This window comes from Hyaena hyaena, unplaced genomic scaffold, assembly GCF_003009895.1.
Source record: "Hyaena hyaena isolate Hyena2069 unplaced genomic scaffold, ASM300989v1 scaffold_356, whole genome shotgun sequence".
In the NCBI taxonomy this organism is placed as follows: Eukaryota; Metazoa; Chordata; class Mammalia; order Carnivora; family Hyaenidae; genus Hyaena; species Hyaena hyaena.
Window position 1 is genome coordinate 337,496 of NW_024080985.1, and position 72,089 is coordinate 409,584.

The following is a 72,089-nucleotide window of genomic DNA, read 5'->3' on the forward strand; positions in this document are numbered from 1 at the left end:
GTGGCTCAGTTGGTTAAATGTCTGACTTTGGCTCAAATCATGATCTCACCGTTTGTGAGTTCTGGCCCTGAATAGGGCTCACCGCTGTCAGCACAGAACCCTCTTCAAATCCTCTGTCCCTGCTCTTTCTCTCTCTGCCCCTCCCCATCTTCTGCTTTCTCTCTCAAACAAATATAAATAAATAAATAAATAAATAAATAAATAAATAAATAAACAGACAGACAAACTTGCTTCTAACAAGAGCCATAACTGGTGCATATTTGTGCTATCATAAACTTGCTTTGGCTTTCAGGAGGCCATTGAATACCAGTTTTCTCATTTGTATAAAGAAAGCAGATCAGACTTCCTTCCTTCCTTCCTTTCTTCCTTCCTTCCTTCCTTTCTTTCTTTCTTTCTTTCTTTCTTTCTTTCTTTCTTTCTTTCTTTCTTTCTTTCTTTCTTTTCTTTCCTTCCTTCCTTCCTTCCTTCCTTCTTCCTTTCTTTCTTTCTTTCTTTCTTTCTTTTCTTTCCTTCCTTCCTTCCTTCCTTCCTTCTTCCTTCCTTTCTTTCTTTCTTTCTTTCTTTCTTTCTTTCTTTCTTTCTTTCTTTCTTTCTTTCTTTCTTTCTTTCTTTCTTTCTTTCTTTCTTTCTTTCTCTTCATCTCCAACATTCCTCCTAGAGACATTTCTAGGACCTTTAACAGACTTCAAAAGCACATAAACTGGTAAACTGGTTTAAACACTGTTGTGTGTGATATAGGCTCAACAACTCTAAAAACATCACAGTAATTGAGTAATTGGCCACAAACACTTCTAGTTCAGATGCCAAGGTTAGGGAATGCAGAAGTAACAGCATAATAATAAATAATCAAATACCCATACCATTCCAGCTGGGTCGAGAGGCATAACAGAGAGCTGTATCCCACATTATCAAATAGCCCCCTGGGCACTCACTGTAGAAAGGAGAGAGTTGGAAATTATTCCTGACTAGTTATCAGGAAGACAGTCAGGCAAAGAAAGTATGGCAGTGCTAGACGACAACTGGGCTGAACATCCATTGGACTGGATTCTCTGGGAAGCAGAAATGATATAGTGCAGAATGCTACTAGGGAGTGAAATAAGGGTCAGGGTTGAAAGGACGAATTACTTGGAAATTGATCAACAAAATTTTCTGCACTTTGTCAACCACACATCAATTAGTATGATACCATCCTACTGTTCTGTCTGAGTCATGGATGCTTTGGGCTTACATTTTTCTTTCTCATAAACTGCAACAAAATCTCTACATATATTAAGTGTTCACTTCATGTTTATTAATAAATTAATGAGCCCTCTTAAATTTTCAGCCAAAGGAAATTAAAATAGAGCCAAAAGCTGGGGTTTCAGAGAACTTAAAATTCTATGAATTTAAAGTTGAAATACCTCATTTTTTTTTTAATTTTTAACATTTTTATTTTTGACAGAGAGACAAGGAAAGACAGAAAGAGCACAAGCAGGGGAAGGCCAGAGGGAGAGCGAGACATAGAATCTGAAGCAGGCTCCAGGCACTGAGCTGTCAGCACAGAGTCCGACATGGGGCTCGAACCCACAACTGTGAGATCATGACTTGAGCTGAAGTCAGGCACTTAACTGACTGAGCCACCCAAGTGCCTCATTATTTTTATTTTGTAAAGAGAGAAATATTACTAATTGGGATCTCTTCTAAGTCACTAAAATGATTTTTACCTCATCTGGTTTTGGTGAGAAAAATATGTAAAAATCACCAATATCCCCTTCAATGGTACCACAATAACAAAACGACTTCTTGATGCCATTTGGTCAATCACTTTAACCCAGTAAACAAGAATCACCATTACATGGGGGCCATCTGAATATTCCAGATATGTTGCCACCTCTATTACTTTTGTACATGATATAATTAAGAGTCTACTCCATCCACAACCATGTTATTTTTTTCAGGTTTGCCAGGCACATGAGGGTTAGGAAGATTATCCATACTCTTCAAAAGTGTATGTGGTTTGTTTTTTTTTTTTTTTTGGACTTATGGTTTCTTGTGAAAATATATATTTTGGCTCAGATATTAGCTCGATGCAGCATTTATGATCAGTAATGTTTTTTCAACCAGCACATATGCCCAGGAAGGCCCTGGGAAAATGTTTGAGGGAGCATTGTACTGAATATATGTTTTTACCACACTCAATATTCTAATTTTAAACATTTGATATTTTCAATGTATCTAATTCACCATTTCCTCCAAACAGGGAGAATGCCAATTTTGGTCACTCAAGTCTTCAAAATATTTTTTTATTTATTATGATTTCATTTTTCTATAATTTTGGTTGTTAACTCCTCTTCAGTGTTAATTTGGGGCCCAAGAATGGCAGTAAATAATTATGGGAGGCCTGGGAGAACTCATGTAGGGAATGAAGACAAAAAGCCTTGGATTGGGGCTCCTGGGTGGCTCCGTCGGTTGTGCGTCTAACTCTTGATTTTGGCTCAGGTTGTGATTTTGTGTTTGGTGAGATTGAGCCTCGCATTGGGCTCTGTGCTGATGGCGTGGGGCCTGCTTGGGATTCGCTCTCTCTCTCTTTCCCTGACCCTCCCTCCCTCATACACTCTCTCTCTCAAAATAAATAAATAAACTTTAAAAAAAAGGTGAAAGAACAAGTCTCTCCATTCAAGGGGTTTTTATTTCTGTAGAACTTCATATGTCCTCAAGAAACTGTCAGACCAGGATGAATGTACTATGGCCCACAAGGGAGACTTAACTGTTATGGTGGTGAAAAGGCTATGATAACAAAGGAAACTTTCCAGATCCCCAGGAGAGCTGAAATCACTTTCAGTTGGCAGGAATCAGAAAATACTCATGGAGGAGACCTAATGTATTTCTTTTTTTAAATTAAATTAAGTCAGATAAAATTTTTTTTTAAATTTTTTTAATGTTTTATTTATCTCTAGGAGAGAGAGAGAGAGACAGTGTGAGCAGGGGAGGGTCAGAGAGAGAGGGAGTCACAGACTCTGAAACAGGCTCCAGGCTCTGAGCTGGCAGTCAGCACAGAGCCCGACGCGGGGCCCGAACCCACGAACCGCGAGATCATGACCTAAGCGAAAGTCAGACACTTAACCGACTAAGCCACCCAGGCGCCCCAAGTCAGATAAAATTTAATGAACATTAAATTCAAGAGTGGGAACTATGTCTGAGTCCTCATTTTATCCCTGATATCTAGAACCAGAGCCCAGAACATAGTAGTAATTTAATTACTCGACAAAACACTTGTTGAACTGATCTTGAGTAATTGAATTAAACTCAAAACAACTAGTAGGACTTCAATGAAATAAAATTGAGACACACAGACCAGGTCTTTCCAAAGTAAAAAAAAAAAAAAAAAATACAGCATGAGCAAAGAGGAAAACGCTAGCAGGGAGTAATCCATCCTAATTGGAATGGATTGACATTTTCACAGACACGGTTCTATTTGAAAGTTTAATGATTTTATATGAGACGCACAGGTTTTAGTATCATGTTTAAAGTTGGAGTCCAGTATCAGACGAGCTGTACCCGAGAAGGTGGTAAGGGAGTACATCAACAAGGGTGGACTCTTTATTTCAGACTTCTGGCTGAATGAAGCTGAATGCAATTGGGCAAAGAATTTTTTGATTAGAGAGAGCACATTTATAGGGAGAGAGAAGGACAGATTCAGATGCAAGTGGGAAAGAAGGCAAGTTAGGTGAGCAGGGTCTCCTAGGGCAAATGAGGGCCCCGGATCAAAATCGAAGGAGGAAGACGTCCAGGGCCAGACCGACGCAAGCTGCATCTTGGCTTTGCTAGTATCCATTTAATTTAATTTGGGACAAGTCACTGAATTCTCTGAGTTTGTTCTCTCACCTGCAAAATAGAGATGAAACTTAAATCATCAGCATATGGTGTGTAAATAAAACAACTTCTGTTAAATTCCTGACATCCATAGTATGCCACTATAAAAATAAGTATGTTTTTTGTGGAATCATAGAGGCAATGTATCTACTCATAGAATATAGGGCTATATATAAGTGTTTTGGTTTCCTGGGACTTCTGTAACAAAGTACCACAAACCGGATGGCTCAAAACAATAGAAATGTATTATGTCACCATTCAGGAGGCCTTGGCACTCCTTGGTTTATAGCAACATAAATCCCATCTGTGCCTCTGTTGCAACATGGCCTTCTCCCTGTATGTCCCTGTGTGTTCCTGTGTCTCTTCTCCTTTTTCTTATAAAAACACCAGTCATATTGTATTTCGAGCCCACCCTATTCCGGGATGATCTCAATCTTAACTAATAACATGTGCAAAGACCCTAATTACATGTGCAAACAAGATCACATTCTGTGGGTCCAGGTTGACATGAATTTTGGGGGGACACTATTCAATCCAGTATAAGAAGTATATTCCTAACTTTACTTTCATAATGGCTTCAACAGACTATGATTATAAGAACCAGGATTTGGGCTAGGAGGGGAGGAAACCAAAATGACTGAGGGCTCAGTTCATGAACTTTGAATTCCATCTCTTCCTCTTCCCGGTTATATAGCCTTGGGAGCCATACACTCTTTAGCTGATAGTTTTCTCATCTGATAAACCTGGAGTAGTACTTCAGTGTGTTTGGGGGCAGATTAAGTGAAGTAATATATGCAATGCCTGTAGACTAGTACCTGGCCCAGAGGGACAGTGCTTGGCTCACTCCAAGGAGCCTGATTTGTGCTGTAGGTAGGGTGACGTGGAGGTTTTTGTGCACATAACCAAAGATGATCCATCATTTTCATCTAGTTGCAGACTAGAAGTACTGTTTGCAGAGCCACTTGCATTGTTTTGACTAATCATTTTGCTACTGAGATTTCTCCATGTCTTGTTGTTCAATACCAGCATAAATGATTTACCACCGTTGGTGATTCACATTCCAGAGAAGTGCTGGACCATATGTCATTGTCCTTTAGTGTCCAGCATTTTAGTTTGCCCATTGACTTAATTTTTTTAATTCTAAAAAAAATGTTTACTATTTTTGAGAGAGATAGACAGAGAGAGCATGAGTGGAGGAGGGGCAGAAAGAGGGAGACACAGAAACCAAAACAGGCTCCAGACTCTGAGCTAGCTGTCAGCATAGAGCCTGCTGCGGGGCTCAAACCCACGAACCATGAGATCATGACCTAAGTGGAAGTCAGATGCTTAATTGACTGAGCCACTCAGGCGCCCCCTTGCTAAGCCTTAATAACTCTTACAGGTGGAAAACCTGATATTTTATATCAATTTTTTAAAATGAGAAAATTGAGGGGCCCCTGGGTGGCTCGTTTGGTTAGACAGTTGACTCTTGATATCAGCTCAGGTCATGATCTCGTGGTTTGTGGGATCAGTCCTGCTTGGGGTTCTCTCTCTCTTTCCCTCTCTCTTTACTCCAGCTCCTTCTCAAAATAAAGAAACTTTAAAACAATTTAAAAAAGAAATGAAATGAGAAATTTGATGTTTAAAGTAGTTACATGACAAATACAACACTTAATTGTATCCTGTTTGATGAAGAGGTCATATAACTATATATTCCACAAATATATATCTTGGCTTATATTGGCCATATTGTAGGAGTTCATTGTCATCTGATAATGACATATAAAAATTTTTAATCAACATATTCAGTCTGCGGTAGTCACTATTTTATCCTGAAGAAAAGTCACTATGATACCTCTGAATATTCTTTTTTTTAATTTTTTTGAATGTTTTATTTATTTCTGAGAGAGAGAGAGCGTGAGCAGGGGAGGGTCAGAGAGAGAGGGAGATACAGAATCTGAAACAGGCTCCAAGCTCTGAGCTGGCTGTCAGCACAGAGCCCGACACAGGGCTTCAACCCACTAACCGTGAGATCATGACCTGAGCCGAAGTCGGACGCTTAACCAACTGAGCTACCAGGCGCCCCTATACCTTTGAATATTCTTAAAACTTGGCATGAAGTTATATTGTCAAAATCTGTATTGGTTTCCTGTTTTACCTGTTGGTTTGCTTGAGTTAACACTCAATTTTGCTAGTTTGCTGTCTTCCTATATACTGTGCTGAGAAGTCTGAAAGAGAACTAACAATTTGAATAAACCCTTTGCTATTCATGGTGCACTTTTAATTTTTACTTTTCTAAAAGTTTATTCTCTTTTATTTATTTTTTAAATATTTCCTTACTTTTGAGAGAGAAAGAGGGAGAGAGAGAGAAGAAGAAGAGAACGAGTCGAGGAGGGGCAGAGAGAGAGGGAGACAGAATCCCAAGCAGGCTCTGCGCTGTCAGTGCAAAATACGCAAAATACGTGCGTCTCAAAGCCACAAACTGTAAATGACCTGAGCCAAAATCAGACACTCAACCCGCTGAACCATGTAGGTACCCTTGAGTTTATTTAGTTTCAAGTAATCTCTACACCTGGCAAAGGGCTCAAACTCACAACCATAAGATGAAGAACTACATACTCTTCTGATTGAGCAAGGTAGGGACCCTGATGCACTTTTTTTTTTTAAGTGTATTTATTTATTTTGAGAAAGAGAGAGTGCAAGCAAGGAAGGGGCAGAGAGAGGGAGAGACAGAATCACACACAGGCACTTCGTTGTCATCACAGAGCGTGATGTAGGGCTTGAACTCATGAACCACAAGATCATGACCTGAGCTGAGGTCAAGAGTCAGGCACTTAACTGACTGAGCCACCCAGGCACCCCAAAAGGTTTCTTTTTTTTTTTTTTTTTTATTCATTTTGGCGGGGGGAGAGCATGCGCACAAGCATGGGAGGATCAGAGAGAAAGAGAGAGAGAAACAGAGGATCCAAAGAGCTGATGTGGAGCTCAAACTCAGGAACTTCGAGATCATGACCTGAGGACAAAAGCAGACTCAACGAACTGAGCCACCGAGGCATCACCTGATACACTTTAATATGAGTCCAAACTCTTATTTCATTGATTTTGTGGAGCGATGTACAAATACAGCACAGTAGTGTAGTACTCCTTAACACTATGTTTCCAGTCATTAAATGGGCAAATCATCTTTGATATGAAGAACTACTGTATACGATTGCCTGTTATAAAGTACACGCATAATTAGGCAGGCAGGGAATTTTACAGACTGACTTGAAGAACTAAGACAAATCATGCATTAAAATCAAATCTCCAGGAGCTCAAGGTTGTGTGCCAGCTGCCTGAACCTAGGGAAGTAAAACACAACAGAATGCCAGGTAGTTCGTTTGTAACAAGTTGCATATGCTCTAGATTTGGTATACTTTCCTTTTGGTTCACTTTACAGTGAATACATGATTTCCATTTGTAAGAGCTACATATGACAAGGAAGTACTTCAAAAGGTCTCAGAGCACATGTGCAAGAGACAACACTAGACTGTTCTGTCTTCTGAATTCAGTGGGAGATAAAGTGAGGATTTTTTCTCCGTGTTTCATTTCTGTGTCTGTGCTATGTTAGCCTGGTATTCCACCACATATAAAATTTTTTTTAACCGAACCCAGATTTCATGAGTTTGTGGCTTTCTTTTAAAAGTCCTGGATGGTATCGCAGAGGAAAGTGATCCCCACTACTTTTTAAATTGCACTTTGCAAAATAAAAATGTAAACATTTTTCAGATTTATTTCGGAACATTCGAAAACCCCAGGAATGTTTGGTGATATAAACCCACACAGATTAAGCAATTTAGAGATTTGGAGCAGATAGGCACCACTCAGCAGCGGGTTTAGTAAAGAGAAAGCATTTCAGCACATGTTCTGCCACAAAGTATTTGGGAGCCTTAAGTCAGAGCTTCAGAATTCCTTCTGAAAAGGACAAAAGAGAGACTTCCTGTCATTTCGATTGGTTTCTGCATGTGGGACCAATATGGGCAATTCAAAGTTTAAACAGATGCAAATGGTGAGGAGTGGCGGCAAAGCCCTGCCTTGTTTTACATATTTCTCCACATCCAGATCGTCGTCAGTCTCTCCTAGGAACTTTCTCGGTGGACTTCCGCTACATTACAGCACGCTTGAATGGTTTATTTCACCAATATTTGCTTATGGAAATAAAGGGGAGTGACGGGGGAGGGGGAAGGAGAGGAGGGGAGGAGGGGTTTGAGACCGAGGGAGGCTCGACCACAGCACCAGTAACCTTGTCTGATGTGATCATTAACCTTTCTGGAAAACGCAGCTGGCAGTTCTCTGAGGCTCGTCATTAGGATGTGAGGAGAGCCACACAGATATTGCCCAGACTATTCAAAGATTGTTTGGTTTACGCCGAGAGCTATTGCTCCGCTCCCGTGTGGCAGAAAAATGAGGTTGCAACAATTCTTTTTTGCATTTTGTATTTTTGTGATGAGTCTTCTTCTTATCAACGGACAGAGACCAGGTAGGACTTTGATACATTTGTACCGAGTATCTTGTTTATGCCTGTTTGGGTTCGTGGGTCTGAGCACGATTATGTCCTGTTGAAAAGCTCTTAGGTGCGCTTAGAGGCATTGGGGGTAAATGTGTAGGATTTCGGAACTATGCTATCTCTCCTTTTAGGTCTATTATTTGTATATTTTTTAAAGTTGACGGATTTTAAAATGATGATAAATATTTTGCCACTGTTTTTCTAAATTCAGAGAAAATTTATTCCGAAGCAATTTTAGATATGTTGTCCTTACAAGTAAAAAGAAATAGACCGTTTGGTCTATTCATTACAGAGGTAAACAGACTTACAGATTTTTAGGTAAAATACAAAATTCAAAGCAGTTTATTGGAAGAACATTTTGCTGGCTAGAGTAGGGCAATATTAATAACTTGAATTAACAACATGAACACCATGTGACAAAATGCAGATAAAATCTTATAACAGGTTATTGTAGCTGTTATTTGTGGTTATATAATTAGATGTCTCAATTAAAAATACGAGGTTTAGTATTATTGTGCTTACAGAGCCAAAAATATCAAAAATATTTATAATCAAGATAATGTTAATTTACTTGACACATTTTTCAAAGATGATATCTGTTGTGTTCTTAACCAACAGGAATTTAGTATGTAGAGTTATCCTAATGTGCTTTTACTTCAAAACCAAATATCTAAGATTTCAAAGCAATAGCACATAAAAAAAAAAGAATAGTTTTCTGACTCAGGAAAGAGCAACCCAGACTTAAATAGAAAGGTGAAAATATCCATTCCAAATATGTTAGATTTTTTTTTTTATGGTAATGTACTTCTCCGTTTAGAGTGGACAATGTTGCATAACGGGTTAAAAATTCAGTCTCTGCCTTTTAGTTAAACAGAAGTTTGATCACTGAGGTTATTTTGGATGATGTCCCCTGGTTTGCCCTTTTACATAAATAAGAAACATTTCCAAATCAGCAATTTGGAAAGCAGTTGATCCCTTCTAATTTATAGCAATTGCTAATCAAACTTTTCTGAACTACAGAACACCTTGGACAGTGTTCTTATAAAATACCTGTGATTAATTCACTACATGAGATGAAAAATCCAAGCATTTAGGAAGAAGTCCTGTGGGTGGAGGAGATTATGACTGCTAGATGCTGATATTAACATGAACTGTTAGGAATATGCTCTGGGTCTCTGCATCGCATTAATTTTTATGCCACAATCACATCGGGACAAGCAGCAAATAATCACAATATAGTTTGGATCCAAAATATCCCCCTACATCCTCTAGGTTAAATAACAGTTCATTTTCTGAAAAATGCTCCTAATATTCCCCCCTCTTTTTTTTTTTTTTTTTTTTTAACTCAGCTAACTTGGCATTAAGAAGAAAATTGCACAGACACAACTGCCTTCAGAGGAGATGTATGCCTCTCCATTCCCGGGTGCCCTTCCCCTGAGGTATTTCTGATAGGAAATTGTAGGCAATATCCCAGATTAGAGATATTGAAGAAGGTTTATTTATATTTTGTAATATGTGCTAATACCTTTAAGGTGATACCAGTTTGAGGGATGCGTCCTAACAGATGAAACAGTGAATGGCCTGATATTTGAGAATTGTCGGAAAATCTTGATAATTGCTGAATCTGAGAGATAGCTGCATGGGGATTAATACTACTGTTTGTGTTTGACACTTTCATAATTAAAATATCACATACCAGGAGTATATAATTATGAGAGTATCTTTATTTTTTTTAATGTTTTATTTATTCTGAGAGAGAGACACACAGTGTGAGCAGGGCAGGGTCAGAGAGAGAGGGAGACTAAGAATCCGAAGCAGGCTCCAGGCTCTGAGCTAGCTGTCAGCACAGAGCCTGACGCGGGGCTCGAACCCACAAAGCGTGAGATCATGACCTGAGCCGAAGTCGGACGCTTAACCAACTGAGCCACCCAGGCACCCCTATGAGAGTATCTTTAAACATGTGTTTTGAAAAACACTGAATAGTTCTGTCCATGCTCCAGAACAAGCACATTTCCCACTAAGACCACTGAATCCTTAAAAGCGTTTGGACATATTTGCCCAATGACACCATATAAATGATGTACTATCCTTGCTATTTTAATAATTTATTTTTTAAAATAAATAAATAAATTATTAAAATAACTTCTTTTTCTTGACAAGATTTCTTTTAATGCATGCAATCAATTTCATAGTAACCGCGTGGAAGTTTTCCAGCCTTCCTCTAGAATTGGCTTTGATGTTTGTTTCATCTTTAAGGATAAATTCTGAAAAGAATTTTGCTCTTCTCCCCTCTTTTTTTTTTTTTTTTTACATTCGCTGAAATTCCATTGAGTTTATACCACCACCATTCCCAGTAATACTGCTTGGGTCATTTAACTTCAAACGCTGCCCAAGTTTGCATTTCTTCATACTAAAAACTAAATGACTTGGCATTCCATTGTAATTATGTTAAGCTCTCTTAATTCTTATAAAATATCTCATCCTTTAAAAAATGCCATAGAACTATCCCTCAGCTGGTTAACGTACACAGGCAGTTGTTAAATTAGCTTCTTCAGCCGGTCTGTAGACTGTAGTGTTTATGGCACTATTCATTCAGACGAAAGAATGGTTGCCCTGCCTATTGTTTAATACATGCTTTTCAAACCTGGTGAACGTCCTGTAGTAAAGTAGGACATTAAATGAAGGAAGAGCAATTCAGTAATCACGTGTCAAGAGGACTAAGACAAAAAGCCAAGTTCTCTGCACCTGTATCTATAACAAATTACCCTTGCTATCAAAATATGAAAAATAGCTTTGGTGGAGAAACCCAGAAAGATACAGCCAATTACTAGGGACTAAAACATGCTTTAAAAGGATTTTCTATGCTAACAAATCCTTTGGCGTGTGTCACCAGTGCATTTCAGTCTCACATGTAAATAGTGGTAAAATCTGTGCTTAGGAGGAGTGGAGAAGTTCAAGACTTTCCCAGCACTCCCCCACAAATAACAAAGGAGAGGAGGAGGTTCGCAGTAGCAAGAGAATTCCTGCATATACAGGGAAAGATACCTTGCATAAGGCAAATAAAAACCCTCAGTTAGCCTAGGGTTGTATCAGCTTTCTCCACAAACCACCTGCCATAAAAACTAGGGTTGCAAGTAAACAAGATAGAATTAACGAAATTCGAATTGTCAAAGTTAAGGAACATTTTGATCCATAAACCAATAAAAGCCACGTAAGCCGTTTACTAACGGCAATCCTGTACAAAATTTGGCTGATGGCTGTGAAGAATTGCTCAGGTTACAGCATCCATTTTCTCAGTGTTTAGACTAGACCTACATGCCAGTAAACAGTTCTTTGAAGAATGTATAAAACTCCCATTTTGGAATCCCTCGATAGCTTAAGAGCCAATGCAGGATAAATATTAAGATAATTATCCAAGATCTTGCTCAATGAGTGCTATAATAACAAGTGCTACCTTCAAATATGAAAACCTAATTCTCATTGTCCTAAACTTGGCGTATTTTTTAGTATTCCTACAACACAACTTGAGAACCAAGTAAATCACTATCGACCTAAGTGGTGGAACTTTAAGACAGAACCTCCCCCTCCGTTTTCTGCATGTGTTATTTATTTATTAGTGATTTGTCTGTTTGGTTACCTACTTGCTGTCTTTTACTTTTTACGTAAGCTCTACACCCCACGTAGGGCTTGAACTCCCCACCCTGAGATCAAGAATTGTGTGCTCTATGGACTAGCCAGCCAGGCATTCCTGTTTTCTTCATGTTTTAGATAAAAGTCACGCATTTGATTTAATTCAGTTAGGGTCATGGAACACTGTGAAAGGATAGGTAAAGTAAACAGTTGACTTTGGAAGTTTTCCGGATTAACCTTTAAAAGTAGTTAAGACTTTTAGGTCCCTTAATAGGAAAGCACTATTATCTTTACTTTGTCAATCTTACCAGCTCCTAGAGTCCTCTCAGTGACCCTCAGTGACATTTCCTACATTGTACAGTTGAGTTAATTAAGTAGAAAAATCTGTGCTGTGTAAAATTTATTCTCTTGATAATTATTTTTTCTCGCTGAAGTATGTTAACATTGCATTCAGTCCTAAGTGAATTAGAGTGGAGGAATACAAGAGAAAATGTGTCAGGAAATCAACTTTGCAGGTTAATAGAGAGCTTTAGAGTGGAAAATGAGGTATGACCTTTGGATTCTAATGATTTTCCTCTTCCAACCATAAATCTACATACATACATACTCTATCTACTTTTTTTTTTTTTTAAGTAAACCCAGGGAGCCTGGTTGGTCCAGTCAGTTAAGCATCTGACACTTGGTTTCAACTCAGGTCATGATCTCACGGTTTGTGAGTTCGAGCCCCACATTGGGCTCTGTGCTGACAGCATAGAACCTGCTTGGAATTCTTTTTTTTTTTTTAATTTTTTTATTTGTTTCTGAGAGAGACAGACAGTGTGAGCAGGGGAGGGTCAGAGAGAGAGGGAGACACAGAATCCGAAACAGGCTCCAGACTCTGAGCTGTCAGCACAGAGCCCGATGCGGGGCTCGAACCCACGAACTGTGAGATCATGACCCAAGCTGAAGTCGGACGCCTAACCGAATGAGCCACCCAGGTGCCCCAGAACCTGCTTGGAATTCTTTCTCTCTCCTTCTCTCTGCTCCTCTTCACTCACACAGTCTCTGTCTCTCTCAAAATAAATAAATAAACTTAAAAAATAATAAAGTAATCTCTATACCCAACATGGGGCTTGAACATCACCACCCCAAGTTCAAGAGTTGGATGCTCCACTGAGACAGCGAGGCACTCCTATCTAGCTTTTTAGTAATAATTATGACATATGCTCATGGTGTCAAATCTTTTCCTAACAGTATGAAAGAATGTAAAGTTAAAGGTAAAAGTCTCCCAGTCTACCCTACTACCCTTTGCCATTTCCCAGAGGCAATGGCTATGAAAAGTGTTTGGAAAAGGTACATTTTAAAAATATCTATTTATTTATTTTGAGAGAGAGAAAACGCAAGCAGGAGAGAGGCAGAGAGAGAGGGAGAGAGAGAGAGAGAATCCCAAACAAGCTCAGTACTGTCAGCACAGTGCCTGACAGGGGGCTCCATCTCATCGACTGAGATCATTACCTGAGCCGAAATCAAGAATCAGACTGACTGAGCCACACAGGCACCCTGATAAAGGTACATTTTAATACATTATTTTAAATTGAGACTAGCTAATACTCTCTTATCACTCTTGATTACGATTCAAAATGTTAAGTACTTCTAGTTCTCTATGTCTTGCCATATTCTTACCCCTCAAAGTTATGGGCTTCTGTCTCCTTTGACCAAACCTCTACCCGTGCCTGCCAGTTTTTTCTGCAATTGTCTGGTTTATTTTCTTGGCCCTTCTCACTCCATGCTGCCTCTTTGGCTGAACTGAAAGCCAGCTAACTCTCTTCAACACAGAGTCTCTACTTTTGCGAGGACTTTGTCCACAACGTTAGCAAGACTTTCTGGGCAGCTTTTTTTTTTTTTTCTTTAAGTTTTTAAATGTATTTTCTTAGTAATGTGTACACCCTACTTTGGGCTTGAACTCACGTCCCCAAGATCAAGCACCACATGCTCTTCCAACTGAGCCAGCCAAGTGCCCCTGCGAAGAGGTCTTCAGCTTACCTTTAGGCACCCCTTATTCCCATTTGCTCTATTTAAACTCTAATGACCTCTAGTTTCCTTCTCAGAGAAAATGGAGATCAACAAGCTTTAAAATCAGACTCTGCATTCAAACCACAATCATTTCCATCTGCTACACTTCTATTTTCCCTTTGTAGTCTTTTATTAGGAGGTTCCTCTCCTGGGTATGCTCAGTCTCTTTACACCTCAAGAACCTGATCTAACCATTAACTCTCTTTCTACAGATTGTTCAATATGTGAAAGCTGATCTATTTTACCTTTTAAACGAGGAAAACAGGTGTACCACTGACCCCATGGTGTTCTTTAGTGACCAACCCGTGTTCTCTACATAACCAAACTTCTTTAAAAGATAGCTATTTTATTTCAATACACTGCTCCCACGACATTCAGGGAAAGATCCCCAGTGACGTTCTTCCCAAGCCAGTGAACCCCATTTTGGTTCTAGTCTCGGTTATCTTGCTGTAGGTCAAAGAGTGAATAGATTTTCCTTGGTTTCTGTGCTCCCTTTTGATGATTAATCCCTGAAACAAACCACTATTCCTTTCAGGACGTGTACAGGGTATCCAGTTGCCCACATGGAATCACCTTAGCTGTTCTAAGTCCCTTCAAGTTCATGTCTACAGTACATTTGCAAATCTCTAGCACGGCTTCTGCACAGCTTATTGCTGTAACTCAGTTCTCTGTTCTAGTACCGTGGTTGTCATCAGGAAGGACTTCCTTGATGGTCCTTTCTTTAAAAGAGCAATCCCAAAATAAACTCGTATTACAAAAAAGCAGTACCTCACCCTGCCCAAGATATTTCTATTTCCCTTTTCCTGGTTTGTTTTTCTCCATAACACCTACTGCCATCTGACATAATACACATTTACTTCGTTATTGTTTAGTTAGTCTTTGCCTCTCTTCATTACGAATGTAATTTCCATAAAAACAGGAACTTTGTTTTGAGCACAGCTATATGCCCAGTGAATCTAGTGAGCTCCATAGAAATATCTGATGAATGAATGAATACTTAAAAGTAAACTCTTCAATTCTGCCCACTCAGACATTTCTCCTGTGTTCTCAGAATCTGGAGAATAATTGTAGATCTATCATATATCTGATGTTTGCTATGTATCAAGCACTATGCTATGAAATATACATTTTACTGTCTCAATGTAGATTTTTGAGCTGGTACCCTAATATTCAGTTCTAGCTGGTTTCTCAAGCCTGTCATTTCTACGTTGAAATATTTTTAAAAATCTGCTCGCTCCTTTTCATCTCTGTTACCATTATCTTAGTACCTGTTACATCTCTCTAGCATGACTTCGACCCCTTAACTGATCACTGCTCCAGTTCCGATTCTGGAAAATCCATTTTTTCTTTTATCACCTGATCTTTCTGGAGTATAAATCCTGTCATGTCACATCTTGATTAAAATTCTTAACTGTCCCTGTAGCCTTCAGGACGGCGAGAACTCCCATAATTTGACGAACAACATCTCAGAAAATATACCTCTCCACATCATCTGTCACCTCCTCTCCCCTTCCATCTCCTAAAGGGGATGGATTTGAGCTCTGGCCACAAGCTTCTCTGTGGTCATTGGTAAGTCACTTGTTCTCTCTAAGTCTCCCTCCACTTCCTACCATACTTAGCACATGGTAACTGCTAAATCGATGGTAGCTAGAGTTAATATTACCAATTATTATTATTATTTTAATGTTTCTTTATTTTTGAGAAAGAGCACAAGCGAGGGAGGAGCAGAGAGAGAAGGGAACAGAAGGTCTGAAGCAGGCTCTGTGCTGACAGCAGAGAGCCTGTGCAAAGCTCCAACTCACCAAACTGAGAGATCATGACCTGAGCTGTTCAGACGCAAAACTGACTGAGCCACCCAGGTGCCCCTAGAGTTGTTATTATTAATGTTACTTTAAAACTAGTCTATTCTTCACCTCCTGTTGTCTGCCTGCAATGTTTTTTCTTTACTCTTCTCCTCACTAACTTTTTTAAAGTTTTACTTACTGAAATCATCTCTACACTCAGTGTGGGGCTCGAACTCACAACCCTAAGATCAAGAGTTCCATGCTCTACTGACTAAGCGAGGCGGGCACCCCTTTTCCTCACTATTCCTCCTTCAAAAAACCTTTCCAGAGTGTGATACAAATTATGGGAGATCTCTACGTTTTGCTCTCTACCTATTTGAGTAATTCTGTCCAAGTACTTGGCTCCCTACACTGTAATACCTTGTTAACTGGCAGGACTGCTCATTCCCTTCCTCAGCATGCTGTAAATTCACCAAAGGCAGAAAGCCTGTGTTCTGACATTGTTAAATTAACATTTGTTACAGTGGAGCACCTAGTAGAGAACAATGAGGCAGGTGAGCCTTAGTTCAGAAGCTGACCATAAGATAAATTGTAATAGAGACATTTATCACTCATGGGTACTGGAGGAAGTACACAGCATGCCAAGGGGGGCCACGTGGGAGGGGGGTAATCAAAGGACAATGCAGACCTACAGAAGGATGTAGAGCACACGCCTTTATTAGAGACTGTGGGTGGAGTGCTTTTGGGTTCCTGGGCTGGAGTCTTATTGATCAATTCAAACCAAAAGAGTGGGGGGGGGGGGGGGGGACTTAAGGGGTTAAGGGGTGAGGTGGCTGCCCCCACCAGAGTTCTTATCTAAGGAATACTTAAGACAATACAGGTCCTGGGAGGCAAGGGACATTTGATCACAAGGGCTGTTGGGGAAGTGGTATCTCGAGTTTACATAAATTTGCTCGTGACTCTGTGGCAATATCCATATGAACCTGCAGGGGGCGCTAGTGTCCTGCAAGGTCCCTGCAGGCCGCGTGGCCACACAAAATGGATGCCAAGGAAGCAGTACCGGGAGTGGCACAGTTAATCTCTCAACAGTGGGTTATATTGATCTCTGTAGCTGATGAAAGTGTCCCGAATACAGCAGGCACTCCATAAATGTTGCTAAGAGAAATGAAATGAAACGTTTAGTTTTTATCTTAGCATTTAAGACTTACTATAATGAGGTTCGTGGGTTCGAGCCCCACGTCGGGCTCTGTGCTGACAGCCAGTTCAGAGCCTGGAGCCTGTTTCAGTCTGTGACTCCCTCTCTCTCTGACCCTCCCCTGCTCACGCTGTCTCTCTCTCTCCTAGAAATAAATAAAACATTAAAAAATTAAAAAACAAAAAAGACTTACTATAATGAGACCCCAACACACATTTTCAGGAAATAAACGAATAGTTGATAGGGAAAAATCTGTTGTAAGATGACCAACCGGACTGATAAGGAAGTACCTGTCCCTGATCAAAGGCTCCCCTTCTGGGTTCTTCTTCCCACCCTGCTTGTTGCATACATTAATGAGGAATGCGTAAGTAACAGGCTAGAAATTATTCTCTCTGCTGATGCTCTGGGCTCAGATCTCTGGAGAAGGATCTCCTCTGAGCCCACCGGTGTAAAATAAACCTCCTCCCTTCCAAGCTCTCCAAGTGCCACTTGGTTCTTCCGCCAGGTGATCCAGACCAGATTCTGTAACAGAGTAACTGCCAGACAGAATTCTGATTTTTATCTCTGTGCTGGAAGTGTTTCTACTCCTAGGAATTGCTTCCCTCATCTCATTAAGTTCAAACCCTTCCCCTCCCGAAGGAATCTCTTCCAAGTTCCATTTTCTTTATGAGGCCCACCCTCATCCACTTAGCTTAAAATTATCTTCCACTCTCTCAACAATCACAGCATTTGTATGAGTATTATTTTTAGACTATCATATTCTACTATTTCTTTTTGCCAGATTTTATCAGTATTGGAATGTCAGCTCCTTGAAAGGCAAGATTTGGCCCCTAAACCTTAGAGTATAAACTTTTATAATGTGTGAATGGCCTGAGGGTGGCTCTAAAATATAGGGGATTTCTGCATGGATGGTAATATCTGTAGGATCTCTTACTTGAAACTAAATGAAAATCTTAAAGAAAAAAAATTTGTAAACCTAAATGAAATACAGAAAATTACCGTTTTCTCAATTAATTATAGTCCACTGTCCAGAAACCGTACTCTAAGAAAATCTCTAATGTTGCTAACTTAGTGATGAAATAAAACTTTTCTGCAAAACTCATGCCTTAATGATGATATATTAAAAAATATATTACATATTGAACATACAAATCTATAAAATGTAGTTATGTTATAGATGATGTATTATAATAAATATTCCCCTACCAAAATGTGCATATGATAGACTAAACCCTAATTCCAGAGATTTCTTTCACTTTGGAAACTGAATTAGTTACACAAAGTATATAAAAATTACTTCTGCAGATATGCATTTAAAGTACTCTATCATGTTCAGACATCTAAAATTTCTTTGTAACATATATCTTTTACCTTAGTTTGTTCTCAGAGATGTATTCAATTAGTGATCGGTCTACTAATACCTGGTTGACTTTATTATTACATAACAGTAACATTTGAAAAATATTCTTAGATAACAGCAAGTAAGTATTTGTTGCTATTTGGGTGATGAGAAGAACAAAATCACTTACTGTTAACTACCTCACTACATTTCACATGTGGATGTATTTTTTTTCTTTCTTAATAGTTGCCTATTGGGGCTACTGGATGGCTCAGTTGGTTAAGTGTCTGACTCTTGATTTTGGCTCAGGTCATGATCTCGCGGTCTGTGAGTTCAAGGCCCTCATTGGGTTCTGTGCTGTTAGCTTGCGCTTCTTTGTCTCTCTTTCTTTCTGCCCCTCCTCCCCAAATAAATTAATGAACATTAAAAAGAAAAAGTGGTGTATAGTATTGAATGCCACAACTCTTTCAACACTATCCATAGTACCAAAATGTAAACATGAATTCTGAAGTTCCTGATCTTAATATAATTCTAAACAATCCTCACCAGAAACATTTAGATTCTTGTCACTGTATCTACAATTGCTCAGAATAGTGCTAATTTATAATTAAAGTCCTTGATACTTTACCTGTTACCACTCAGAATATTTATTTATAAATAAATAAATAATGTAAACCTTCTCACCTCTGCTTTGTTTATTAGAGAAGACAAATAGGCAGCACATGCAGGCTTTCCCAAGAACTTTTCCTCCATCCGGTCTCAGCTGTGCACACCCAGTCAGCCACTGCCACTATTCTATTCCAACACCTTCTACCCTCCTCCAGACCCACTGGTCCTCTCTGGTTTTTCCTTCCTCAAGATCATACTCTATAATTCATTATTTCTATAATTGCTGCCAACATGACAGGTTCCCCTGCTGCTCTGTCTTCCTCACATTGTTCTGGAAGAATCCTGAAATCTGCATCCAAACATGTTACTGCTGCTGGAGAATACACGAGAAGTCAGACCTGAAGCCACTTTTAAATTGATCATCTGCCACACCCGTGCAGCAAGCCTCCTACATCTCTGGTCAGCTTGCTGCCTTGTGCTCCGCAATAACTTCCTAGTCCCTCAGCTTCCCAGCACCAAATGAGAATCTTATCGAATCCACTTCCCAACCTGTCCCCCCCAGCCTCCTCTTCCCTCTTGCTGCCAAGGAAAGCATAACGATTCCTCCATCTAGGTTGTGGGTCTTGCCATCCGTTCGTGCTTTCTCAGGAATCTGAAACTGCCATTTACACATTTTCTTCATTCTCTTTGCCCTCGGATTATGTATCAACATGGAGGTTTAAATGCTGATAAGACTACACATTAAAACAAACAGTGCACACACCCCTGCACGTCTCAAACCAGTCTTTTGTACCCCTCATCTCTGATCCTTTTTTTTAATATTTTTATTTCTTACATTTAACTTTTAAAAAATAAACTGCACACCCAGTCGAGGGTTTGAACTCCCACAACCCCGAGATTAAGAGTTGGCGTGCTTTACCAGTTAAGCCAGCCAGGCGTTCCATCTGATCCATTATTTTCCATTCACATCTCAACCCACTCTAATCTGTCTTACACCTTCTTTAAAATAACCATCAATCACCTTCAGTTTCTAAATTGACATAGGTTAGTCTTCCTTTTTATTTCTAGGCAGAATTTAACAACTGAATACCCAGTCTGCAAAAATCCCTTCCCTTCTCTTCAGTTGCTGACACCATACTTTTACTTTTCCCCTAAGTTCAGCTAACCCCCTGGCTCCTAGGCTGGTTTAATCATACCTACAAAGACTTCCAAGGTGGAGTTTTTCTCTACTCTCTTCTGCTCCGTTTCAATCACCTCCCCCTCCCCTTTTTTTGAAATTGAAGTGTAATTGACACACAATGCATTTCACCCATCCCTTTGGCCTCAATCACCTCTTTATACTGACTGATAATAACTCTGGCGGGGGGAAAAAAAAGTCCATCCAGATGAGAACAAGTAAAGCTTATTTATCCAGAGCTTGCTAGAGCAAGCGAGTCAGCCACGGTCACTTGTGTTTGACAGAGGACCAGAGACAGACTGGGGAGTTGGAAAGTTTTATAGTGGAGAAAGTGAAGGTGGTATGATATGATTGGAAGTTGTTGGTATGGAGAAGTTAAGAGTCAGGCTACCGAGAAGTGGGGCTTCCTAGGTGATCGGTTTGGGGTGCATATGGCTTTCTTTGGTTAGTTCTGAATTGGAATGAGGAAAGAAGGGGCAAAATTAAGAGAACCTGGCAGTTATTGAGCAAATCTTGGCCACTTGAGCCCAACTGCTACAGAGTAGTTATGGTTTGATTTTCTGGTTTGGTCGCTGTAGAGGTTGTGATTCAGAGTTGTGTTTTAATATATAGCCATTGTCCATTTGTGCATTCAGCCTCTCATTTCCAAACTTATTTCATCTCCAGTCCACACCACCCAAGTCTATTACTCTCTGCCTTGCACCAGCCTCCTCATACCTACTTTGTTTCTCTTTTGTCCATTCTTCATGTTATTGCTTCGTACCGCTCAAGATCCTTTAGTAATTTTTTAAAATAATTTTTTTCAATATTTATTTTGAGAGACAGAGCACAAGTAGAGGTGGGGCAAATAGAGAGGGAGAGAGAATCTTAAGCAGGCTCCATGCTTATCACCCCCATAAAGATGGACCCACACCCCTTAGCAGACACTCCCCATTTCTCCCCAGCTTTCTAATTCTAGACAACTACTTTCTTCTTACAGATTTGCTTATTCTGTACATTTTATATACATTCATATAATTTTTTTTCTTTTGTGATTGGTTGTTCCACTTAGCTTCATGTTTTCAAGACCCATCCATATAGTAGCAGGCATCAGTACTCCCATTCTTATTTAATGATTAAATAAAATTCCATTGTATAGAAAAATCACATTTTGTTTATTTTCACTATTTGGTTATTAGGAATAATTCTGTTCTGAACATTTGTTTATAATTTTTAAGTTTGTTTATTTAGTTTGAGACAGAGCACAAGCAGGGGAGAAGCAGAGAGGGAGGGGGTGAGAGAATCTCAAGTAGGCTCTCTACTGTCAACACAGAGCCTGCTTCAGATCCTTTCTGTCTCTTTCTCTGCCCCTCCCCTGCTCATGCTGTCTCTCTCAAAAATAAATAAACATTAAAAAATTTTTTTTGTTTGTTTGTTTGAGAGGCACCTGGGTGGCTCAGTCAGTTAAACATCCAACTCTTGATTTTGACTCAGGTCATGATCTCATGGTTCGTGAGTCTGAGCCCTGTGTTTGAGCCTTGCGTTGGGGTCTGCACTAACAGCACATAGCCTGATTGGGATTCTCAGTCTCCCCCTCTCTCTCTGCCCCTCCGTAAATAAAACAAGGATGCCTGGGTGGCTCAGTGGATTAAGTGTCCACCTCTTGGTTTCAGTTCAGGTTATGATCTCTCAGTTGGTGAGTTCAAGCCCCATACTGGGCTCAGTGCTGGCAGCACAGAACCCGCTTGGGATTCTGTCTCCCTCTTTCTCTGCCCTTTCCCTCATCCCTCTCTATCTCTTTCTTTCAAAAATAAGTAAATAAACATTTAAAAATAAATAAAACATTAAAAATGTTTTTATTTGAACATATGCTTTCAATTCTCTTGGGCATATACCTAAGAGTAAAATTTCTGGGTTATATGGTTATTCTATGTTTAACTTACTGAAGAACTGCCAAACTATTTTCCATAGCGGTTGCAGCATTTTACATTTTACGTTCCTACCAGCAGTATATAAGGGTTCCAATTTTTCTGCATCCTCACGAACACTTTTTATTATAACCATCCTAGAGGTTGGTACCAGAGTCCCCCCACTTGTCCGTGATTTTGTTGCCCATGGTTCCAGTTCCTTGCAGTCAGCAGTGTTTCAGAAGCAGATGCGCCTCCTTCTGACCTATCTTCAGAAGGTCAACAGCTGCCTAACAGTACATGGTAATGCCTACATCATTCACCTCACTTCATCTCGTCACCTAGGCATTTTATCATCTCACGCTGCCACAACAAAGGGAAAGCATAACATTGTAACGTATTTTGAGAGAAAGACCACATTTACATGACTTTTATTAGTTTATTATTTTAATTCTATTTTGTTACTAGTTCTTGTTAATGTCTTACTGTACCTAATTTATAAATTAAATTTTATCATAGAGATGTGTGAATAGGAAAAAACACATAGTGTATATAGAACTTGGTACTATTCTGTGGTTTCAGGTATTCAGTGGGGGGTCTTGGAAGATCTCCTTCGGGGTAAGAGGAGACTTCTCTGTCTATCTCACTGTGATTTTGATTTGCACTTCCCTAATGACTAATGGTGTTGAGAATCTTTACATGTACTTACTGGCCATTTGTCTATGTTTGGAGAAATGTCTCTTTAAATCCGTTGCCCATTTTTCAGTTGGCTTATTTTTCTTTTTATTGTTGAGTTGTAGGAATTCTTTATAGTTTGACGACATGGCCCATATTTGCAATTTGCAAAGATAGGATTTGCAGTTCTTTTCTTCCATTCTGTGGGTTGTGTTATCACTTTCTGGGGGTTATTCTTGAACGCAAAAATTGTTAGTTTTGTTAGAATCCAATTTGTCTATTTTTTCCTTCCGTTGCTTGTACGTTAGGCATCATATTTAAAAACCATTGGCTAATCCAATGTTACAAATATAATTTACACATATGTTTTATCTGTGAGATTTATAGTTTTGTCACTTACATTTATGGCTCTGATCCCTTTATTTATTTTTTAAATTCTTATTTTTATTTATTTAAGTAAACTCTACCCCAAAGTGGGGCTCTAACTCACTGTTCCAAGATCAAGAGTTGGATGCTTTACGGACTCAAGCCAGCTGCCCCTGACTATGATACCTTTTGAGTTAAATTTTATTTATGGTGTGAGGAGGGGACTTCCGGCCTCCTTTTTGTGTAGATAACCAGTTCTAGCACCATGTTGAAAACACTATTCTTTTCCCCATTTAATTATGTGGCTACTATTGTTGAAGATTAATTGTCCGTAAATGCTAAGGTTTATTTTTGGACTCTCAGTTCTATTTCATTGACCTGAATGTCATTTCTTGTATTAATACTGTACTGTCTTGATTATTGTAGTATTACAGCAAGTTTTTAAACAGGGATGTGTGAGTCCTCCGGCTTTGTAGTTCTTAAGATTTTTTTGGTTATTCTGATTCTCTTGAATTTCTATATGAATTTTAAGATCTGCTTGTCAATTTCTGCAAAGAGCCAGCTGGAATTTGAATATGGACCGTGTTGAATCTGTTAATCAATATGGGAAGTATTGCCATTTAACAATTACGTTTTCTAATTCAAGAACATGGGTGTATTTCCATTTAGTCAGATTTTTTTCAACAATGTTTCGTAGTTTTTAGAATATGAATTTTACACTTATTTTCTTCAATTTATTCCCAAGTATTTTATTCTTTTGATGCTATTGTGAATGGAATTTTCTTAATTTCATTTTTGAATTGTGCATTGCTAATGTATAGAAATACAATTTAACTTTTGTGTATTGATCTTATCTGTTGTAAACTTAATGAAATTATTGATTCATTCTTATAGTTTTTTTGTTTTTTTTTAAATTCATTCTCAAAGTTTTTAGTAGATCTGCTATGTATAAGTTCATGTCATCGGCAAATAGATATTTTTACTTCTTCCTTTTCTTTTTCTTTTTTTAAGGTTTTCTTGCTAAGTAATCTCTACACCCAACACGGGGCCTGAACTCACAACTCCGAGATCAAGAGTTACATGCTCTACTGACTGAAGCCATCCAGGCTCCCCTACTTCTTCCTTGCTAACTGGATGTCTTTTATTTATTTTCCTTACCTAATTGTCCTAATTAGAATCTCTAGTTCAATGTTGTATAGAAGTGGTGAGAACAGACATCTTTGTCTTAATCCTGATTTTAGATGGAAAGCATTCAGTCTTTTACCATTAGGTATTTTAACTGTGGGTCTTTGTGTATGTCCTTTATCAGGTTGAAGAAGTTCCCTTTTATTCCTAGTTTGCTGAAAGTTTTATGGTGAAGGAGGAGTATTCTATTGAAATCATGTGTCCTATTAAAATATTAAATGTTTGGGGAAAGAACATATTAAATGTTCGGTAAAAATTCACCAGCAAAGCCATCTGGCCTAGGGTTGTCTTTGTGGGAAGTTTTAAAAATTGCTAATGCAATCATTTTCATTTGGCATAGGTTTTTTCATTTCTGGGGTGTTTGGCTGGCTCAGTCAGTAAAGTCTGTGAATTTCGATCTTGGGGTTGTAAGCTCAAGCTCCATGCTGGGTGTAGAACTTACTTTAAAAAAAAAAAAAAAAAAAAGATTTTTGAATTTCTTCTTGAGCAATTTTGGTAGCTTGTGTCTTTCTAGGAATTGGCTCATTTCATCTAAGATATCTAATTTCTTGACACAGAGTCATTCAGAATATTTCCTTTAAAAATTTTTTCTATAAGGTCAATCAATAGAGACGCTTTCATTTTCATTTCTGAGTTTAGTAATTTCAGTCTTTCTTCATTCTTGGTCAGTCTAGGTAAGGTTTATCAATTTTTTTTTTTTTTATCTTTTCAAGGGACCAACTTTGGGTATTTTCTTTTTCTTTATAGTTTTTCATTATTTTTACTCTCATCCTTAATTTTTTCTTTATTCTGTTTGCTTTACACTTCATTTGCTCTTTTTCTCTAGTGTGTCGAGGTGATGATATGTCTTTTTTTTTTTTTTTTAACAGAAAGAGAGGGCACAAGTAAGTGAAGGGCAGAGAGAGAGGGAGGAAGAAAGAAAGATAAAAGCAAAGCTCACCCAAAATGGGGCTAGTGTTCATTCAATGCAGGGCTCGAGCTCATGAACCAAACATGAGATCATGACCTGAGCCGGTTAGATGCTTAGCCAACTGAGCCACCCAAGTGTCATGTCTTCTCTTTTTATACAGATGTTTAGTGATAAATTTCCCTGTAAGCATTACTTTAGCTACATCCTATGTTTTTATCTCAAAGTATTTTCTTATTTCCTTTGTGATTTCTTCTTTATTGTTTAGCAGTGTGTTGTTTATTTCCACATATTTGTGAATTTTTCATATTTATTTGCTATTCATTTCTTTTTTTTTTAATGTTTTATTTATTTCTGAGAGAGAGAGTGAGCAAGGGAGGGTCAGAGAGAGAGGGAGACACAGAATCTGAAACAGACTCCAGGCTCTGAGCTAGCTGTCAGCACAGAGTCCGACACGGGATTCGAACCCACAAACCATGAGATCATGACCTGAGCCAAAGTCGGATGCTTAACCGACTGAACCACCCAGGCGCCCCATGTTTGCTATTGATTTTTAACTTCATCGTATTGTTGAGTCATCTGTTTCTCCTTTTAATTGTGTCAGTTTTTGCTTCATGTATTTTGAGGGCTCTGTTTTCTGGTGCATATATCTTCATAATTTTTATCTCCTCAATTGACCCCTTTTATCATTATAAAATGTCTTTGTCTCCAATAATATTTTTGTCTTACTGTTTATTTTGTCTAACATTAGTATATCTACTGCAGCTGTCTTATGGGTGCTGTTTGCCTATCTTTTTGTATCCTTTTACTTTCAAATTATTTGTGACTTTGAATCTATAAGTGTGTCTCTTACACAGAACATATAGATGGATCATGTTGTTGTTTTTTTTTGTTTTAAATTCAAGTTAGTCAACATATAGTGTAGTCTTCATTTTAGGAGTAGAGTTTAATGATTCATCCCATACATATAATACCCCGGGCCCATCCCAACAAGCACCCTCCTTAATGCCCATCACCCATTTAGTCCATCCCCCACCCCAAAACCCTGCCAGCAACCCTCAGTTTTTGTTCTCTGTATTTGAAAGTCTCTTATGGTTTGCCTCCCTCTCTGTTTTTATCTTATTTTTTCTTCCCTTCCCCTGTGTTTATCTGTTTTGTTTCTGTTTGTTTGTTTTTTTATTCAGTCTGACAAGATCGGCCATTTGAATGGATTGTTTAGTAGATTCACATTTTTTTTTAAGTAGGCTTCATGTCCAACATGGGGCTTGAACTCAGGACCCTGAGATCGAGTCGCATGCTCTTCTGACTGAGCCAGCCAGTTGCCCCAGATTCACATTTAATGTTATTGATAGGACTGGATGTACAGTTGACACTTGAACAACATGGAGGTAAGTTGCGCTGACCCCATGTGCAGTCAAAAATTCATGTATAACTTTTGACTCCCCCAAAACTTAACTCATAGTCTACTGTTGATGGGAAGCCTTACTGATAACATAAATGGATCATTAACGTATATTTTTCATGTTATATATATATCATATAATGTATTTTTTACAATCTGTGTTGTTTTTACCAAATCTGTGTTGTTCAAGGATCAACTATATATCTATTTTACTTTCTTAGTTGTTGCTCTAGGACTTAAATATATGTCTGAATTTATCAGACTCTACTTCAGATTATACTATTTTAAGTCCCGGGAGATACAGAAATATCTGTATAGTTATATTCTCTCTTGCCCATTTTAATTTCAGCATGGTTATACACATTACATCTATATACATTACACATACAACTTTGTTAAAATTATTACTTTCTACAATTTTAGGTGTCTTAAGCCTGAGAGAAGAAAGGAGAGGAAATATCTGTAAGGAGTTGTTATATTAGCCTTCTTATTTACCATTTCCAGTTCTTGTCATTAGTAGATTTTTCTGGGGTCTTAGTCTGTTCAGGCTGCTATAACAAAGTACCATAGACTCAGGGCTTATAAACAGAAATTTATTTCTCACGGTTCTAGAGGCTGGTTCATAATGTCCATCTTCTCACAGTGTGGAAGAGGCTAAGGAGCCCTCTGGGTTCTACTTTATAAGGGCATTAATCCCAATCATGAAAGTTCTACCCTCGTGGCTTACTCAATCCCTCACATTGGCATTTAGGTTTCAACATATGAATTTGGGGGAGACATAAACATCCCATTTATAGCACTTGAATCAGTATTTCTCTATTTGCTGTATTCCCTCAGACAATTTCCAGAGACTATTCTTTCTCTTTTTTTCTTTAATTTTTTTAATGTTTATTTATTATTGAGATATGGAGACAGAGAGCATGAGCATGGGAGGGGCAGAGAGAGGGAGACACAGAATCCAAAGCAGGCTCCAGGTTCTGAGCTGTCAGCACAGAGCCCAAGGGGAGCCTCGAGCTCACAAACCTGAGATCACGACCTGAGCGGAAGTGAGACACTTAGCCAACTGAACCACCCTAGAGACTTCTCTTTTTAAAGAAAATTTTCACCAGCTAAGATTGGTCCATCTGGAAGAAGAGTTCCTTATATTATCGTTTAAGAATTCCCCAGTTATGCATTTTTTTTTCCTTTTAAGTAAGCTCTACATCCAGTGTGGGACTTGAATTCACCACCCTTGAGATCACTGGTTGCTGGATTTACTGACTGAGTCAACCAGGCACTTCTGGTCTGTGCATATTTTAAACATGGATACCTAGTGGTAAATTGCTCTCTAGAAAAGTTACACCACCGGGGCACCTGGGTGGCTTAGTTGGTTCAGCTCGGGTCATGATCTCACAGTTTATGGGTTTGAACCCAACATCGGGCTCTGCGCTGACAGCTCAGATCTGGAGCCTGCTTTGGATTCTGTCTCCCTCTCTCTGTGCCATACCCCCTCCGCTCACACTCTGTCTCTCTCTCTCAAAAATAATAAACATTTTTTAAAAAGGTGGGGGGCACCTGGGTGGCTCAGTTGATTAAGCATCTGACTTTGGCTCAGGTCATGATGTCATAGCATGAGTTCTAGCCCAGCATTGGGCTCTATATTGACAGCTCGGAGCCAGGAGCCTGCTTCGGATTCTGTCATATTCCTCTCTCTCTCTGACCCTCCCCTGCTTCCTATCTTTCTCTCTCTCTTTCTCTCTCTCTCGCTCTCAAAAAAAAATATTTTAAAAAATTAAAAATAAAGAAAAGCTATACCACCTTACATTTCAAATAGCAGGTCGTGAGAATGCTTATTCCCCAAACTTTTGCCAACACTAGGTATTATTAATGTTTTTAATCTGTGCTGATCTGATAAGCAAAATGCCCATCTTATTTTTATGTTCAAACTTCAGACAGTCTGAGGTGATTTCCAGAAGAGGCATACCGCTTCTTTCCACTGCTGAATTATTTATAGCTGCCATCCCATCATGATTGTCAGGAAAGTGAAATCTTAAGTAGATGGAAGCTTCCAAAAATGAAGCAAAACGGCCTGCCTTCATGTCTTTGGGAGGAAAACCAAACAGATTGCCTAGGGAAACCTTGATACCAGTGATTGTCTTCTTGCAAAAGATCCATTTTCTTTAAAAAAAAAAAAAAAGTTATATGTTGCTCTACCATATATTTAAAACTTATTGCTAAGTACTAATCATTACTTTTATAACATTAAAAGATTCCTAGGGACCATTTTATCGGCTAAAATACCCCAAATTAAGATATTGGTTCTAGGGGTACCTGGCTAGCACCTGGTTCAGTTGGTAGAGCATGTGACTCTTGATCTTGGGGTTGTGAGTTCAAGCCCCACGTGGGGCATGGAGCCTACTTGATAAGAGATAGTGGCTCTGGTATGTTTTTGTTGACCTGCTCCAAATTAAACTGTCTAAGCTGGTATAAATATCAGAAATCCAAATCCAAAAATAATTAAGAAAATTGAACTAATTGGTGAAAAATAATTTAGTGAAAAAAATCTCTTTAATAACATAAATTCAGGCTTTTGAAGGAATATGGGTGCTATTTTCATATTGAAAGGTAAGAAAATATAAAGTTGCCTTTAGCACTGAAAAACCTTGGTAAATTTTCATAATTCATTATCTATTAAAAAAATTAAGCCTGGGTAAATTAGTGTGCTGGATAGCATTTCTTTTTTTTTTTTTTTTTTTTTTTAATTTTTTTTTTTAATGTTTTATTTATTTCTAGGAGAGAGAGAGACAGCGTGAGCAGGGGAGGGTTAGAGAGAGAGGGAGTCACAGACTGAAACAGGCTCCAGGCTCTGAGCTGACAGTCAGCACAGAGCCCGACGCGGGGCACGAACCCACGAACCGCGAGATCATGACCTAAGTGAAAGTCGGACGCTTAACCGACTAAGCCACCCAGGCGCCCCTAGCATTTCTTATTATACTGTGTTTCTTGTTTGTCTCCCCAATGTAGATCTTCGCTAGCTAACCTCACCTGGTCTGCCAGAAGAGTCGTGAAGAAAAGATACCCACCCACGCCATAGAGTGACTGCTTAGAAGTTCCTGTACGAAAAGGAATCATTTGAAAGTACCTGCGATGGTTTATTAGTTTTACAGGATTCTCTTTTTCCTAGTTTCTCTTTAGAGAGGAAAATAACATAAATTCAAAAGCAATTCCAGTCTGAAGCACAATTATTTGCTTGTATAACAAAATCTCTCATCTTTTTCTGCATATTACTATTCTTAGATGAGTTAAAAAGAAATGTACTTTTTAATGTCTTAGAACTCTCTAATATTAAAAAGTACAAGAATTAAAATTTTTCTTTCATATTCCTGTAATTTTCCAAAAGTATTAAAATAAATATTTATATGTTTGAGTGATTTTTTTTCAAAAATGTTAAATCTGAAATCAAGTGCACTGATCATTTGGCTTTACAGAATAGGGATAAATCAATTGTTTCATCAATTATTTATATAGAGAGACTAAGAAAGAAGCTACCGACTGCTACCAATTTTATAGTCTTTAAAGTTTATGAAAGTATTTTAAATTTTAAATACTATCCATAAAGTGGTAAAGAAAGTTTGAAATACTAACTGAAATGATCTTTTCTGAATCTATTTCTCATTATGTGATTATAAAAACCCAATGTTTGATTTTCTTTGAAGTTCTGTTAACTCTTTCCAAGTTGTTAAATACACTCTTAATTTGGATTCATTGAAAAGATCGCTCAATGTCATAAGTTTTTATTTTACCATAAATTATTCCAGGTATGAAATTTATAAATTCTTTTCTTGATTAGAAATTTTGCTTTGTAAACATTATAGAGTAGGAGAAGCCATAAGCCATTAACCCTTATTTTGTTAAAATAAAAGGTTGGGATTGGTATACTATAAAGAATTTGAGATAGAAATTCTGAAGTCATGGAGTTCGTCTCACTTTCACAGTTTCTTAATGGTGTCTTTTGGGATGAAACATATTTCTAGAAAGCACTGTAATTAACTTTAAACACAAAGGATGTTTTATGAAATGTGTTACCTCATTTAGATTGGATATTTTGGGGGATTCTTTTTTAAAAAAATTCTTTGGGGTCTCCTGGGTGTCTCAGTCAGTTAAGTGTCCAACTTCAGCTCAGGTCACCATCTTGCAGTCCCTGAATTCGAGCCCTTCGTCGGGCTCTGTGTAGACAGCTCAGAGCCTAAATCTTGTGTTCGATTCTGTGTCTCCCTCTCTCTCTGCCCCTCTGCTGCTCGCACTCTGTTTCTCTTTCTCTTAAAAAACAAAAAAAAAGTATTAAAAAATTTTTAATAAGTAAAAAAAAAATTAAGAAAAAGTTTATTAATTGGGAATGCCTGGGTGGCTTAGTCAGTTAAGCGTCCGACTTTCGCTTAGGTCATGATCTCGCGTTCCTGGGTTCGGCCCCGCGTCGGGCTCTGTGCTGACAGCCAGCTCAGAGCCTGGAGCCTGTTTCAGTCTGTGACTCCCTCTCTCTCTGACCCTCCTCTGCTCACGCTGTCTCTCTCTCTCTCCTAGAAATAAATAAAACATTAAAAAAAAAAGTTTATTAATTAAACTCTACTCCCAATGTGGGACTGGAACTCACAACCAAAAGATCAAGAGTTGCATGCTCCACCAACTTAGCCAGCCAAGTGCCCCTAATTTTGGGGAAATTTTAAATAATTTTCTGAATAAATTGTAATTCCTTTACACAAGTGCATTCTAATAGAAACATAAGCTATTGTCAGTTATATTTATTTTTTAAACAAATACTTGTATATATATTTTGTACAAAAAAAGAAAAGCAATATTTTATACAGTTCAAATACATCTCATTGAATTCAAGCCAATACTTTTTCAAGTACAGACTGACATCCACAAAGTTAAACCAGTCATACCATTGTAAGGTATTAAATGATTGTAGATTTCTATTGCTACAACTGCAATAAGTTTTCAATAAAACATTTGAGTGTCTAGTTGTCCTTACTGTGTATAAGAAACGTTCAAAGTGTTGAGCACAGCATGGTAGAAATCGTTCTGAACTTGCCTTTATTTCCATTGTTTGTTCCTTTTAATTGAGGCATTTGAGACTATACAACCGTGATATATACCCTGCCACTACAGACTTTTTACTTAATTCAATTTATCAAAGTGGACAAAGACTCTCAAAATCTACAGAAATCCAACAATAAAATCTATAAAAACTCATGAATGCTGAAAGTGGCATACCAGAACAAAACAATGGAGCCAAATTTAGTCACTAATGAGATGGAGGAGGAGACCAGAAGAATGTCAAAGATGTATATTGGGGTTTTTTTTGTTTGTTAGTTTTTAGAGAAAGTGAGAGCCAGTGAGCACGTGTTGCGGGAAGGGGGAGGGGCAGAGAGAGCTCCAATGTTAAGCTGTCTCCATGCTAGGCACAGAGCCTGAAGGGGTAGTTGGGAGGGGAATCTCGATTTCACAAACGTGATATCATGGCCTGGGCCTAAGTCAACATGTGGTCGCCTAAACAACTGAGCCACCCAGGCACCCCCAAAAATGTATGCCCTAAAGTTTCCCTGTGATTTTGTGTTTGTTTTATTATTTTTCTATTAAAAGTTCTTTGTAATTTCTGGGTGGCTTAGTCGGTTAAGCGTTGGACTTTCGCTTGGGTCATGATCTCGCGGTTCGTGGGTTCGAGCCCCGCGCCGGGCTCTGTGCTGACTGCCAGCTCACAGCTTGGAGCCAATTTCGGAGTCTGTGTCTCCCTCTCTCTCTGACCCTCCCCTGCTCACGCTGTCTTCTCTCTTTCTCCTAGAAATAAATAAAAAATATTTTTTAAAAAAAGTTCTTTGTAATTTCTAACCTTTTCAGAACCTTAAAGGAAAGTGGATTTTACATAGCTTAATGGAGATGGTTAAGGAATGGGGTGTCTGGGTGGCCAAGTAGTTAAGTGGCCAACTTCAGCTCAGGTCATTATCTCACAGTTTGTGAGTTCGAGCTCCCACAAGGGCTCCCTGCCATCAGGGCAGAAGCTGCCTGGGATCCTCTGTCTCCCTCTTCCTCTGCCCCTCCCCTGCTCTCTCTGTCACCCTCTCAAAAATAAATAAACATTAAAGAAAAAGATGGTTGGGGTTCAGAAGTAATGGTGCACCCCAATTTGGGACCATGAGGTGAGACACTGAAGTGTAACAGATGGAGGGTGGTGGACCATATATGAATTGGAAATGCTGATCCCTCTCTCTTGGCTCAGTTCCTTCCAAACTCTTAAGTCAGTGCAGTCTTTGGTCACATTCCTGCACTATTTTTACTCCTCCATAGGACCAGGACTAGAATATGTGGACACAAAATTTTAGAGTGTGCTCAAAACCTCACTGATTGGGGCGCCTGGGTGGCTCAGTTGGTTGGGCATCTGACTTCCGCTCAGGTCATGATATGGTTCATGGGTTCGGGCCCGCTTCCCTCTCTGTGCTGACAGCTCGCTCAGAGCCTGGAGCCTGTCTTTGGATTCTGTATCTCTCTCTCTGACCCTCCCCTGCTCACGCTGTCTCTCTCTGACTCTCAAAAATAAGTAAAAGCATTTAAAAAACCCTCACTGATCAAGATAACATTTTAACACCAGTTTTGCGAAAAAAATTTTAACATAAAAAAGGCATAATGAACAAAATATAAAACTTTTAGATACAGAATCGACTGAGCCTTGTTACAGCATGAGGCAAAGGGAAAAAGCTAGTAATTCTAATCTGGTAACAAGAACCTTGTTTTAGTACATTGGAGCCTGAGTTCCAGGCTTGGTTTCTTCCCTTCATTCTCACTTCCCAAAATGACTTCACTCCCTAAACTCTAGATCTGTATCCCATTTTCCGTTCTTGGCCTCCACTACACCAGAATGTTCATGGAAAGAACATTGGATTCTAGCCCTGGCTTCTTTTTACATTTACGCTCTCATTCTTCCATAAAATTATAATTGGATTCCAAGGAGTCATGGTAAGTGGTAGTGAGGTTGATGATTTGAGGCTCTGGTCCCTATCAATTGCTCTGCAGAAGAGTTCTCAACTTCATCTGGGAGTTTGTTGTTTGACTATACAGTACTAATCCCAAGAACTACCTATGCCGCCATCTGACTACATATTTAGGAGTATTATAAACTCAGTTCCTAGAAGTATTCAAAATACTTAGTATCAACTGTTTTGTATCACTTGCTATGTAGTGACTATAGAAAATTCTCTAAAGCTTTTAGCTTGGTGATGGATAAAAGTAAAGAATATTTTGGTATGTATCCATTTCTCAATTTTTCTATTCTTTTTTTAAAGATTTGTATTTCTTAAGTAATCACTATACCCAGGGTGAGGGGGCTCAAACCCACAACCCCAAGATGAAGAAATGCAGGCTCCACCAACTGAGCCAGCCAGGTGCCCCACACTTTTTCTATTTTTAATGTAACATTTCCTGGGAGAATGTGTTAATATGTCAGTTTCCCCACTGTTTTTTCTTCCAGTGAGGTGTTAAGAAAATGTTTGTGTTTCATAACTCAAACTTTAGTTATGCTTAACTAAATACGACTTGTATAAACTGAGCCATAGTATCATGAAAAGTTCAAATGCAACAAGTAAGCCAAAACAAAAATATTTCTAATTCTTTAACTTTTGGTAAGAGAGTGAGCACAAGCAGAGAAGAGGGGCAGGTGGAGAGAGAGAAAATCTTAGGCACGCTTTTCATGGAGCCTGACACGGGGCTCAGTCTCACAACGCTGGGATCATGACCTGAGCTGAAATTGATTCAGATGCTCAACCGACTGAGCCACCCAGGCACCCTCCCCTTTTCTTGTTAAGATTTTTTAATAATACTAACTCTGAAAAATGAAAAAGTTCTAAACTTGCAATTTGACAAAACACCAACATGTTTTCTGTTAAGATACTCTTTCCTGTAATGAGGTTGTGGTTGATGGTTATTGTCCACATTGTGATTTTTGGAGTTCTGTTTTTTGGGTGTCTGAGCCTCTTTAAAAATTATTATTGGGGCACCTGGATGGCTCAGTAGGTGAAGATTCCAGCTTAGTTTTGGCTCCGGTCATGATCTCATGGTTCACGGGTTTGAACCCCACACTGGGCTCTGTGCTGACAGTGCAAAGCCTGCTTGGGATTCTCTCTCTTTGCCCTCTCCCCCTTCCCATTCTTTCTCTCAAAAATAAATAAACATTTAGAAAATTATTATTTATGTTCTCTGTTTAATTTCAAAAAGTACACTTGTCAAAAAGGAAAGGAGAGAAGGAGGGAGGGAGGAAAGAAGGGGCTCGCTCAGCCTTTTGCAAAGTAGTTAACCTATAACCCATATTTTGCCCATTTTTAGATGAGGAAACTAACTTAGAGAATAAGAATAAACTAAAATCACACAGCTAGGAAACGGACACAGTTGGAATATAAACCCAAGTGCTTTCCCAAAGGTACTAGGATATACGAGGAGTATTACATTATTAAAGCCACATATTTTATAATAAAATATGGAATAAAGAATAATTTCCTGACCTGTAACAGAAAAATGGATCAGATATTCTGGTGTGTAGACTTGTGCCTTCTCTTGGAGGCAGACTGCTGGAGTGATCACTACTACTTCAGCTTTCTTAGCCAGAGACACAGAGAGTATGTGTGCCTCGTACCTAATTCAACAAAGTTTGAGTTCATTCCTTCTCAACTTTTCTTCTCCACTTTCAAGGAAACTTGGAAATTATTCTGCTTGCTTTAACTATTCTCAAGAAAGGAAAAAAAAGCCTAAAGTAAAATAAAATTCTTCCTTTTATGTTTAAGCGGAATATTTCAAACTATTCTAAACATAGTTATAAAGGGGCTTGGCTGTTCTCTTTAAAAAAATTATTTTCAGGGGCGCCTGGGTGGCTTAGTCGGTTAAGCGTCCGACTTTCGCTTAGGTCATGATCTCACATTCGTGGGTTCGAGCCCCGCATCGGGCTCTGTGCTGACTGCCAGCTCGGAGCCTGGAGCCTGTTTCAGTCTGTGACTCCCTCTCTCTCTGACCCTCCCCTGCTCACGCTGTCTCTCTCTCTCTCTCCTAGAAATAATAAATTTAAAAAAAAAAAATTTAAAAAAAAAATTATTTTCAAATGGAAGAAACTTACAGATTTTATTTTATTATTTGTTTTTAAGAAGCTTTACAAATGATACAAAATAAAAGAGAATATTTACACCTGCTCCTTCTGAACCTCACTTCTGCTCGCAGGGAAACAGAAATAGGCATTTTCAGGTGAATTTATAGATAGTGTGCATGTGTTTTAACACTACATTTGCCATGTCAAGCACTAGTGCTTGAACTACAAACTCAGTACTCCAAGAGGTTAAGTGGTGCTAGGTCGTGAGCATGCTATGAAGGTGCACACCCAAGTTGCTACATTCCACAGTGTCAGCATTCTTCAGCCACAGAGCGAGGTTAACATTAATTATAAAGCAGGTTCAGGATCTCAAACTCAGTGACATTTCACTACATGATTAGCTTGGCTTCTTACCCGGCACACAGAGCGGAACATAAGACACATCACGCAACGAACAAGAGAACACAGAGGGTAGGAAGTTAATGAACCAAACGGAAGTCAGTCTGTAGACACTCAGTGTGTGGGTCTGGTCCGGGTCAGCTCTCGGCACCTAACGCTCATTATGTTCCAGCAGTGAAGGAGCTCTGTTCTGTTCAGAAACCAGTGGCGCAGAGCCTTTGGCGACAGCTGCCTTTTTTCGAGTGGTCAGACATAGAGGGGTCACTGTCTGAAGAGTCTGACAGTTTGTTGCAAAAATCCTCCCTTTTTAAGGGATTTAATCAGCCTTGAATCCCTGCAGGCCTCCTCTGCTTCTCCTTATCAGTTCTGGGGTGTCGTCAGCTGGTGTTAGGCTTAGCGATATCTGGAAGTTGCAGAACCCTTAACTGCTCGCGTCGTTGCTTGACACACAGGCCCCTGCCTGACATGAGTGACTCCATCTTGCTCTCTACATAGTTACTTCCCCATCCCCATTTGTTGTTTACTAGGTGAGAAACGAGCACAAAAGAATAACCTGCCGATTGCTTCTTGGCCTTTTGGCTAAGATCACATGTAAAGATAATCTGCCAAAGGTTACTCAAAGCAGTGCTTGGATTTGAATTCCTGGGAGCCTCGTTCCAAAACAGACCTTCACGATCACTCCTTTTCCTCTCTGCATGCAGAAGCACACAGGCACACGTGTGTGCACCCACACATATAACCTTACAGAAATGTGTTTCATCCTACATACTAAAAGCTTGTCATGTGCCTTTGAGGCCTTTACATAGATGCATGAAGGGTAGGGAGAAGAGAGTAAGAGATTTGCTAAAACAAGATGGAGCAGCTAGCAGACTACACAGCATCTCAGGGAGTAACAGGCATGAGGAATATTCCTTGCCTGAGAAACTAGATCGCTGATAAACTAAGAAGAGCTTCAGTTCTTACACAGGAGGACTAAGGGTGAAGGCCCGATTGCCTCTGACCTAGTCTTGTAGGATGTGAAAAATAATTCTTAAGAGCAATGAGCTCTGAAGAAGGATCTAATGCATACCAATCAACCCCTTAGTTAGCATATAGCAGGTTGGCTGGCCCAGGCTGGTTGGATTATGCTGTTCGCTACAAAGCATGGCCAGCCTTTCAGGATTCAGGGCCATACTGATGGGATTTCTGGTCATAAATAATTTTTATGCCATGATCTGTGATAGGAAAGGACTCCAATTTTGTATCTCACAGTATTTAAATTAAAGCCATATATTCACTCCACAGTAAAAGAACAAAAAAAGGGGCGTGGGGGAAGGAGCTGCCACCAGCAAAGGCTTAGGAACCATAATAACCCTATCTGGTGAGGATTCTTTAAATCACACCTGTATTTTACTTCCCACCACTCACTACTTCTTGGATCTCTTTAAAGCCAGTGAATTGTATAGCCAATCATCCTTTCCAAATTCAAATTTTATTTTTTTTATTATTTTTTAATTTATTTCTAGGAGAGAGAGAGACAGTGTGAGCAGGGGAGGGTCAGAGAGAGAGGGAGTCACAGACTGAAACAGGCTCCAGGCTCTGAGCTGGCAGTCAGCACAGAGCCCGACGCGGGGCTCGAACCCACGAACCGCGAGATCATGACCTAAGCGAAAGTCGGACGCTTAACCAACTAAGCCACCCAGGAGCCCCTCAAATTCAAATTTTATCATCTCATGTTAAGTGTTTAAAATGCTTTCCCGCAGGGGCACCTGGCTGGGTCAGTGGGTAGACCATGTGATGTGACCCTTGATCTTTGGGTCCTGAGTTCAGGCCCCACATTGTGTATATTACTTAAAAAAACAAAACCAAAGAACTTCACTGGCGTTTCTTTGCACTTGATAAAGAGTAAAATCCTCAAATTTGGCTGAAAAGTACTGCAGCAGCAACTCTGGCCCATCTTACCGGCTTCACAAAAGCCATTTCCCATCTTTTCTACATCGTACACCTCCCTGCTTCCCCTTGAGAATCATGCCAAGGGTACATGATTCTTCATTTACCAAGTTCTTTAGAGTTAAGAGTCTCCTCATTGGCTCTTCCTTCACCCTTGAAGACTTTTACGGTGAAGACTTATCTTGAAGACTTGTCCAATGAACTTCATTCATTCCTCAAATTTTACCTTAAATCTCACTTCCTCAGGAGAGACCTTTGGTAAGCCTGAGGTGGGACCTGATTCTACAGGGTGGGACAGACCCACCCACTCACCCACTGAGATGCAAATTGACCCATTAAGGTGACTTTTTCTCTCTCCTTTCAAGGCTTACTACCTCTTCACCTACCATCCTAGACCAAGTGAACGGGGTCCATAGGAGCAGAATTCTCCGTTCCCTTAGGGTCCGAGAGGAGGAAGGCGTGGTGGTAAAGCTTTTAAAACCAACCTTCAACCTTACTTTGATCCTCAAGTTGCTCATAAGAATACAAAAAGCAAGAATATGTAAAAGGTTGCCACTGGCAATCAAAAGATCCGTTGATGACAATGGCTTGATTACTGAAGGAAACGCCCTTCTGCTCAAGATCACTCCCCCCTCTCCGTGTCAGTTCTGGGGCGTTGAACTTGCGCAGGCCATTACCGACCCACTTCCGGAAGGACAGCCAATCGCTGCAGGGGCTAAGGGTGCGCCTCTGGCAGGAACCCGCCCTTGCCGGCTGTTTGGGGTTTCGGGATTCTTCTGCGTCAGGCTCTGGGGCCACAGCCATCTCCCGCCACGGAAGGGCCGAGCCGTCGGTTCCAGGTAAGCTGGGTGGGCTGTCGTGAGGCTCAGCTGAGCAGGAGCTCCCTCAGCATCTTCGGGGCGCCGCACATCGGGGCCGCAGCTCCTGCAAGACTGGGTCTCCTCAAATTTGGCGAGGTCTTGTGAAAACCACGGCTTCCTGCTCTCAGACCTGTGGAATCAGAATAAGAGTGGTGGGCCTGCTTTCAGTAAATCTTCAAGCAGCTTTTGATGTGAACGAGAATTGAGGAGTTGCTAGGTTATCTCCAAAGAATTACTGCCCATGTTTGGTGGAAGAGAGGATGGAGGAGAGGTGGGAAGGTACGAGAATGGAGCGGTAGCCATCGTTTGAGAACCCACTGCTTTGCATCGCCTACACCTTCTGGCCAATTGAAGCATCCATTAACCTTCACAAGCATCTTACAGTTAAGAATTATCATTACAGATTTGCAGATGAGCCAGCTTAGTCTCAGGCAGGGAAGAATCATTCAGTGTGGGGGTGACTCGGTCGGTTGAGCGTCTGACTTCTTCCGCACTGGTCATGATCTTGGGACTGGTGAGTTTGAGCCCCGCATCTGGCTCATTGCCGTAAGCCTGGCAGCGCAGAGCCTGCTTTGGATGGTCTGTCCCCCGATCTCCCCTCCCCGGCTTGTGCTCTCCAAATAAATATTAGAAAAAAAAAATTCAGTATGGGGTAGGAATCTACTAACAGGTTCCATTTATTCATTAAATACTTTTTGAGCCCCCATTGTATGCCCAAGGACTTCCATAAGCTGGAGACGCATTCCCACCAAGAAGCTTACAGTCTGGCAAAGGAGTTGGACACATTACTTAAGGAATTGCAAAAACAACTGCAGAATCGAATCACAACTATGAGGTATGATTCGATGAGGAGCGAGGTGGAGAGGCTAGGACCAGATCTTGGTGGGATTTTGAAACTTTTCTTTTCCTGAAAGCAGTGGTTCACAAACTATGGTCCGTAGGCCAGCAACATCACCAGGGAACTGAGAAGTACAGCACACCCACTGAATCACAAACTGGGAATTTGGCCCAGCAGTCTTTTACCAAGGTGTATAGGTAATCACGATGCAGTCTAAGGTTTGAGAGCTGCTTTCTTAAAGTAATAAAGGACTAGTGGAGTGTTTTTAAGTGGTAAATAAAAGGATTCTACTTGTGTTTGAAAAGATCAATTTAGCTACAGAATTAAGGAATTGATTGGAGGTGCCATGATGTTTTGGGGTAGGAAAAGGGCTCATACTGTAATGGGGGGAGAGAAGTGGGTAGATGAATCAAGGTGGTAGCAGTGAATACAAAACTGGTTGTTAACTTTACAGTCTGTTAATGGCTTTATTCTGAAAAGTAGAAAGGCCTGATCTGTGTATGCACTTTGGAAAAGTGGGGCACAATGGTTCCTTGCACTGTGCTTTTTTTTTTTTTAATGTTTATTTTTGAGAGAGAAATGCAGAGCTTGAGGGAAGGAGCAGAGAGAAAGGGAGACACAGAATCCGAAGCAGGCTCCAGGCTCTGAGCTGTTGTCAGCACAGAGCCTGACGCGGGACTCCAACCCACAGACCGTGAAATCCTGACCTGAGCCGAAATCTGACACTTCTCCGACGGCGCCCTGGCGCCCCCTGAGTCCTTTCCTTCTACACACTTTCTTAAAGGTATTCCAAGCATTTTTTTGATCTTAGTTCGCCCATTATGCTTTGCAGTTTACTTTTATGTTGGGCAAGAGTCTTAAAACTCTCTTTAGGCCCTCAGTTTTCTAATCTGTGATCCTTCTGTGCAAACTTACCCCCAAAGCTATGCACTCATCTTTCTTAGCGTACTCAAAAGTACCCATTTTGAAAGTATTAAGCAAGAATTGGAAGTCACTGAAGCCTTAGTAGCTATAATAACATCTAGTGTCAGCAGGTAGGGAGAGTGGCTTGGAAGAGACCTTATGTAGTTCTGTGTTGTTGAAATTTATTACAAGCTGAATGTATTTTAATAAAATCAAAGGTGGTATTTGAAAATTCTGAAACTCCTTTCCTGCACCTCCAATGTTAATGTAAGAAAATTTCCTACATCACGTTATTACTGTAAGCCTGGTAGAAGTTAATGCCTTTACCAGTCACTGGGGACTTAGCAACCATACAAGACATAGCAACTTTTAGGTTAAATATCAGTACTTTTTATATGTTAAGTGTACACACACACACACACACACGCCTCAGAGATGTTGTGGGATCATTTCCAGACCACTGCAGTAAAGTAAGTCAAATGAATTTTGTTTCTCAGTGCATATAAAAAGTTAATGTTTGCGCTATACTGTGGTCTATTAAGTGTGCAATAGCCTTTGTCTAAATAAATAATCAATGCACATACTTTAATTAAAAAATAACTTATTGCTAAAAATGCTATCCATCTGAGTTTTCACTGCATTGTTAATCTTTTTTGCTGGTGGAGGATCTTGCTTCTATTGATGGCTGCTGACTGCTCAGAGTGGTGGCTGCAGCAGTTTCTTAAAATGAGACCATGAAGATCACTACTTCTATTGACTCTTTCTTTCATGAATAATTTCTCAGCTGCCAACTATGCTGTTTGATAGCATGTTAGCCACAGTAGAACCTCTTTCACAATTGGGAGTCTGTTCTCATAAATCTTGCTGCTCCTTCATCATCTGAGTTTTTGTAATCTAAATCCTTTTTTTATTATTTTTTATTTTTTAAAATTTATTTCTGAGAGAGACAGTGTGAACAGGGGAGGGTCAGAGAGAGAGAGGGAGACACAGAATCTGAAGCAGGCTCTGAGCTGGCAGTCAGCACAGACCATGATGCGGGGCTCGAACCCACGAACCAGGAAATCATGACCTGAGCCGAAGTTGGACGCTTAACCGACTGAGCCACCCAGGCGCCCCCTAAATCCTTGTTGTCACCTCAACAAACTTCACAACATCTTTTTTTAAAAAAATTTTATTCTTTTTTTTTTTTTTTTTTTAACATTTACTTATTTTTGAGAGAGCATGAGCAGGGGAGGGTCAGACAGAAGAGGCGGAACAGAATCCGAAGCCGGTTCCAGGCTCTGAGCTGTCAACACAGAGCCCGATATAGGGCTTGAACTCACAAGCTGAGATCATGACCTTAATGTTTATTTTTGAGAGAGACAGCATGAGCATGAGCAAGGGAGGGCCAGAGAGAGACACACACAGAAGCAGGGCTTAACTCAGGAACTGTGACATCATGACCTGAGCCACCCAGGTGCCCCTAAACTTCTTCACTTCTTTACCAGGAGTACATTCCATCTCAAGAAACCACACTTTTGCGGCGCCTGGGTGGCTCAGTCGGTTAAGCGTCCAACTTTGGCTCAGGTCATGATCACACGGTTCGTGGGTTCAAGCCCCGCATCAGGCTCTCTGCTGACAGTAGCTCACAGCCTGGAGCCTGTTTCAGAATCTGTGTCTTCCTCTTTCTCTGACTTTCCCCTGCTCACGTGGTCTCTCTCTCTCTCTCATCTCTCTCAGAAGTAAATAAATATTTTTTAAAAAATAAAAAAAAAAGGAAAGAAACCACACTTTTGTCCCCATATATAAGCAGCAGTTAACTCTTCATCCATTCATGAGATTCCAGCATTTCTGTCTCATCTTCAGGCTCCACTTCTAACTCTAGTTCTTTTGCTATTCCCACCACGTCTGCAGTTATTTCCTTCACTGAAGCCTTAAACCTACAATTTGTTTAAAGAAGAGAAAAAGGCAACTCAGTATCTGCAAAGTACGGCATGTGAAGCACGGGAAAACAAGGTATGGCTGTATATAAAAGTATGTGACTTCAGAAAGATTTCTAAGAGCTTTTGAAATTTTATGAGATAGTGTTATAATACTTTTTATCATACCTGTATGTGTTAAATGGCAGGCACTGTAACATGTGCCTTAACTTTTCTTGTTTAATAATTGCAATATGAGATGGTATTATTCTCCCTTTGTGAAAAGAAAAGTGAAGCTTAGAGAAATTAACTTGACCAAGGACTTGTAACTAGTTAAGTGGCAGTATTGGATGAAAACCCAGTTCTGTCAGATACTGCTGCCTCTCGATTTGTTACATGTTTTTGTCTTAAGGTGCTGGAATCAGTAAACTTCTGTTTTTCCCCTTAAAATTTTTTGGAATAGGGGTGCCTGAGTGGCTCAGTTGGTTAAGCATCTATGACTCAGGTCATTATTTCATGGTTCGTGGGTTCAAATCCCGCTTCAGGCTCTGTGCTGACAGGCTCAGAACCTGGCATCTGCTTCCGATTGTTGTCTCCCTCTCTCTCTGCCCCTCCCATACTCTCTCTCAAAAATAAACATTAAAATTTTTTTTTTTAATTTTGGAATATGTTATCAAATTTGGGAAAATGTGAATATATCAACTATGAAAAATATAAGGTGGTTTCAGTTAGATGTAGAGGGACGCATAGGATGCCACGGGAGTATGAAGAAGGGACAGTACAGCTTAGTGAGTCTCATGCCAATTAATGCAATGTCGTGTGAGTGAACTCAAGTATAATATACTCCTCTTTTACAGCTCTAATTGAGGATGATAGTTCCCTAATTTATAAGGTTGCTTGCGGAGCTTAATTGCAGCAGTGACTACATGAAAGATCCTTAAGTTAGTGGCTGACACATGATAAACTGTCCTAGAGAACGTTTATCTCGGCCTGAGTCTCCCAAAGGAGCAGAACTCAGTCCCAAGGAAAGAAGGGAGGAAAAAGTAATCTAAGCAGCCAGTACCTTGTGCAGGAAGGAGGACATGACATCTGTCTTTAAAAAAAAAACAGCCAACTGCTTTAGGGGACTGCAGCCAGGTGAAGATAAGGTATCAGGGGCTCTGATATCAAGCTAAGGGTGGAGCACTTTGTCCTGTCTTCTGGAGGGTTATTGACAGGTTTAACTGAGAAGAAAGAGTTAATCAGTTTAAAAAGTGAAGGTATGAGGGATGGATTAAATTATATCAAGAAGCAGTAGGGACACCTGGGTGACTCAGTTGCTTAAGCATCTGACTTCAACTCAGGTTATATCTCACAGTGAGTTCAAGCCCCGCGTGCCTCTCTCTCTCTCTGCCCCTCCCCCACTCATGTTCTATCTCTGATAAGTAAATAAACTTAAAAACATTTTAAAAAATGAAGCAGGAAGTTGGTCTGAGTGTTGTGGGTTATCGTTAAGTTGATTAATAAAAAATGAAGCAGGAGGCAAAATGTAGAACTTGGATAGCCCACACGGACTAAAGGTAGAGGCAGAAGACAGTATTCTAGATTGAAAGGTATTTAAGAGTACTAAGAAGCAAATGTATGTGTCATCAGTGTTTGGATCCAAATTCAAATAAATCTAAAATAGAAAGCTGGGCACCTGGCCAGCTCAGTTGGTGGAGCATGTGACTCTTAACCTCCAGGTTAGTTTGAGCTCCATGTGTTGGGTGTAGAGATTACTTAAAAAAAGTAAGTCTTAAAAAAAAAAAAATAGCTTATTTGCCAAGAACAATGGTCGCATTGGCTGCCATTTATGTGAGATCCTTATTTTTAAAAAAGTTATAAACCCCGATTTTTAGGTCAAAGAAACGGATTCTTCAAAAAGTTGCATGGGTTTTCCTAACGTTACACACTAAGTAGCTGAACCAGGATTCAGACCAAATGGCTTTTTAATGTCAGTCCTTACATTGTGAAACATTCTCTTCCGTAGCGCGTTGCTGTAATGGCTTTTGCTTGTGCAGGCTCAAGACGCTGCGTCAGTCCTTGAGATGGGGAATGATTTAGAAAAGGAAGCTTTCTAGAATTATTGCATTTTTCCTATTCTGCTTGTAGGAAGAGTAAGTCTGTGTAGTAAAAGAACTTCCTATGGAACACCTGGGTGGTTCAGTCGGTTAAGCGTCCAACTTCAGCTCAGGTCATGATCTCACGGTTCATGGGTTCGAGCCCCGCATCTGTCTCTGTGCTGAGATCTCAGAGCCCGGAGCCTGATTGGAATTCTGTGCCTCTCTCTCTCTCTGCCCCTCCCCTGCTTGTTCTCTGCCTCTCAGAAAATTTTTAAAAATATTTTTTAAAAATTAAAAAAAAACTTGCTGGTGGGGCGCCTGGGTGGCTTAGTCGGTTAAGCGTCCGACTTTCGCTTAGGTCATGATCTCGCGGTTCGTGGGTTCAAGCCCCGCGTCGGGCTCTACGCTGACTGCCAGCTCAGAGCCTGGAGCCTGTTTCAGTCTGTGACTCCCTCTCTCTCTGACCCTCCCCTGCTCACACTGTCTCTCTCTCTCTCCTAGAAAAAAAAAAAAAAAAAAAAAAAAACTTGCTGGGTCACCAGGACAAGGCTAATTTCAAATGTCAAAACCTTGGCCACAATTACTGTTCTGTCTTTGGGTTATGAGGGAGGGGAGAGGAAGAGCAAAAGTTGAGAAAGTGTTAGTGTGGGGAGAAAGGAGAGGATACTGTATTGATGGTAAAATGGCTCACAAACTTGGAGGAATTTGATTAGTATAAAATTGGGTGTGGTGGGTATCTTGAAAACAAGCCATGAAATTTTCTCCCTAACTTTTTTATTTTGATCATTTCAAACCTATAGAAAACTTGCAAAAGGATGTGCAATATACAAACCTTTTGTCCGGATGCACCAGTTTTTAACCTTTTGTTGTGCATTTAAAATTATTGAACTGTCTCAAAGTACATTGCAGCCATCAAGATGGCCTCCCCCACCCATGTGTCTTTTTTTTTTTAAGCTTATTTATTTTTGAGAGAGGGGGAGAGAATTCCAAGCAAACCCCATACTGTCAGCATGGGACCCAATACAGGGCTCCAACCCAGGAACCGTGAGATCATGAGCTGAGCCAAAGTCAAGAGTCTGATGCTTAACCGAATGAGCCACCCAGGTACCCCTCGTTGTTTTATCTTTTAATTTTGTGATCCCAGATTCAGTCAGGAATTGCACATTATATTTGTTTAGTCTTAAATCTGAAACTTTTTTGTGTCTGTTCTTGTCATTTACATTTTGGAGAATACATACTGATTAATTGTCTTGTACAATGCTCCACAATTTAAGTCAGACTATTTGTTTTCTCATGATTCGATTGAGATGGAGTATTTTTTGCAAGGATATTTTATAGGCTTTATTGTTGTTTTCGAAATGTAGGAAATGAATGAATCTCTCTGAACTATGGATTCCTATTTTTCCCAAAACCTCCACCTAATAATTTTAGTATTTATTAATGAGTCTTGTGTGAATGTTTTCATACGTTGGTGAATGTGGTTTCAATATTTTTAACTTTCATGTCTTCTCACCCATAGGAAAGATTCCTAGTCTTGGACCTAAAGCTACTTTCTTCAACAGGAACGTCGTTAAGCCTGACTTTACATCATTGAGTGGGAAGAACAGCAGCCCAGCTAATCCATTCTAGTATGCGGTAGACTGCAGCCTGTGGGGTGTTCTTGGCAACAGACTCTAAAGCTAAGGGGAGGGGGGCCGACACGTTTATGCAGGCTATCAACACGCCAGTCCAGTGAAACCGAAAGCTGGGCAGTTTTCAAGGTCTGTGGGAGGGTATCCACTGCTCGCTGGGTCCTGAGTGTTCCTAAAGGACTTAGTACCGTACCCGCCACCATTGTTCACGGCTCCATGGAGTTTGTGGCAGCCCTAGAAGACCTCCAAACAGGGGCCAGCTGTCCCATCTGTCTGGACTACTTGAAAGACCCTGTGACCATCAACTGTGGGCACAACTTCTGTCTCTCTTGCATCAGTATGTCCTGGAAGGGTCTGAATGATACTTTCCCCTGCCCCTTTTGCCGGCATTGCTGTCCAGAAAGGAAGTTCACAAGCAACCCCCAGCTGAGCAACTTGATTGAAATTGCTAAGCTACTGCAGGTAAGAAGAAGCAAGAGGAAGAGGAAAGAAGAGAAGCTTGTATGTGAAAAGCATAATCAGGTTTTGACCTTTTTCTGTCAGAAGGACCTGGAAGTTTTATGTCCACAGTGTAGTTTCTCCACTGATCACCGGAATCACTACATTTGGCCCATAGAGAAGGCTGCTCCCCATCATAGGAGAAGATTGGAGAATTGCATTGAGCCATGGAAGGAGAGAATAGAACAAGTTGAAAAGGTGATAATAATGCAAACCAGAAAATCATTGGAACTGAAGAAGAAGGTAGACTACAGGAGGGAAGAAATAAAGTCTGAATTTGAGCAACTTTTGTTGTTTCTCAAAAATGAGCAAGAAGCTGTTCTTCGGCAATTGCAAGATGAAGAAGTGGACATTTTAACGAAACTAAATGAAAACCTAACAACATTTTCAAATCATCTTTCCACATTAAGATATCTATTAAAGGAGATTGAGAGCAAACATATGAGGTCAGAGTTGGAATTGCTAACAGATGTTAAAAGTATCTACCATAGATATAAAACCTTGAAGTCCCCTGAACCGTTTTCATTCCAGTTAAGGGAATATGGTTACCATCTTCCCCCACAATATTCTGGCCTAAATAAAATTATCAAGCAATTTCAAGTAGACTTAAAGCTAGATCCTGAAACAGCACATCGTAAGCTTATTATCTCGGAAGATAGAAAAACTGTGCAATATGGAAATAAAATACATAGCTTACCTCATAACCAAAGGAGGTTTTATCTCTGCCCTGCTGTTCTGGGTTCTGGGGGTTATAATTCTGGCAGGCAGTATTGGGAGGTGGAAGTGAAAGACAAGCCTGAGTGGATCGTTGGTGTCTGCAAAGACTCTCTTCCCAGACGGAGAAGGAACCAGAGTCAACCAATTTTAGTGCAAGATGGATTATGGGGTGTTGGGCGATGTAGTCAGAATAATTACATTGCATTGGGTCCTAAAAAAATTAATCTTCTGCCAAAAGTAATACCCAAAAAGATTGGCATTTTTTTAGACTGTGAATTGTGTGAGATCTCTTTTTACAACTTGAGTGATAGGTCTCTTCTCTATATTTTTAACTATTATTTTACAGAAACGCTTTGGCCTTATTTCTATACTGGAACTGACTCAAAACCTCTTAAAATCTGTACAATAACAGATTCTGAATGGTGATTTATTGTAAAACTCTTAACTTTTTTGTTGTTGGGGTGGTGGACAGAACTAAGCCAATGCATCTATTTTAAACAATTTTGTTGGTTTTTGTTGTTGGCGTCTTGTTTAAAGTCCAATAAATTTCTTTGTGTTGCCTAGGTGTTTTCCCTTAAAATGTATATAAGGCCTTTATTAAATAAAGTATCCATTACCATTCTAGGACCATGTGATCTATAAAGGTAGCCACTTTGAACTTTCACCTGTTTATCTCAATATTTCTTTGTAACATGTTTTGTTTTTTGTGTTTGTTAGTCTTGACTTAGTACTAAGGAAAATGAGGTAATGCCCCCACCATGTACATACCCCATATACTTATTAAATGACATATACACACAACAAATCATTGTCCCTCTGTTTCCATTTGGACAGTGTACCCTGTAGCTGTGTTCAACTACCATCCTTCATTTGGGGAACTGACCTCTTTTCTCAGAATCCTTTTTATTCTATGCTTTCTTTCTTAGGCTTTTTCTAGTCTGGAAATTACGTCTTTCAGTAGATAACATATGTAAAATTTAGAGCTTGTATCAAAAAAATACTGCTGAGCCTTTGGGTTTGTATTGAATCTAGATCACATTGGATAAAATTCGCATCTTGACAATATTGAGGCTTCTAATCCATGAACTAATTTATTTGACTCATCTCTGCAATGTTTGTAGTTTTAAGCATACATGACTCTTAACATTTTTTGTCAGATTTGTTCATAAGTAGAGTCTATTGGGTTTTCTACTAAGATGATTTTGTCATCTTCAAAGAAAAACATTTATTTCTTCTTTGACACTCTAGGTTGTTTTCCTTTTTCTTGCCTGATTACACTAAGTAAGACCTCTAGCACAATGGTAATTTCTTAACATTTCATGATTGGTATTACCCATCATTTTACTGCTCATATTTCCTTGATTTTTATACTTTTTTTAACCTAGCTTTGATACCTCCTAGTATTTACATAAAATAGTTTCCATTCAGTATCAAATAGCAAAAATGCTGTCAATTCAGTATTATCTGATCCTTTCCCCACTGATATTTAGGTCATACTTTTTGCAAATAATTTAGTTTACATAGATAGTTTTAACAAAATAGACAATAGAGCATAATGAAAAATCACTCATGTATGCATGACCCAATTTAGTAGAACATTGGCATCACCTGTGAGGTTTCCTTTTGTGTTTCTCAACCTCAGCCTCCACTTCTGGTCCTATCTAGTTCCCTCCACTAATAGTTTGACATTCCGTTTTCTTGAACTTTTGCTGCGTATGTTTGTATCCCTAAACAATATGTTTAGTTCCACATGTTTTTTTTTTTTTGAGTTAACATAGTTAATTATAACATGGTTAACATACAGTGTTACGTTAGCTTCAGGTATGTGATATAGTGCTTCGATAATTCCATACATTACGCTGTTCATAAGTGTATTCTTTGGTTCCAAGATGTTTTTGAATTTTACATAAAGTTGATTGATCATGTTGAATTTCTTTCATTCACCATTATGTTCATGAGATTCTTATTTTTGCTTAAAAGTTGAACTTCATTCTACTGATGGATATTCAGTTTGAAACTTGCGCAAACAGCTGCTATGGAAAATAATTTGGTATTATCCAATAAAGATGAAGGTTTAGGAATTCACTCCCCAGAGAAACCAGATGCATAATTCACTTTGGAAAATAATTTGACATCATCCAGTAAGGATGAAGATTTAGCAATTTCCTCCCCAGAGAAACCAGGTGCATAATTTCCAAAGTGCTGTGCCAATTTATACTCCCACTACAGTGTATAAATGTTTTCATTGCTCTGCTTCAATAGTACTAGATTTAACTTAATCATTGTAAATGTTAAGTATTTCCAATTTTAATAATTTCTAATAATAGAGTATATTTTTATAGTTTGATAATCATTTCTGTCTCCTATAAAATACCTGGCTACCCCTCTACTTCTATTTTTGTATGAGTCTGTCATTAATTTTTAAGAATTCCTCATATTTCCTGGATTTTAGTCCTGTAGCAATTCTATTCATTGGAAGTATCTTCTCCAAAGTTTATCTCACTCTTACTATGGTGCCTTGAACAGAAGTAAGTTTGATATATTTGATTTTATCACTTTCCTTTTGAGGTTTGGATTCTTTAAGAAATACTCTATTCCAGGAGGTAAACCATAAGAGACTCTTAAATACAGAGAACAAACTTGCTGGAGGGTTGGGGGGATGAGCTAAATGGGTGATGGCCATTAAGGAGGCAGTTGGGATGAACATTGGGTGTCATGTAAGATGAATCACTGGGTAATACTCCTGAAGCCAAGACCACACTGTATCTTAAATAACTTGAATATAAATTAAAAGAAATTTTAAAAATGTTTCTACTCCAGAAACATTAAAATATTCTATATGTGCTTCTAATCATCCACTTAGAAGTTGATTCTGTGTTTGGGAATAGGATGGGGCTTACCTGTATATTTAGTTGTACATAATGTATGAATGACCAATGGTCACACCACCATTTATTGGAAGGTCTATCATTTCCCTGTCGATTTGCAATGCGACCTGTATCTGACATCTATTATGATCTACTGGTCTATTGGCCTATCCTTGGGTCAATACTATACTCAAATCTTACAGCTCTCTCATTCTTGGTATCTTGTGACAATTTTCATCATCTCTTCAGGCTTACCTTGACAACTCTTGGCCTCTTTCATAAATTTTAGAGTTAGCTTGCTAAATTAAACATAACTTGGAAATTTTATTTGAAATCGCATTGAAACTGTAAATAAAGTTGGAGAAAACTGATACCTTTATTGAACTGCCCAATCCGTGTATTCCTTGACATTAATTTACGTCTTTAAAAGTTATACACTACCACCAGTGGGGTGCCTTAGGTAAAACTAAACATTCTAACTCACATGACTTCCATAGGGCACACTTGACATCAAGATTACTCAGAAGAATAATGAATGTTAATAAGCAGCTTTGCAGCAAATAGCTTCATTAATTTCCATGGGAACTCTCACTGTAGTCCACAAAGCTGCACTTTTGGGTTCCCTGTGAGATGGTTCAGGTAGGAGTAAATGAGACATTGACCAAATGAGGGACCTGCACTGATTTAAAAGCTTCATGTCCCAGGAGGCCACTAAAATTTCTAAGTTACCTGATGTGAATGGGATTCATGGACTGGAAGAGACCTGAAATATCACTTAAGAGTTGATAAGTGGTCTCTGGAGGAAGCACCTGTACTAGATACAGGGAAAGGGTTCTGAAGTTGTTTGAACTTGATAGGTTTGGGAAACAGTTTCCTTATCTTTAAAACTGAAAAATAATCTAGTTTATAGGATTAATCAAAGACAATGCTCCTAGCGGGCCTACTGCAATAACACCAAGACTACAGGCTTAGTCTCCCCTTCCTCATAACAATTAAACTCCGTGCTAAGCATTTTGTACGTTAAGAATAGCTCGTGTAGGGGAGCCTGGGTGGCTCAGTCGGTTAAGTATCTGACTCAGTTTTGGCTCAGGTCATGATCTCACTGTACGTTTGAGCCCTGTGTCAGGCTCTGTGCTGACAGCACAGAAACTGCTTGGGGTTCTCTCTCTCTCTCTCTCTCTCTCTCTCTCCCCCCCCCCACTCGCTCTCTTTCTTTCAAAAACAAGTAAACAAAATGAATAGCTCATCTTATTTCCTCTAGGGAGAGGGTTTTAAAGCAGATATTTTCAAATACAATTTTTGTTTTTTTGTTTTTTAGTTAATTTTGAGAGAGAGAGCGCGCGCAGGCATGTGTGCAAGCAAAGGAGGGACCGAGGCGGGGGTGGCGGGGGGGAGAGTGTTCCAAGCAAGTTCCACTCTGTCAGTGCAGAGCCCAATGTGGGGCTCAATCTCACTAACTGTGAGATCATGACCTGAGCTGAAATCAAAAGTTGGATGCTTAACAGACTGAGCCACCCAGGTGCCCCTAAATCTAGTTTCAATTATTCATTGTTTACAAAATTGCTTTACAACCATTGTTGCCAGCTTCTCAGAGGCAATCACTCTCAAGTCTTGTTCTTTGGGTGCTTTATACTCACTAGATCACAAGCTAACAGTAATTCTTATGGATTTTTCCATTTTTGGTAGTTTCATTTAATGTCCTACTTTGGAAGATGAGAATTTAGAGCAATTTTCACTCTATGGTCCTAATAGAATTTTTCATTTTCCTATAGAACGTTTTCTGATGTTTATGGTACTTCGGCTATGTCACTACCTTATGCAATGATTGCATTTTGTTTTTCCACAACTTTGCTTTCCAATAGCTAACAGTTGTTTTATATTTCTCATTTCTTTAGTTTCCCATGTCCTTATCCTTGGTTCATACCACAACTGTCCCTACAGTTGTCTAAAATTTTCAATTTAAACATATTTAGTTTCCTATCACTTTGATCTTGCCAACTACTGTCAAGGAGCCCCATCACCTGTTCCAAGGCAGGCAGGTCCACGAAGCCAACTGCTCATTCAGCATCTTGGGGACGCCCTTGGCATCTCTTGAGTTGCTGTTTCTGTTTCTGTATGATTTTCCACTAGGAGTTTGGTTTCTTGCTTCATTGGAGAGGTCCTTCAACAGTGTCCTAATAGTGGTTCATGGGAAATAAGTTTTTTGAGACATTCAAGTCTGAAAGTATCTTCAGTCTATCCTGATATTTCACCAAAAGTTTCACAGTGTCTAATTTTAAAATAACTTACCATTACATACTTTTTGCATTTTTTTGTTGTGAAATATATTGTTATCATGTATGAAATATGTTTTAAAATACACCAGCAGGAACAATGTTTCTGTATAAGCATGTTTTTTTTTTTTTTTTTTTTAATCAATACTATGTACAGAATTAGCCAGTTTTCCTAATCAGGAGTTCACATCCAGGGATGGTCAGTTGGCAATCTAATAGGAAACTCAAACTCCAAATGCTACAACATTGCTTCAGTTCTCTTTTTTTTTAACTATTTTTTAATTTTATTTTTTGAGAGACAGAGAGAGACAGAACACAAGCAGGGGAGGGGCAGAGAGAGAGGGATACACAGAATCCAAAGCAGGCTCCAGGCTCAGAACTGTCAGCACAGAGCCTGATGTGGGGATTGAATCCACAAATGTGAGGTCGTGACCTGAGCCGAAGTCAGCACTCAACCAACTGAGTCACCCAGGCGCCCCAGCTTCAGTTATCTCAATCTCCCTTAAATTCTGAGGCTATACTTAAATGAATGGATTATAATGGACATCAAAATTGGGTGATATTGGTGAAATTAGTGGTATTGAACGTATATATGTACATATATATGAATTGAGTGAAATATTGGAGTCGCTCACTGCACACTCTTGCATGTATAGGACACTAAAGTCTAGGAAACTGTGTAGCCTCTACCTGATAAAAATGAGCCTTGTCGTCAGAATAAGTATAATGTTGGATGAATTCTTGCCTTTATGGAATCGTGCTTGCTTCAAGTGAATCTTTGGTGCAAGATCAGAACACTTAAGCAGATGGAATGCTGGGAATGCTGAGTTTACCAGCAAGGCCATATGAACACCTAGGGTGTAGCTGCTAAGTAAATGACTATTTCAAAAGCATCTACAGGTGGGGTAAAATTTTGATTGAGACTTGCTTTTATTATTACCTGGGAGTGAGTAGTTAGGCTTTACATACCCATAACTATTGACAGTTATACTGTTACCTGTTGAGAAGAGTAATTGTACAAAACCAAATTGGCTTAGCTCCTTTCATAACATATATGGCAGATAACAAATCTGTGTAAATAATGTATATGTATTCCTTTATATGTTTAAAGCAAAAGAGTAATCTACTCAAGTGTCTACCATTCAACTTTAAAAAATATACTTATAACTTAAATGCATTCTATCTCCTCCCTGGAGCCAGGGCTAATCACTACCCTGAATTTTGTATCAAGTCACTTGTTTGCTTTTCTTTATAGATTTTATCATATATATCTGTAATAAATTGTTTAATTTTGCCTGATTTGGGGCTTTATACATAGAACCTACAGTACAGATTTCTCTATGACTTGCTATTTTCTCTGAACATTGTTAAGATTCATCCATACTGGGGCACTTGGCTGGCTTAGTCGGTAGAGAGTGTGACTCTTGATCTTGGGGTTGTTAGCTCAAGCCTCACCTTTGGTGTAGAGATATCTTAAAAATACATACTGTTACATGTAGCTTTGTCTTTTTGTTTTGTTTTGTTTTGCTTTGTTTTTTTTAGAGAGAGTTCACAAGCAGGGGAGAGGGGCAAAGGGAGACAGACAGAATCTCAAGCACACTTCACCCTCAGCACAAAGCCCAAGGAGAGCTCAATCCCACAACCCTAGGTTCATAACCTGAGCTGAAATCGAGTCTGTCACTCAACCAATTGAGACACCCCAGCGCCCCTGTCTCTTTTTCTTCATTGCTGCATGGTATTTATTATACGATCATAACACAATTTGTCCGTTCTGTAATTTCTACAGTTAATAAGAGGATCTATAGGACATTTTCCTTTGCCAGAAAGGAAATATTTTTCTTTTTTTTTTAAATGGATGCATTTTATTTTATTTATTTTTGAGAGAGAATGAGTGCATGCACACATGTTGGGGAGGGGCAGAGGAAGAGGGAGAGAATCTTAAGGAGGCTCCACACTTGACTCGGGTTGGGGGGTGGGGGGTTTGATCTCACCAACCAACTGTGAAATCATGACCTGAGCTGGTTCCCTTTAACCAACTGAGCTGCCAAGGCACCCCAAGGCACATCTTTTTCTAGTCATCAACTACAATCAAGCTGATTAGCAATTTGTCAACTGAAAAAAAAAAAGTGGTAATTGCTATAGAGGAAAACAAAACAAGGTACTGTGATAGAAAGTATTGGGGTGGGGATAGAAATTTTAAACAGGGTTGTTGAGAAGGCCCTATTGAGAAACTGGCCTGTGAGGCAAGCATTGAAGAAGTTATGCAGAAATCTGGTAGAGAATGGTCCAGGCAGTTATTTATTGAATTTATATCATTGAAACTTATGTATCTTGCCTTCTTTGGGCTTAAATCAAAATTTAAAACAATTTTTTTAAGTTTTTAAAAAAAATTTTTGATGTTTTATTTATTTCTGAGAGAGAGAGAGAGAGAAAGAGAGAGAGAGAGAGAGACAGCGTGAGTAGGGGAGGGTCAGAGAGAGAGGGAGACACAGAATCTGAAACAGGTTCCAGGCTCTGAGCTAGCTGTCAGCACAGAGCCCGACACAGGGCTTGAACCCACGAACCGTGGGATCATGACCTGAGCCGAAGTTGGATGCTTAACCAACTGAGCCACCCAGGGGCCCCTAAGTTTTATTTTTTTAAGTAAACCCTACACCCACATGGGGTTTAAACTCAAAACCTCAATATTAAGAGTTACATGCTCTTCTGACTTTGCCAGCCAGGTGCCCCAGCTGAGCATTTTTTTATGATTCCATTTTATCTCCTCTATTAACTTATTTTTTTGTACCTTGAAAAAAACATTTTAGTGGTTCTACTATGGCTTATAGCATATATTTTATTTATTTTTTTATATTTTTATTTTTGAGGGGGGGGCAAAGAGAAAGGGAGACAGAGGATCCAAAGCAGGCTCCACGCTGTCAGCACAGAGCCTACTGGGGAGCTTGCTCACCAATTGTGAGATCACGACCTGAGCCGAAGTCAGACACTTAGTCAATTGAGCCACTCAGGTGCCCCAGTATATATTTTTAAATAATCTGGGGTCATCTTGAAAAATTATACTACTTCCCATTTAGGAAGGGAAAGAGAAGGCTCTTGTAAAAGTATATTATCAACTTCTCTCATTGACCTTTGGTGATACTATGGACATATATTTCACTATTCTATATGCTAGCAACAAACTATACATTGTTACCATTATTGCTGTAAGCAGCCGTTATCTTTTAGAGGATTACTTTCTTTTTTTTTTTTAATGTTTTTTTTAAATTTATTTCTAGGAGAGAGAGAGAGAGAGACAGTGTGAGCAGGGGAGGGTCAGAGAGAGAGGGAGTCACAGACCGAAACAGGCTCCAAGATCTGAGCTGGCAGTCAGCACAGAGCCCAACGCGGGGCTCGAACCCACGAACCGCAAGATCACGACCTAAGCGAAAGTCGGACGCTTAACCGACTAAGCCACCCAGGCGCCCCCTAGAGGATTACTTTCATTTATTTCATTTTTGATGCACTTCATTTCTTTCTGTAGATACAAGTTTCTGACTTTGCCTGAAGAACTTCAATGAACATTCCTTGTAGTGTAAGAATGACAATGAGTTCCCTCAGTTTTACTTTTGTAAGCATTTTATTTTCACTTTTGACAAGTATTTCCATTAGTTATAAAATAACACGTTGACAAGTTTTTTTCTTTCGACGCCTTAAAGATGTCTCTCAAAAAAAAATTTGCACACACACAAATCTTTCTTCCACTTATAAGTGGTAAAGACAGAATTTAGAATTGTAGACTGTATTCACCAGTTGAGTTATACAGTATGTAGTCTCTCTCCTAAATATGTAAAATAAGGAAATAAAGCAGAATGCATAAGAGTTTTAAATAGTTCATTATTCATAATCTATTACTTGTGCAGATTGTAAGAGGTTATGCATCAGCATGAAGTAAGGTAGAAGTGCTTTGGTAAAATATCCCTTGAACAGATGTGAGCGCAGGCATTCAAATTATAAGATTAAACTGTACCGATTTCATACTACAGAAAAATGCAAGTCCTACTGGGTTTTACTTTTAGCAGAAAAAAAATTGCCACTGTAACTGTTATAATTACTGCAGCAAAGCTATCACAATTCTGTAGCTAAATTCTACAGACTGAATCCTGTGTGATTTTGTCTTCCTCCTTTAGAAATCTATTTCCTATTTGGTTTTGTCTTCCATTTCCTCCACCTAGTAATGCTAGCCTGGCAGAATGTGTTTGGACTGTCAGTTTTGTGACGTCTTTTGAAATCTCAATGTCTTTTCTCTCTTTAAAGATAGCAAGATTAGGGCAGAGCCTGGGTGGCTCTCAGTCAGGTAAGCATTCGACTTCAGCTCAGGCCATGGTCTCGTGGTTCCTGAGTTCGAGTAAACTAAGAGCCTGGAGCCTGCTTCGGATTCTGTGTCTCCTTCTTTCTCTGCTCCTCCCCTGCTCACGCTCTGTCTCTCAAAACTAAATAAATGTTTAAAAAAACTTTTTTTTAAAGATAGTAAGATTAGGATGTGCTATTTTAGGATCTAGAATCAGATTTCTCTTGATCCGATACTATTTTTTAAGCTATAGTGTTGTGACGAAAGTCTGTAATCCTCATTCTTTCATTAAAATGAAAAAGCCCTGGAGTTTGTATCGTTTAATACCTCTTGTGGATACTTTTTATGTGTGTGTATTTGCTAATCCTCAAAGGGTGGCAGGGAATTAGTAATTGTCAATCTGTAATTGTCAGTCTGCTCTCTCGCTTGTTAGAGATTTGAGTATGAAACCAAGGTCTGAAATTTGTTTCCACTTAGTTTGTATCTAAAATCCCATTCTTTATACTTGAAAACATTCTAGACTGCAGCCCATTCACTTTCCGATAGAGCAAAATTGCTCAAAACCTGAGCTAATCTCCCCCTCTGATATTCAGCTATGTTCTGTAGCTTTAACTTTTTTCTCCTTTACATGGCTATTGCTTCATCTTCGAGGCATCCTGTTTTATGGAACAGGTGAACCCTGTGGGAGACTGCGTCACAGACATAAATGCTCTCGGTCCTCCTCACAAAAAAGGGCGAGAACCTGATGGTATTTATCTTCCTGGCTTTTCCTTGTGCTATTTCTGATTTCAAGTTGCTTGGCAATTTCAGTGATTTGCGGGGAATTGCTCACTGGGCAGAGTGAGGGGCAGGTAAGGCAGGGAGAGGAAGCACTTAGATTCTTCCAGGACTGGTGGATGCAAGAGCAATCGGGGTTTTACTGTGTGATTGTCACTGGGTCTATTAGAGACAGGAACAGCCAGGGTAACTGTACCTCAGCGGGAGGTCTGCAGGGCGACGGACATGTCCTGAGCAGGGAACAGGGTGCTAGCCTAGCTGACTGTACAGCCAGCTCCCTGGGTGCTGGGTCCTGGGAGAAGAGAACAGCTTTTCTGTTCACACCCCATATCTTTCCATCTCTCTGGCGCCTCGCCTTCTGGTAGTCTCCAAAACCAAGATTGACTTCTTCCTTCTATCTCACTGGGAGCCAAGGCCCAGAAGCTACCACAGCTGGGCACTGCCAATCACAGCTTGGCTGGCCACCATTTGTGTTCCAGATTCTTCTGCGCTGATGACCCGTGCAGCAATTCAGGAAGTCGGAGCAGACTTGTCTTGTGGGCTAGAGGTCTTTGCTTTCTTAAAAGACCTGGGGTGGTGGGTTGGTTGATTAGTGTTCTGCCACCCACTCCCCATCTGGCCAGAGTATGTGTACCCCATACGTGGAACTCCCCACTATCTTCTTCCTTCCTTTTTTCTTTTTTTTTTTTTCTTTCATAGGATGTGGTAGCCTACCTCCAACATGGCCCCCAAGGATTCCAACCACCCTGCAAATAAGTAGGGCCATGTTCTAGTTCTAGCTGAAAAAATAAGTACAGACATGATGAGTGCTATTTCCTGCCTGGTGTAAGAGCCACAGGCCATCACAATGCTTTCTCTTTTATACATTTAAGTAACTTTTTTTGTTGTTTTAGCATAGGTTTAGATATACAGCCAAGCTGCACAGATACCACAGAGAATTTTTATATACTCCGTACTCAGTTTCCCTACATTTACTGTAGTAGCTTTGTCACAACTAATGAACAAATGTTGATACATTGTTAACTACACTCCATACTTTATTCAGATATTGTTAATTTTTCCCTAATGTTCTTTTTCTGTTCCAGGATCCCATCTATGACACCGCCTTATTTGATCATCGTGTAAGCTTAGGTAGCTGTGGTCTGCGAGTTTCTCAGACTTCCTTGGACAGTTTTGAGGACTATTGTATCAGGTGTTTGGTGGAATGTACCTCAATTTCAGTTCATTCTATATTCTTATGGTTGGACCAGGGCTATGGATTTAGGGAAGGCCACAGAGGTAAAGTGCCATTTTTTTTTAATTTAAGATTTTTTTTTTGAGAGAGAGGGTGCAAGTGAGCAAGGAGCAGAGAGAGAGAGAGAGAGAGAGAAGCAGGATTCACTTGAAGCAGGGCTCCTGTTTACCCAAAACGGGGCTCGAGCTCACCCGATGCGGGGCTCATGCTCCCCCAAAGCAGGGCATCAGGTCACCCAAATGTGTGACTCAGACTAACAAACCATGAGATCATGACCTGAGCCAAAGTCAGATGTTTACCCGACTGGCCCATCTAGACACCCATGAAGTGCCATTCTTATCACATCATATCAAGAGCACTTGCTATCAACACGACACATTGCTGATGATATGAACCTCGATCACCTGGCCAGTGGTTTGTAAACTTCTCCACTCTGTACAGTACCATCTCCTCCCTCACTTTTCCATGCTGTAATCTTGGGAGCAAGTCACTGTCCTCTTTGGAAACAAATCACGATGCTCTCTTGACCTCTCTAAAACAACTCTTTGATGGTGGTGTCACAGGTCAGAGAGTGTAGATCTCACACTCACTCAGTGGAGCCAGAGCTTCAGTATTGGACATCTCAAGAGCAAAACATAAATTTTGTGGTGCTAAAGCCATTGAGATGTCAGGGTTTACTTATTATAGCAGCATAGCCTAGTTAAATTTCATAAACAATATTTTTACCCGTATTTTACTTTCTATTTTGTTGTTTTTTTTCAGTATCATTTTGACTATTAGGGGTTTCTTGCATCACCACATAAATTCTAAGATTTTCCATTTCTACAAAGACAGGCCAGTGGGGTTTTGACAAAGGATGCAGTGAATCTATATATTGGTTTGAGCAGTATTATTATCTTAACAATATTAAATCTTCCAATCCATGAATATGATATATATTTCCATTTTTTAGGCCCATAAATAGTTCCATTTATTTAAGTCCTCTGTAATTACTTTCAGCAATATTTTAGTTTTCACTGTATAAGTTTTGAACCTCCTTGGTAAAACTTATTCCTAAGTGTTTTTTTTTTTTTAAGTTTATTTATTTATAAGAAAGAGATAGAGATAGCGTGAACAGGGGATGGAGCAGAGAGAAGGAGAGAGAATTCCAAGCAGACTCTTTACTGTTAGCACAGAGCTCTACACGGGACTCAAACTCATGAGTCATGAGATTATGACCTGGGCTGAAATTAAGAGTCAGATGCTTAAACCCACTGAGCCACTCAGGCACCCCTAGTCTTTTTTTTTTTTTTTTTTAATAAGTATTCTTAATGTCTATTTTTGAGAGAGAGAGAGAGAGACAGTGAGCAGGGTTGGGGCAGAGAGAGAGAGGGACAGAGGACCTGAAGCAGGTTCTGTCCTGACAGCAGAGAGCCCAATTTGGGACTCAAACTCACGAACCATGAAATCACAACCTGAGCCACAGTCAGATGCTTAACTGACTGAGCCACCCAGGCGCCCCAGTATTCTATTCTTTTTAAGACTACTGTAACTGGAATTGTTTCCTTTATTTCTTTGTAGAATTATTCATTGCTAGCGTATAGATACATAACTGATTTCTGAGCATCTGAGCCTTGATCTTGTATCCTGCACCGTGGTACCAGACTGCAACTGCTCAGTCTGTTTAACAGGTTGTTTTTCCTCCTCTCAGTCTGCTCAAAAGTAGGCGATTCCCAAATTCCTTTCCATGGCTCTTTTCTCTGTTGACATCATTGGTTCTTCATTTCAAGGCATCCAGGCAGCTCAGAGTTCACCAGACAGTTACATCCTCTTTCGCACTGCATTGATATTCAAGAGAGCAGCATGGAGATGGGAGCAGATCCAGGGCTCCGTAGGTGCTTAATAGCAACATGTTTTGTTTTTTAATAGACAGAAAACTCTTGATATGTTCTACCCACCGCTCCTGGTGACTTTATGTGCACAAAGGCTGAAAACTGTCAGATATGCATTTCTAACCCTGATCTCAATCCCATCAAGGCATCTCATTTTTAGTAACTCATGCATGAGACTTGTCATGAGCTCTCACAACATTTGAGGCCCTAAATGCAAAGGTCCCATCTCGAGCTGCCACCATCAGAGAACGAGCAAGTCCAGAGACTGGGAGCAATGTAGACTGTATCATTTTGTGGACTTCCTCAGTGTGGATGGCTCGCTGTTCAAGGAATAAGATAAAGGTTTTTCTTTAAACAGCAAAACTGAAAGTAGCCATTTTCCAGTTAACATCAAATAGATTTACTTGTTGTTGGCTTTTTTTAAGTGAAAAATATAGATGAATTTAGTAAAAAAAAAAAATTGCTTGTTAAATAGAGTGCGCCAAAAAGCAAACTGCTCTCAGGGCACCTGGGTGGTTCAGTCAGTTAAGCATCTGACTCTTGATCTCAGCTCAGTTCTTGATCTCAGGGTTGTGAGTTGAAGCCCTGCATTGGTCTCTGCACTGGGCCTGAAGCCTATTTTAAAACAAATAGGAGGTGGCTGGGTTCAGTCAGTTGAGCATCTGTCTCTGGATTTCAGCTCAGGTCATGATCCAGGGTCATGGGATAGAGCCTTATGTCATGCTCTGTGCTGAGTGTGGAGCCTGCTTAAGATTCTCTCTCTCTCTCTCTCTCTGCCCATCTCCCCCACTTGCATGTATTCTCTCTAAAATAAAGTTAAATACAATAAAAAATTTAAAAAGCGAAATTCCTCTCTTATCCCAGATCATCAGGGCTCCTAGCACATCTCAAGTGTTACCATTCCTAAGTATATCCTGTGTCTTTGCTGAAACATTGATTTATATACACATATGAAAGAGCAGAAAAATCTTTTTTATTTTTACTATATGAACGTGCTATGTGTGGTGTTTTGCACATTTATATCTAGAGACTTTTCATATCCACCTACATAGACTTGGTTACCTTTTTTTTTTTTTTTTTAAACATTTACTGCTTCTTCAATGTAAAGCCAAATGTGATAGATTATATTTATGGTAGATTTTGAAAACCCAATAGTGTACTCTTTTATTCTTATAAAAGGTTTTCCTTAGAGTTTCGTAGGTTTTATAAGATACCCTCATGTTCCCTACGAGAAATGGGGAATGATAAAATGTTATAGATTGCTGTGGACAGAATTATGTGGAAAAAAATACTGAGGAAATAGGGTTTAGTTGTTTCAGCCATCCTGTCTGCAGTATTTTGTTACAGTAGCCCAAGCAGACTAATACATAGATAATTATAGAAAAAGAGGGACAAACCCCGACTGTCTTGTGATAGTTGAAAAACATAAACAAATACACTAGGCACTTACATGTACCTCCTTTATGGCATATGGCAAGGGATCAAGAACAGGGAGGGCAGGGGCGATATGCCAGAAGGTCCAAGTTCAGCTCATCCTGTAGCAAGGCCCCAGTAGCTATGCTGGGTGAGTGGGGTGCTGCACCCATGATTCAAGGCATATTGGGCAGGTGGGGCTGGACGGCTTAGGTTCAGGCTCTGTGAGAGCCTCTGTTTCCAAGAGATCTCACTACAGAGCTTCCTTGGCTCACAATGGGGTCATTTTTCAATAAACCCATCAAAAATTGAAAATATGGTCAGTAATAATACTGTAAAATAACCTACCGAACACCATAGCTTAGCCTAGTCTATGTTGAGTATGCTCAGAACACTTATGTTAGAGTGCAAAACCACCTATTTTATAGATGACAAAGATGACAAAATCATCTGTCTTATAGATCACAAAGCCTATTTTATTTTTTTTAAAGTTTTGGGTTTTTTTTAAATTTCTAAGAGAGAGAGAGAGAGCATGAACAGGGGAGGGTCAGAGAGAGAGGGAGATACAGACTCTGAAATAGGCTCCAGGCTCTGGGCTGGCAGTCAGCACAAAGCCCGACACGGGGCTCGAACCCACAAACCATGAGATCATGACCTGAGCCAAAGTCGGACGCTTAACCAACTAAGCCACCCAGGCGCCCCTACAAAGCCTATTTTATAATAAAGTGTTGGATATCTCATTGCAGGGGTACCTGGGTGGCGCAGTCGGTTAAGCATCAGACTTTGGCTCAGGTCATGATGCTACAGTTCATGAGTTGAGCCCTGCATCGGGTGAGCTCAAGCCCTGCTTTGGGAGATGAGCTCAAACCCCTCTTGCTCTCTCCCTCTGTCTCTCTGTCCCTAGTGGGATTATCTCTGTCTGCCCCTCACTCACTCATGCTCTCTCTCAAAATAAAATTTAAAACATAATAAAATAAATTTTTAAAAATTAAAAAAAAAAAAGAATATCTCATTGCATACAGTACTGAAAGTGAAAAGCAGAATGGTAACTTTTTTATTTTTATTTATTTATTTTTTTTAAACTTTTTTTTTAATATTTTTTATTTATTTCTAGGAGAGAGAGAGAGACAGCGTGAGCAGGAGAGGGTCAGAGAGAGAGGGAGTCACAGGCTGAAACAGGCTCCAGGCTCTGAGCTGGCAGTCAGCACAGAGCCCAACGCGGGGCTCGAACCCACGAACCGCGAGATCATGACCTAAGCGAAAGTCGGACGCTTAACCAACTAAGCCACCCAGGCGCCCTGGATGGTAACTTTTTTAAATGTTTATTTATTTTAAGAGAGAGAGCATGAGCACAGGAGGAGCAGAGAGGTAGAGAAGAATACTAAGTAGGCTCCCTACTGGTGGCTCTGAGCAGACACAGCACTCGATCTCATGAACAGTGAGATCATGACCTGAGCCAAAATCAGGAGTCAGATGCTTGACCAACTGAGCCACCCAGGCACCCCAAAAACAGAATGGTTATAAGTTATTGCTTGTTTATCCTCATGCTCACGTGGCTGACTGGGAGCTTCAGCTTGTGACTGTGGTCTAGCATCATGAGACAGTATCAGACCACATGCTGCTAGCCCAGGAAAAGATCAAAATTCATAATTTAAAGTACAGTTTCTGTTGACTGTGTATCACTTCCACGCCATCATAAAATTGGGTCATCTGTATGTGGCTAACAATGGCTTACAGCATATAGCTAAGCAACCCGCATCAAGAGCCCAGGGGCAACATATGGCCATGCTGCTCCAAAGTCTCCAGGAAGCATGGGGGCACTAACAGGAACACCTAATATATTCCTATTTAGACAGATTCTAGAGCCTTCTTTGGAAGTCGCCTCCTTAAAGGTGGGCTGACTTGCAAGTAACAATAAAAATGGCCACAAGCAAAATTTATAAATGAGGAAGAAGTTGCCTCCAGCACCCAAAAAGTCCTCAGAGATGTTGGGCTTGTTTTCACACTGTGTGTTTTGAGAAGGTCAATGGCTATTTCTGGACAGCATCAGGGATAGAGGTGACCTCAGTTACAAGTAGCTTTCAGGAGTATAACCAAGGTTGTAGTCAATCACATCTCTGGAGGAGTGTTTCATAAGTGTAAATCATAACCCTAGAAAAAGTTGAATGTAGTAAAAATCTTGTCCTCAAAGTTTGTATGCCAAGGCAAAGCTATTGAGGGACCTACGATTGCCTGTAGACGTGTATGAAATCCTTTTGGAGGTGAAAGTTATGGTTGGGAGGCTGTTGAAATAAACCATGAACCTAATGTATTGGCCAAATTGGTATCAGCCGGGTATTTACCAGTTGTCAATTGGATGTAGTAATTCACCGTGAGATGGCTTCCATTCTTTTCAACTTAAAGACAAGCAAAGTTTTCCTGTTAAACAGAGAAGCAGTAGGGATAACGTCTACTCTCCCTAGATCTTCAATAATGTGTTTCAGTTCGTGAATGCCCAGGTTTGACTAACATTTAGTCATATTATCTATTTTAACTAGGGGTGGGGACATTTATTGGGGTCCATTTTGGAAAGCCAACTTGTAAGTGCCAGTGATTTGATTTAATTTTAATTTATTACTCACTGGATCATCTCATCTATGCCTCCTCTTGGGCATTTTAGGAGAACGTGCGCTGTGATCATGGGGAGTTTAGGCAAGGCCATTGTTCTGGTAGCTAAGATGAGGTAACTTCTTTGATGTCCATTTTATGTTCAGTAACATCACTAATGTTATGGGGGGGTACCACGTCTGAATTTAATGGGGTCCCACTAAATCAGCATCTAAGTTAAGGAGACACAAAATGGAATCTCACCCTTTTATCTTTCTACTTCTGTAGATTCTTGCAGTAACTCTTTTTTTTTTTTTTAAATGTTTTATTTATTTCGAGGAGAGAGAGAGAGAGACAGCGTGAGCAGGGGAAGGTCAGAGAGAGAGGGAGTCACAGACTAGAACAGGCTCCAGGCTCTGAGCTGGCAGTCAGCACAGAGCCCGACGCGGGGCTCGAACCCACGAACCGCGAGATCATGACCTAGGCGAAAGTCGGACGCTTAACCGACTAAGCCACCCAGGCGCCCCTCTTGCAGTAACTCTTGATTCACCAATTGGGTCAAATTATGGACCTCTGTTCTTGTGTTTTGGTTCCTTTCCCTGAATCCAGTTTATCCTTCCTTCTTTCTCTCTGACTTAGACTCTAGAACCTTTCCTTGGAAGAGACAACATTAAAGCTGGGCTGATTTGCAAGTTAAAGCATAAATGCTCAAAATGCATGATTGCTTTGGGCAGCAGAACCAAAGAAAAAGAGGAGAAAACCCCCTGAAGATGTTAGTCAACATCTCCTTAGGTCTGCTCAGAACACCAATGTGAAGACCAAGTTGTATAGTCAAAGTAGATCCTCAACCAAAATTTTGTTCACTGTTGGGACTGATGATGCCACACACAGCAGAAAGATATGAAGAGGTTTATAACTCATGTAATGAGGTTTAGGGGAGGACAGTATGGTTACTTGAGTAGGTAAAATATGACTTGAGGGTGCAAGGGAAGGAGACTAGCTTAGGGGTTTCTTATGGTGGTTACTGGATGGCACTGATGTGAGGGTTCTGGTACTACCAGGGGCTTGCTTGGTTTGAATTTCCCACCTGCTCCAAAGGATGGAGCACCTGGACTTTCTCTTCAGCTTTCCCAGGTATGGGAAAAAGCAGAGGAGAAGAGGGAGTCCTAAAAGTCTGGATGGAGATGCCATCTCTCTCTCTCAAGGCTGCTCCCCATAAAAACATCCTTGAACACATAATTTGGAGCAATCAATTCTTTACTCCCATGCAGAAACAAGACAGACCCACTGAGAATCATGTCCCTATAATTTTATCTTCTCTCTTGCCTAGAATATAAAAGGTACTAATGTATAGGACCCCATAGTAAATGTATACAAAATTTTTAATATATATAAAGGTACATATACAAAAATCTATTGGAACTGTAAAATTACAATGTATACACTCTAATCTTAGAATTCCAGAAACAGTCTTCACATCTCTGTTAGTTCCCAAAACATCTCTTATTGCTATTGAAACAAAATGGGGGGGAAAAAAGAGGAAACAAAATGAAAAAATCTGTTTAACTCATAAAAGTATTTTAAAAAATCTTGGTACCAGATTTACTAATACGTATCCAATATTCTAACTACTGTCCATAAACTACAGAAAGAGAATGAAACCAACTCCCAATTCATCCTTCAAGATCCCTTACTGCACAGATCGTAAGAGGTTTACGGTCCTGCCCCATGCAGAAGTAAGGCTTTAGTACTTCAGAAAATGCATCCGTGAATGAATGGATGTGAGACCTGTCATTCAAACAGTAAAAGGAAATCTTCCCCAACTCATAGTCCAGATAAATGCCCACCCCTCTGGGCTTTTCCTTCAGCACAAGAGTGACAGGAACAGCCGCTTGTGCCACATAGCCACCGTTCTGCAGCTGAATTGTCCAGCGTCTGCTCTGTGCTGACAGGGGCCACTTTCCCTTCCAGGAAAGGAGGTCCTCACAGACCCCCACGGCCCACTCACTCTTGTCATCCAGCTGCACCTCCCAGTAATGTCGGCCACCATCGAACCCCTCAGAACCCAGGATGATGGGATCCATCATAAATCTCTCTGGATTCCGAGGGACGCTTGGTTTTTTCCTCACAAATGTCACAGACTTTTTATCTTCAGAGACAAGCAGATGAGGATGCGCTGTTTCAGGGTCCAGAGTAACTTCTCGTTGGAACCTCTGTATGATCTTCTGCAAGACCAAGTACTGTGGAGGGAGACTGCAGCCTTCTCTCCTTAACTGGAAAGAGTAGAGATCTGGGGGCTTTGGGCACTCACACCTGTCATGGATACTCCGGATGTCTGTCAGCAGCTTCACCTCTGACATCACGCTCCTCTCGGCCACCTCTTTCAGTAGATCCTGGAGGGTGGAAACATGGTCTGAAAATTCGGTGATGTTTGCACAGAGCATCTGCTGAATGTCCTTCTCTTCCTCAGCTAGCCTTGACAGAACTGCCTCTTGTTCTCGGTCCACAAACTGGTTCAGGTACTTAAACTCAGATGCTAATTTCTGTTTCTGGCATTGCACTTGCTCTCTCAGCTCGATAAGCTTTCTCTCCTGGGTGGCTACTAGTTTCTCCACGTTGGCCACTTGCTTCTCCAGGGGCTCGATGTAACCACTGAGCCTCTGCCTGTGGTGAGAGGCGGCCTCCTCCGCGGGCCTCACGCAGTGGCCCTGGTGGTCAGGGGGCCGCATGCACATGGGACACAACACCTGAAGGTCGTCCTCACAGAAGAGGGTCAGGACCTGCTTGTGCTTCTCACACAGATGCCTCTCGTCCTGCCTCTTCCTCTTGCTCCTGGTGATGTGGAGGCGCTGGGCGATGTCAACCATCCTTCCCAGCTGAAAATTGCTCCTCAAGTGCCTCTATAGGCATGAGTGGCGGCAGACGGGGCAAGGGAAGCTGTCGCTTCGGTCAGCCCAGGACTGTTGGATGCAGCAGCGACAGAAGTTGTGCCCGCATTCGGTGGTGACGGGGTCTCTCAGGTAATCCAGACAGACGGGGCAGTTGGCTTGGGCCTGGAGTCCTGCCAGGGCTGACATCGCTGCCATTGAGCAGAGACAAAGGTCTTTCTGGACAGAGTTGGGTCTCCTGGAGGCTGGGCCCTGGAGGATTTCTCCAGTGAGAGGCAGACACACCCTCAGATGTTACTGTCCTTTCCTGTCCTGGGGGTCCCTTTGTCAAATGAGGGCAGCCTCGCTGTCTAGGAGGCCACCGGCCTCAGGTGCAGTGGAAGGTGCCCAGAGGGGCTCTGTTCACCACCTGCGGGTGATCACGGATGTGCTGGGTGACCAGCGGCCCTCGGCAGCCCAGAGGGGGATGGGAAGCCAAGGTCAGCAATTCTCTGGGTCAGAAAGCAGACATAACTTTAAAGTGCAGATTCGTCCCCTAGAGATGAGAAAACATTATTTCATGTAAAAAAAAAATTACCATTTGTTTGGTGGCACTGCCCACTGCCACATTTGAGGCAGCCATCAATTCTTCTCTCTACCCCCAGGATTCTACCTACACCCACATCAAACACAGCGGTGCTGTGTGGGACTGCAGAAAGTTAAAAGCTTTGAAAGCTGAGCCTCCACCCAGGGTGCGATTTCTCCTTACTCATTATCTGGGGGACCTGGAGGAAGTATATCACATGCTCATCTCTAAGAGAATCAAGTAAATAAGTATTAAAATCCCAATTTCAATCATTTCAATCTCATCAAAGATCCAATAAAGATCCCCAGTATTTTTTTGGTTTAAACCACAGATATTTCTTAAACCACAGCGCTGAGCTCATAGTATGTCAAAATTTAATTTTCACTTAAGTTTCTCAGTTGCAGGATATATCCAACTGTGTACATAAGTGGTTTGGACTAGATTAGATTTACTCCGAGGACCCTGCCAAGTCAGAAAGCTGTGATTTTGACAAGATGCACAGAATGAAAATTGGAGATCAGGAAATCAATGTGAGAAAACACTAGGAAACACACACATGTATATACAACAGCCCTCCAAAGTCATTGATGAACTACCAACTAGTGGTGATTGGTGGGGACAAGATCCACAGAAGAGGGTGTGGATTTTTCCCGTAGAAGCAGTCATTTGTCCCGAAATACAGGCAATGCTTCAGATTCTGTGTCTCCCTCTCTCTCTGCCCCTCCCCTGCTCTCTCTCAAAATAAATAAACAAGCAAGCAAGCAAACAAACATGGAAATGTAGGCTAAGAGGCTAAAGCCAACTCTCAGGGTTGGGGGAAATGTGGAGTTAAGGGCACCCCATAGAAGATGTATTCTGGCAAATACTCCAAACTTTAAATTGGTGTCAGTGAAGTATTACATACTAGAAGAACCATTAATGAGATACCCCTTAAAAAGTCCATTGATTTAATCACCACCAGTGCTGATAGGTTTAAGACAATCTTTGCTTGATTGCCAGGGACCCCAAAATGAATTTCGAAGTGTTAAGAAAATTATGGAAGCATATTTTCAATTTGTTTGGCTGAGGATGTCTTTCTATGGTTGAAAATCAGAAAATCATATTTTTAAAACATATAAATAGCTCTTACATCAAGTAACTCAAAGAAACATAGTGAATAACCTAGATAGAAAAATAGGTAAAGGAGATATGCAAAAGGCCAATCATGAAATAGAAATAGATCATTTTAATAATCCAGAGACATCAGAATGAAAAACAAGAAACTGTTCTTTGTGCCTCATGAGACTGTCAGAGATTTGAAAGACTGCCCATACAGGATAGTGGAGCCAGAAGACCATGTAACCTTTGACAAGTCGGAGAGCGTTTACAGAGAAGGAGAAAATGTTCCTAGCAGCAGGCCTGGCACATAAAAAAAGGTGCCCAGGGATGCCTGGGTGGCTCAGTCGGTTGAGTGTCTGACTTTGGCTCAAGTCATGATCTCACAGTTTAGGGGTTCAAGCCCTGCATTGGGCTCTGTGCTGACAGCTCAGAACCTGGAGACTGCTTTAGATTCTGTGCCTCTCTGTCCCTCCTCTGCTAACACTCTCCGTCTCTCTCAAAATAAATAAACATTAAAAAAAAAAGAGGGTGCCCAATGGTAATTTATACTACCCTCATCTTTCCATAGTCAGGACCCTATCATGAAAGAACGCGCCTTTTGTTGTCACTACTATCTACACCAAAGCTTCCACCTCACCCTTCTGGATGCTCACACCCATCTCTGACTGCTGAGTCCATCAGCACCCACTAGGGCCTCTGTCCATCTCCTCTTCATTCACACGGATCTAATCATGACCTTCTCCTGTAGGATGCCGCTCCTACCTGGAGGGCCACATTCCTCCCTCAGCTTCCAGCTCCCCCTAGCACCAAGCTCCCTGCAGCTGTCGCCTGCTCTCCCTTTTCTAGCAGGCTGAACTCCCTGTGGCCCCAGCACCTTTTGTACATACAGATCCCTTAGTTGTCTGCTGTGCCGCCACCAACTCTCTGTTCATTGGTCACTTCCTCTTGTGATCCAACTTCCTGACTTGCTCATGGGTCACCTCTCCTAACACAATGTCACAGAACAGTAAGGACAGTGTCATGAATTTACCTTTTAACTAGCTATGTCACTTGTAAATCTGAGGAGGTTCTGGAGATTTGCATTCCCTACAGAACCGTAACCTCCATGTTGTCCCCACCATGGCTGTATCTCCAAGTATCTCCTCAATCCTTGGCTAAAGCTGTTGAATGACTGAAATTGGCCAGGTTTCTGGGTCTCCCTTAAAACCAGAATGACTTTGGAGTATAAGAGGGCTTATACATTGGATGTGAGGGCGATCTGGCTGCGACATCTGTCACCCCATTGATAACCAGGGTTGATCTGGCTGATCGGGCTGGCCAGGCAGGTGTCCCCTTCCTCCCTCACTGCTCCATGTGCGTCCTTCCCAAAGCTATGCTCTCGGTCTTAGAGGACGACCTTCCCCAGTAGAGGACGACTGGTCTTTGATCTCCTCTGCTAGAACCTTTAGACAAGCTCTCAAGAGAGCGTATACTCTGAGCATCCGTAAGCAAACAGATGGTTAGATTAAGGAAGATCAAGTTTATACAAGACCTGAGTACCAGGGATCCTGGCCCTATAGCTCTCATCCCTCCACTTCCCACCTACACAAAAACCACCCCTCACTGAGATCCTGGAAGGGATTCCAAACGCAACTTCAGGCCAGCACTTCCGGAAACTTTGTACACGCAGATATTCATCCCCGTTTTCTGACCTGAGTCAGAATACAGAACTGAGAATACAGGAACTGAGTATCTCTATTTTTTGCAAGCATTTAGGGGACATAGGGCAAGGCTCAATGAGGAACTGGAAACCAAAACAAGATGTTTTAAAAGAAGCCAAACTCAAGATTAGGTTCCCTTGTTGGGTGTGATTTCCACCCCTGCACAGAGCAGGAAGTCAAGAGACTCCAGCTCTGGGGCGCCTGGGTGGCTCAGCGGTTAAGCGTCCAACTTCAGCTCAGGTCATGATCTCACAGTTCATGGGTTCGAGCCCCGCATTGAGCTCTGTGCTGACAGCCAGCTCAGAGCCAGAAGCCTGTCTCCAGATTCTGTGTCTCCCTCTCTCTCTGACCCTCTCCTGCTCATGCTGTCTCTATCTCTCTCTCAAAAATAAATAAAACATTTAAAAAAAAAGAGAGAGAGACTCCAGCTCTTACCACTCTCTAGCTCCACCCCATACCCCCATGCCGTTCCAACGCCCCACTTACCTGGGGCAGGTGCCTCTGGACAGCTCTGTAAAAGCTTGTCGCTGAGGTAGATCTCGCTGAGGGATGCCTGAACCCAATGCGCCATCAGATTGGTACCGCTGCATATATATCCCCCAAGGAGGGTGGAGCTACTAGGACCCCGCCCACCAAAGACTGGTGGCTCCTCCCCCCCGGGAAGGAGGGCAGGGCCAGGCTGCGAATGAAGGTATTCAAAGGTGCTGCTTGGTGGGGAGGGGATCTCCTGTGATTTGGCACTGTGTTGACTTGCGTAATCTCATTTGTACCTTTGAAATCCTCCCTTGATCCTTTCAGTGCCGTTTAATCCCGTTTTTGCTGATGAGGAAACCGAAATCTGAAACGCTGTAGAAGAGGCCTGTTAGGGGCGCCTGGGTGGCTTAGTCGGTTAAGCGTCCGACTTTCGCTTGGGTCATGATCTCGCGGTTCGTGGGTTCGAGCCCCGCGTCGGGCTCTGTGCTGACTGCCAGCTCGGAGCCTGGAGCCTGTTTCAGTCTGTGACTCCCTCTCTCTCTGACCCTCCCCTGCTCACGCTGTCTCTCTCTCTC

General features: G+C 40.4%; 3 protein-coding genes across 4 annotated transcripts in view; 2 read left to right on the top strand and 1 right to left on the bottom strand.

Annotated features, from left to right (window-relative positions):
- The first annotated feature begins 8,274 nt into the window (after positions 1-8,274).
- On the top strand, positions 8,275-29,787 carry APELA (apelin receptor early endogenous ligand). The gene is made up of 3 exons (XM_039249948.1): positions 8,275-8,350; positions 9,727-9,816; positions 29,588-29,787. The coding sequence occupies exons 1-2, from the start codon at positions 8,275-8,277 to the stop codon at positions 9,813-9,815; spliced, it is 165 nt and encodes a 54-aa protein (XP_039105879.1). The 3' UTR covers position 9,816; positions 29,588-29,787.
- A 9,022-nt stretch (positions 29,788-38,809) lies between these two features.
- LOC120243710 (tripartite motif-containing protein 60-like) lies at positions 38,810-48,065 on the top strand. Of its 2 annotated transcripts, none has more exons than XM_039249947.1 (3): positions 38,810-38,854; positions 42,510-42,611; positions 46,115-48,065. In XM_039249947.1, exon 3 carries the CDS (start codon positions 46,443-46,445, stop codon positions 47,865-47,867), a length of 1,425 nt encoding a protein of 474 aa, XP_039105878.1. In that variant the 5' UTR covers positions 38,810-38,854; positions 42,510-42,611; positions 46,115-46,442; the 3' UTR covers positions 47,868-48,065. The 2 variants fall into 2 exon arrangements, with proteins under 2 accessions (XP_039105878.1, XP_039105876.1); XM_039249945.1 differs by lacking the exon at positions 38,810-38,854 and adding an exon at positions 40,423-40,497.
- Positions 48,066-66,462: 18,397 nt separating this feature from the next.
- LOC120243714 (putative tripartite motif-containing protein 75) overlaps positions 66,463-72,089 on the bottom strand; it is a 9,892-nt gene continuing 4,265 nt past the window's right edge. The window contains 4 exon segments of the mRNA XM_039249950.1: positions 66,463-67,929; positions 68,087-68,168; positions 70,686-70,782; positions 71,527-71,593. Of these exon segments, the coding sequence (XP_039105881.1) occupies positions 66,463-67,929; positions 68,087-68,168; positions 70,686-70,782; positions 71,527-71,593 (1,713 nt within the window).

What these genes read in the sequence shown, in the direction of transcription:
- LOC120243710 (XM_039249947.1), top strand. Translation starts at nt 46,443, where the DNA reads ATGGAGTTTGTGGCAGCCCTAGAAGACCTCCAAACAGGGGCCAGCTGT.
- APELA (XM_039249948.1), top strand. Translation starts at nt 8,275, where the DNA reads ATGAGGTTGCAACAATTCTTTTTTGCATTTTGTATTTTTGTGATGAGT. An exon ending in TATCAACGGACAGAGACCAG is followed by an intron (nt 8,351 to 9,726) that starts GTAGGACTTTGA and finishes TTTTTAACTCAG; the next exon opens with CTAACTTGGCATTAAGAAGA.